At 40.5% G+C, this 72,089-nt stretch overlaps 3 protein-coding genes and 1 long non-coding RNA gene across 4 annotated transcripts; 3 read left to right on the plus strand and 1 right to left on the minus strand.

Annotated features, from left to right (window-relative positions):
- The first annotated feature begins 27,596 nt into the window (after nt 1-27,596).
- LOC131329781 (uncharacterized) lies at nt 27,597-28,925 on the plus strand. The gene is made up of 2 exons (XM_058363166.1): nt 27,597-27,848; nt 27,930-28,925. Exons 1-2 carry the CDS (start codon nt 27,597-27,599, stop codon nt 28,923-28,925), a joined length of 1,248 nt encoding a protein of 415 aa, XP_058219149.1.
- Nucleotides 28,926-29,655: 730 nt separating this feature from the next.
- LOC131324041 (uncharacterized) lies at nt 29,656-31,376 on the minus strand. The gene is made up of 2 exons (XM_058355869.1): nt 30,687-31,376; nt 29,656-30,414 (listed from the first exon to the last, which is right to left on the minus strand). Exons 1-2 carry the CDS (start codon nt 31,008-31,010, stop codon nt 29,962-29,964), a joined length of 777 nt encoding a protein of 258 aa, XP_058211852.1. The 5' UTR covers nt 31,011-31,376; the 3' UTR covers nt 29,656-29,961.
- A 22,882-nt stretch (nt 31,377-54,258) lies between these two features.
- Nucleotides 54,259-57,034, plus strand: LOC131334514 (uncharacterized). Its single transcript, XM_058369559.1, has 3 exons — nt 54,259-55,106; nt 55,804-55,924; nt 56,324-57,034. The coding sequence occupies exons 1-3, from the start codon at nt 54,531-54,533 to the stop codon at nt 56,866-56,868; spliced, it is 1,242 nt and encodes a 413-aa protein (XP_058225542.1). The 5' UTR covers nt 54,259-54,530; the 3' UTR covers nt 56,869-57,034.
- An 8,150-nt stretch (nt 57,035-65,184) lies between these two features.
- On the plus strand, nt 65,185-67,438 carry LOC131335314 (uncharacterized). Its single transcript, XR_009202494.1, has 3 exons — nt 65,185-65,692; nt 66,289-66,349; nt 67,369-67,438. It is a non-coding gene; the product is annotated as an uncharacterized LOC131335314 (long non-coding RNA).
- Nucleotides 67,439-72,089: the final 4,651 nt, after the last annotated feature.

Here is a 72,089-nt window from a genome sequence, read left to right on the forward strand (position 1 = left end):
TTTCTGCTGCCAGGAGATATGCAGAAAGAGGTGGCAAGCTCGCCTGACAACCTTCTAAGCTCATTCATGTCTCACAATGCCAAGGTAAAATTTCGCTTTGTAAACCATAGCATACCATAGTGTTTGGTATCCATGTTTAACTGTTTTGAACGTTCCAGGTGATGCAAAAAATGGTGGCCATGGCTTAAAAGCTTAGCCAGTCTGAGCCCCAACGTGTCAAGCTTGTAAGTGAGAACACCAAGCTTCAACGTACCATCATCAGGCTCGAGAAAGAAAGGAACCAAGCCTTGGGAGTAGCAGATGGTTTAAAGGGACAACTGAAGGGGGCTGAGGACAGTCTAAATCAAACGCTGAAGGAACTCGAGGCGAGCCAGAATGAAACCAAAGCTGCAATTGAGAAGGGATACAACGAAGGGATCAAAGTAGCTACGGAAAGCTATACAAACCAAATGCCTGGGATACAAGACCAAGTCTGGGTGGCCTCTTGGACAGCTTGCCTTGCCAAAGCTGAGACTCCTGAATCATCTCCTCTCTGGACCAACATTGAACTGCCCAGTGCTACTAGTCAAGAGGAAGATATTGCAGAGGAGAGAGATGAAGAGCAGGTGGTGAACGTGTCTGAGCAACATTCGTCTGAGCAACATGTTCCTGATGTTGAACCAGGTGAAGTCATGACCAATCCTGGCCAGAAGGAAGTCAGTGGTGGTCAACCTGAACATACTTCGGAAGGCTCGACTGTTCCAGCAGCTCCTATGACTGCTCCTACAATTGTTCAAGATCTCACAGAAGACGAATAAATTCAATCGTCATGTATTTGACAATCTGTTTTGCCACCTGTTTGAATTTTTCGTTTTGTGATGTCAGAATACTGTGTTAAAAACTCGTTTAGTATTTCGTACTTGTCTTTGATTTGTAAGTTTCCCATTCTTAATTGTTTGAAGTTTCACGTACTTATGCATATATTCGTATGCTTCCAAATTTGTGCATATTCTCGTATGCTCTATGCATGTATTCGTATGCATCGCAAGGGTTTAAGTTTCTCGTACTTGAATATTTTGTGGCTAACATATACTCGTTAAAGTTTATGCATATCTGTCCAAGTTTCTCGTACTTAAATTCCATACAAGTGTTTTCATACTTGAATTTGTTAAGTTTCATGTACTTAGAACATCACACAAGTGTTTCGTACTTGCGTTCTCACAAGTGTTTCGTACTTGCGTTTAAGTTTCACGGACTTAAAAGTTTCGAAATCACACAAGTTGATAAGTAGTGATTAATGTTTCACGTACTTTAAATGTATAACCTGCTCCCCAATACGAATGAGGGAAACTAATCTCGTAGTTCGTATTTAAAACAAATACCTAGAACACAACATTTATACTAAAAAGAGTAACTTCATTCATAAACTGTAAAACTCAAGAGGGCGTTACTCGTACCCCTTACAACTAGAATAACAAAACTTTAGAACACAAGAGAGTTTTATTCGTAACTCTCACACAATCACGATGTGTTTTCATATAAAAAACTTTCTCAGATTATGGACATTCCAAGGTCTTGGTACTGGGTTCCCGTCCAAGTCTGCCAATCGATAAGCCCCAATGCCCGCGATTTCTGTAACTCGATATGGGCCTTCCCAATTGGCCCCTAACTTTCCCTCATTAGCCACTTTTGTATTGCCGAGCACCTTTCGTAGCACAAGGTCTCCAACACCAAACTCTTGTGGGTGTACATTCTTGTTGTAACTTTTGATGAGCTGCTCTTGGTATGAGGCCAAGTGCACCAGGGCCCGCTCTCGTCGTTCCTCGGCAAGATCTAATTCAATCTCCAAGGCTCTATTATTTCCTCCACTTTCAACCAAAGTGGTCCTGTTGGTCGGCAGACCTATTTCCAATGGAATAACAGCCTCTGCTCCATATGCTAATGAATGGGGGGTCTCTCCCGTAGACCTCCTAGGTGTTGTTCGGTATGCCCAAAGCACCAATGGCAATTCATTAGGCCATTTCCCCTTTGCTTTATCCAACCTCTTCTTAATTCCATCAAGAATTGTTTTGTTAGAAGCTTCTGCCTGTCCATTACTCTGAGGGTAGGCCGGAGTCGAGATAAATTTCTTATCCCATACTGGGCACAGAAAGTTTTGAACTTCTTCTGAAACTGGGATCCATTGTCTGTAATCAATGAGTATGGAACCCCAAAACGAGTAATGATGCTTTTCCACACGAACCTCTCTATCATAGGTTCAGTGATTTTAGCCAATGGTTCTGCCTCAATCCATTTGGTGAAATAATCCGTTGCAACTAGTAGGAATTTTCAATTCCCAGTTGCTTTATGCAATGGACCCACTATGTCCATTCCCCATTGAGCAAACGGCCAGGGACTTGTCAGCGGCACCAGGTCCTCGGCTGGTGTTCGAATCATTGGTGAAAATTTCTGACACTTCTCACAAATTTTAACGTACACCTTAGCATCTTCTTGCATGTACGGCCACCAATATCCTTGGGTGATTGCCCGGTGGGCTATGGACCGACCACCAGCATGGCTTCCACAAGTTCCCTCATGAATTTCATGAAGGAATTTTTGCACCATTTCAGGATGCACACAAAGCAAGTAGGGCCCTGTAAAAGATTTTCTATACAATTTTCCCTCTGGGGATAACCAAAACCGAGCAGATTTGGTCCTGATTTTATGAGCCTCCTTTTTGTCCAATGGGAGTGTTTCATCTCGTAAAAACTCCACTATAGGGTCCATCCAACTTGGTCCTTGGTTCACGTCCAAGACCATCTCCACACTTCTCCCAATGCTCGGCTCAGTCAAGTACTCCACGGCTATTTTTCTTTTAAACTCAGATGGTACAGCTGTGGCTAACCATGCCAATGAATCTGCATGAGCATTCTTTCCAGAACTTATTTGCTCAATATACACCCTCTCGAAGGTATCGAGCAGATCTCTGGTCACTTGTACATATGCCGCCATCTTCTCGCTCCGGGTTTCATATTGCCCGGACAGTTGATGGACTACGAGTTGTGAATCAGAATACACCCTAACATGTTCAGCTTTTAGGGTTTTTGCACTTCTCAAACCAGCTAAGAGTGCCTCGTACTCTGCCACGTTATTTGATGCACTGAACCCTAGCCGAATAGATAGTTCCAACATTGATCCTTCAGGGGGTAAAAGCACAACTCCAATTCCTGAACCGGTGTTGCAAGCTGACCCATCAACAAACAGCTTCCATTCTAAGGGATCTTGTTCGGCTGATTCCTGTTTCTTCGTTACAGGTGGCGTTGCTTCATGCTCCTTTCTCGTAGGAGGCAAAGGTGCTACTGTGGGTGAGAATTCTGCCACAAAATCAGCCAACACTTGACCTTTGATTGCTGTGCGCGGCTGATAATCAATGTCGTATTGGCTCAACTCTACGGACCAAGTTGAGATCCTTTCAGAGAAATCTGCCTTTCGTAGCAGTGATTTTAACGGGAACTCAGTGTAAACCACAACTTTATGACTCTGGAAATAATGTGGCAATTTTCTGGTTGCTGTCCTTAATGCCAGGACTAATTTCTCGAGTGGCAAATACCTTGTTTCGGCATCTAACAAAGTTTTGCTCACATAATAAACTGGGATTTGCTCGGATCCCTTATTTCTTAAAAGTACTGCACTCACAGCATGCTCAGAAATAGCTAAGTATAAAACTAGAGACTCACCTGGTTCTGGAGTCGAAAGAAGGGGAGGAGAGGCCAAATATCCCTTCAAATCCTGGAAGGCTTGTTCATATTCTGCTCCCCACTCGAACCCTTCCCTTTTCTTTAACAGCTGAAAGAAAGGTCTGCACTTGTCACTTGACCGGCTAATAAAACGATTAAGAGCTGCTGCCATCCCAGTCAACCGTTGGACTTCTTTCATTGTCCGAGGACTTTGCAGATTCTGTAAGGCCTTTATTTGGTCGGGATTCGCCTCTATCCCCCTTAGAGTTACAAGATGGCCCAAAAACTTTCCAGAACCGACTCCAAACGCACACTTTGAGGCGTTGAGTTTCAACTTGTATTTCCTTAAAATCTCAAATGCCTCTCTCAAATCTGCAATATGGCCTTGCCCAGCTTTACTTTTCACCACCATGTCATCTATGTAAACCTCCATAGTTTTGCCGAGCAATTTTTCTGAACATGATGATTGCCAGTATCTGATACGTTGCCCTTGCATTCTTCAATCCAAAGGGCATGACATTGTAGCAGTACAACCCTCGTGGTGTAATAAAAGAAGTCTTCTCCTGATCTGGCCCGAACATGGCAATTTGATGATATCCTCGATATGCATCGAGAAAACTCATTCGTTCGTACCCTACAGTGGCATCAACGAGTTGGTCTATCCTTGGAAGTGGAAAGCTATCTTTCGGGCAGGCTTTGTTTAGGTCTGTGAAGTCTACGCAGACTCGCCACTTTCCATTCTTTTTCTTTACTACAACAGTGTTGGATAACCATTCTGGGTAGTAGACTTCTCGTATTGCTTTGGCCTCCAACAAACGATCGACTTCCTCGATAACTGCATCCACATGCTACACGGCTGCCCTCCATTTTTTCTGAACGACTGGCTTATGCTCAGGACCAACGTTTAAATGGTGGCAAATTACGTCTGCACTTACCCCAGGCATTTCTTCTGGTGTCCAGGCAAATACGTCGACATAAGTCTTTAGGAAACTTATCAATTCAGCCTCTTCGTCCACTGGCAATGATTCCCCAATTAAAAAATACCTGTCAGGATCAATCTCGTTGATCTGTATTTTCTTTAAACCTTCAACTACCCTTTCGGCTGGATCCCTTCCGATATCCTCGATGGTCGGCTGATCGGGGATTTCTACTGAATTGATATGGTGGGCATTTTGGATTCGTTTTACGATGGATACTAAACATTGTTGAGCTACCTTTTGATTACCTTTGATGTGCTCAATCCCATTAGACCCTGGGAACTTTACCATCTGATGGAAAGTTGAAGAGACTGCCCTCATCTTGTGCAACCATGTTCTCCCTATAATCACGTTATAGGAAGACGGTACATCCACCACTAAGAAGTCGGTTCGTAGCACCACTGTCCCAGCCCGAACAGGCAGAGTTACCTTGCCTAACGGCCAAACTGCTCTTGCTCCAAATCCGACCAAAGGAGTTACCGATTGTACCAAATCTTCTTGAGTGAGCCCCAGTTTCTTGAATGCATCGTAGTATAGCACTTCGGTGCAACTCCCTGAATCCACCAGGATTCTTTCCATATCATATTCCCCAACTCGTAGGGTTATGACCAAAGCATCATTGTGAGGTACCTGGACTCCTCCCAGATCTTCATCCGTAAAAACTATGCCCTCGTTGCTTGCCCCTTTGCCGCGCCCTCTTTTCTTCCCCAACTGCATCACATGTTGGTCATGTTTTACTTGTCTCTGAAGCAATCTCACCTCATTTCTCGTATAAGGTTCGGCTAATCCATGTATCATATGGATTACCCCTTTTGGATTTTGCTCGTAATCCAATTCCATTGCTTTGTCTTTATCCTTGGGATCTTCTTGGATAAATTCTTTGAGATAACCTCGCGAAACCAAATCATCAAGATGCCGTTTAAACATCTCACAGTCCTCAGTCATATGGCCCCAATCCTTATGGTAACTGCAGTGCTGATTCGTAGCACGTTTTGCATCTTTATTCCCACCAAGAGTTGGGGGCCATTTGAAATAAGGTTGATTCTTTATTCGATAAAGAATCCTGTAAATGGGCTCTTTCCAAACCGTGTTTATTGAAAAGAATGACTTGGGATTCGGGGCTTGTTTATCTTTGTACTGCTCTTTCTTCGCCTGCCCATAATCTTTTCTTTCACGATAAGTTTTGGGCTCTGGCTTGTCAGTTTTCTTTATAGGCCCCTTTACTTGCTCGGCGGCCATCTTACCATCCTCCCGTAGAATGTCATCCTCGTTCCTGGCGTGCTGCTCAATTCTCTCCATCAGTTTTGCCAATGTCTGCACGGGACTCATATTTAGAGACTTACGCAGTTCCCCCCGAACAGGTAAGCCTGTTTTGACATGGCTATTGCGTATTCTTCACTACAACCTTCAATCTCGTTGAAGGTTTCCCAGTACTTCTTTGCATAAGTCCTGATCGGCTCGTCCTCTCCTTGCTTCATAAAAGAAAGACTCTCAAAGGTTTTGGGAGCTTTCCTGCTCGTCAAGAACCATGCAGTGAATTCCTCGGCCAACTGCACCCATGTTCGGATGGAGCGTGAGCCCAATCTGTGAAACCAAGACAAAGCAACCTTCCCTAAACTCAACGGGAACATCTTGCACATGATTGCATCATCTCCTCATGCATAAACATTGCTTGCTGGTAATGCTGTATATGGGCCACGGGATCAGCATCTATCTCGTAGAGGATGAACGTTCCGTGCTTTACCCTGGTCGACAATCTAGCCTCCTATAACTTTTTTGCAAAAGGGGAGGATGCTATATTCTGAAGTGCTTTCCGTGCTGCTTCCCGTGCAGTCATGGTTTCATCCTCTGGTCCCTTCTTGGATTTGGTTCTTTCCCAATCGGAATCAGGTCTCTCGTACCTGTCCCTATGATGCTTCCTACTCCCTTCCTCCTCGGGGGTAGAGCTTCGACTTCTGCTTCTCCTCTTTCTCGGAGAAACCCTCCTTCGCTCGGGTGTTCGGATCTTGCTCTTTCGTTTTCGTGGAGAAGCTTTATGTCGCCTTGGGGTCAGACTTCTGCTTCTGCTCCTTCTTCCTCGTGAAGGAGCCTTTTTGTACTGTACCAAAGCATATTCATTGCCTCTAGAATTTCTTCGAGATAGTCTGGAGTCCTCCGGATGTTCCCTGATCCTCTCTAGCTCTCTGATCTCATGTTCTCATTTTTTGATCAAACAAGCATATTCCTCAATTTCTTGTCTCTTCTTATCAAGAACGTCCTTGCTACGGTATACACTCCTGGAGTGTGCAATCGATTCATCCCCTCGATGGGATTTAGTCCTTCTCGTGGACTTCGATGCCGTCTCTCCATCTCTATTTTTGGAGTCACCGTGGATGGTAAGGGGGTGGCCCTTACACGTGGTCCTCTTGTGTCCTCCTTCGGGCTTTCTCGGAGCCCCGGGTGGAGATTTATCCCCTCCTCCAATTAATACATCCTTTGGGTCGTGTGGCATTGCTGGATCTACTTCCACCATGGTCGTATTTTAAAGGGAACTCTTTCGTTTCCCACAGACGGCGCCAATTGTAGGTGGACAAATTCAAGTAGTGCTCTGAATAGCACTGGAATGCGACGGCTTCTCGTGCCTCTCGAACGGAACCCTAGTTTATCAATGAAACCCTCGTCCTGCAAAACAGACAAGGAGTGAGTGCACCTTTGCCTCTCGTGGCAAAGGCCCTCCGATGCCTTTGTTAGTATTTCGTACTAATGGAGCCCTAATTATCAGTAGGTAAATATCGAATAATGCAATGTATTGCGTACCTTTTGCCTCTAGGTTCACCTCATATTTATAGATTTATGGATGCTTGCTGCCCAAGTATCCATATTGCCCTAGGTTTCCTACCTCGTATAGGAAAACTAGGATCTCTTGGATTCTCGTTCCCTTATCAGTTTATTTCCTTAATCCTTGTAGGACTCTTTCCATAACAAGCCGAACATCCCATACTCGTTGGGTATCTTTCTTAGATCCTATATTCTTGGGATCTCATCCTTTAACGGAATACCAGTGATTCTGGACCCTTCTAGAATGTTCCCTTCAATAGGACTTCTCTCTTTGTTCGGCCATCTCATGGCCGAACAAATGGCCTGGACCAGTTACTTCACATGTAACTGGTCCTTAAGAAACAATGGGGACCATATGCTCTCCTCCTATTCGGCTCTCTCTTGCCGAACAAGTTTCTTGAACAGTGGCATCTCATGTCATTTTCCTTGTATTTGGTCCAATAACATCTCGTGTTATTGCACCGAGAATCGTGCAACCTCTCTGGACCATTGACTTCTCATGTCATTGGTCCATAGCGTGCTGACCTTTTCTTTGACCGTGCTCGGGCCTGTTTTGTACCTGTTCGGGAATACCTCCCTACATCCACACCCCACATGGAAAGTGCCCCAATGTAATTGGTCAGGTGTGCTTTTGGGTTACTAGTTCCATCAAACTTTGCAAAGTCGATGGACTTGAATTTTTTGGGTAGTCTGGCATTTGGGAAGAGGCAGAGCTCGTCAATGTCAAAACCAGTCAAGGCAATTCTTTCACTTTTGGCTACAGACTGCTCAAGTTGGGCTAATTTGGCTTTGATGGCGGCCATTTCTGGGCTTTGGGGGTTTGGTTCAAGGGGTGGTTCATGGTTATTTTCGAGGGGTGTTTCTAGGTTTTGTGGAGGTGGAAGTTGTGTGGCAACCCCTGTTATCATGAGCATCAACTGGGCCATCTGATTGTCAATCCATTCCCCCATTTGTTGAATAGAGGTTCGGATTTGATCCCACTCATTCGGATTCTCTGCTAGCTGTTGTTCCATATCTTCCCACAAATTTTGAGCTTCTATGGTTGATTCGGATTGAGATGGTTGCGCTTCGAACCTAAGCCCAGGTTGAGTTTATGAGGGTATAGTTTTCTTTTTTTGGCCAAAATGCTCTTAGGCTGATAGCAAAGCAATAAGTTGTACTCAGACGTGCTTTCCCATTGTTGTTTTATGAAAAATGTGCATAGTGAAAGAAATGCCCCATTGCCAAAAGTTATCATATCAATTCTCGAATAACGGTTATAGCTTTTCGAAAGTTGCCTTGATCCTCGGAGTTTCTTTTAAGATGTATCCTTTATTTAGAACGATAGATTCTAAGAGATGTCAAAATGAACTAAGTATTCAACTAATCCTCATCCGAAGTTTCAACTTTGAACTTGGAATAGCTTAGTATAGATGACGTGATACCATAACCAGAGTGGCGTCAGTGGCATGGCGCCATTAGCTAAAGTGGTGTATGTAACATGGCACTATAACCTGGATGGTGTTTGTGTTATGACATCGTTTCCTTGCTATTCCTTATTCTCCATTGAATCTTCGATTAGGCATTAGTCAAGGACGTAGTAAGATTTGATTTCTCAAAGTCTCATTGCTTCAACAGGTCTCAAATTTCTTTTTAATGATGTATCCCTTATTTAGAACCATTGATTCCAAAAGGTGCCAAAATAAACCAAGTATTCGACTAATGCTTTATCAAAACCTTAACCTTAATTTGGAATAACTTGGAGGGGACGACGTGACACTATAACTGAAGTGGTGTCAGTGGCATGTCGCCATTATCCGAAATGGTGTAAGTGACATGGCACTATAACCTGGATGGTATTGGTGTCACAACGTCCATCTCTTCGTCATTCCTTCTTTTAGTTAAGACCTTGATTAAACGTTAGTCAAGGACTTAGTATGATTTTGATTTCTCCAAGTTTCATAACTAAAAGGACTCATATGATTAAAGCTACATGTAAAAAGGTACGCGGCTCTTTATCGGTTCTCAGCAACCTTATATAGACCGCGCGAGTGAGCCTAAGAAAACATGGCTTTAAATGCACAGCACAGCAACACGACATGCAAGATGCGATGCAGAAAGCTGTAACATGTAAGTAGGATATATCACATAACCCTACTCTACGGGCTCCTATCCTAATTTGGAAGGTTTTATGGCTTTCTACACACGTACAAAGGCCGTTTTTGGTTTAAACGGGTTCCTCGGACTAGAGTCAAGTTATGCCTTCCGATTATCAAGCGTACACCCGATAATGGTACAAACGACATGTATGACTCATCATGGTAGAGGGTTGCCGAGTATTTTGGGATTCCCTGTCACTGGCAAGTCGAGCAGGATTGCCAAAATACAACAGCGAGGTTGAACAGAATATATATACAAGTGATAGACAATGAAACAAAATATTTTGAAAATCCCACAAACATTTTTCAAGCTTGGCTTACTTGATTAATTAATACTTAAAGAAAAAGACATGCAAGCAAATAGTCGGAAAGCCCCAGGTCGGAACGGCCGGATAGAAATCCAGTTAGAATCGCCATTTCCTTCCTTCAACGAGCATAAAGCGTCGTTGTTTTTGAAAGGCTTTGCAAGGACCATTCACTGATGTATCAAGTTCTTTAAGCATTAATTAAACAATCCCTAGCAAAGTCGCCACTGTGGGTTACCCGCCCGGATTTGAAAATTTGATTGAAGTCACCACCCGGATTTATGGTCCGCCATCCGTTTTGAAAAATCGAAAGAGTCGCCACCCGGATTTATGGTCAACCATCCGAGAAACCGTTTTGATCTGAAAAATTGATTGTTTGAAGTTGAAAACCAGAGATTGTTTTGGGTTCAGAAGCCATGTTACGAGAAGGGAAGGGTTTTACAGCACCCCCCTCGCCCGACACGGAGTCGGTCTCTACTCAATGTTTGTGGGATTTTAATAAAAGCATTTTGTTTCACATAAACATTTAGCACGTATCCACAAATATGTCAAGTAAGGAAGTGCATGCATGTGCTGGTGTACAACGTAAGATGATGGAGAATTGCATAAATGACAAACTGTCACTGAGAACACTCCCGAGCGCTCAGGATTGCACTCCTGAGCGCTTTGGAGCTCTGCTGAGCCACCCTGCAAACCTTGGTTAGAACAGATGCAATATGATACTTAAAACAGTAACACATAACTACTAATATGCTTCAGTGCTCAGCAAAGGGCTTAAACAGTTAAGAACTGGTCCTAGCCATCTGAGTTTTGCTTCCTTGCAACTGAAAATAAAACTAATTAGGCTTTGGAAGGACCAGTGAACATCTAGATTTTACTGAAATACATAAAAAGCAATATTTTGGTGATAGCAGCACTCCTGAGCGCTCAGGAATGGTCCCGAGCGCTCGGGAGTGAACACAGTGCCCAGAAAATATTTTGTTTCTTTGTATTTATCTTGTTTTTGTAGCTAAACTAAGATCAAATGAGCTCATAACCAGTATGAAGAACTGGTATGGGCAATTGATTCCCCTCAGAAAGTTTGAAAACATTATATTTAGAAGGTGTTTATACCTTTTCAAGCTTGGACTTTGCTCCTTGAATTGATTCTTTTGCTTGGAAATAGATTGAAAATAGTTTAAAAAAAAAAAAGAGTTTTGGATGTGTCTAAGACTAAAAATGTCTTTGCGATTTTCTTGGAAAAGTACTTGAGAAAGATAGTAGACTTTTAGGAAATGTTTGAGAGAGTTTAGAGAGCAAGGTTTGACAGCAAAATGGGGGGAGTTAGAGAGAATTTTCGTGGCCCCTTGAGAGGTAGAAAGAGGGGGTATTTATAGGGCATGAGAAAATGGGTTTGAATTTTTAAAATAAAATCACAATAAAATGGGAAAAATAGTTTTGGGGGGAAACATGGCATGCTGATATTCCTGTTGGTTCAGGCAGGCCTCTGGAGCATGTAGGGTTGAACTGCAGGTTTGAAAGCTTGAAAAAAACGTGGTCAAAGAAATGGTTCGAGCGCTCAGGAGTGTCTGCCCAACTTCAGAAGAGCGCCACGGACACTCCTGAACTTGGTTTTGGGTGTTTTTCGAAGCGTTGGAAAGCTAGTTAAATCCTCTTTCTAACCTAGCTAGTTTTATTCAAATATATTTCATACATTGAAATGTGTGACCATTTTACCCTCAAGGTGTTGAGAAAAAATGCGGTTTAGTTTTGAAAAAGACCAAGAAGCATCGTCCAAGCTTTAGCCAGGTCCTATTTTGATTCCTTTTCATCATCGGGGAGCCTCGAGGGCACAAATTAAGGATAATTGATAGGTCCAAATTTGGGTGTCTACACTTCCTAGTGTATCTTTTCTCTTTACCCATTGAACGATAGTTGTTAGGGAAACTTTTACCCTTTGGGTAATAGGTTTTGTTTCTAATCATTTAGTTAGGCAAACCTAAGTGCCAATTAACTTAGTTACATTTCCCTAGCTTTTAAGAACCATTGGACAAAGATAGTAATCATGATACTACCAAAAGTAGCACTCATAACCTACTGTAATCATGACTACTTAACCATAGACTTACTTTCTAGGAAACTATTAACCATTGGTCCATATGATTACCTTTGGAAGCTTAACCTTTAATCATGACCTACCTTAGCCTTATAAGTCTACTTGGACCTAACCATGTCTAGTCACATCAAGACCTTAATTACTTCTCATCATTATTCTTTTACCCATTGGATGATAATTGTTAGGAAAATTTTTATCCCCTCGGTAATAGAAGTTAGTCTTGCCAATGAAAGCCTAGATTTGACAAGACAAGTCATATAAGAATCTTTAGACCATAGGAAGCCATTATTTTCCAAAAGAAGTAAACCTAGTCTTAACCTTTTTTCTTTTCATTGAGTTGTCACTTGAAAGCCCTTCATAATCTTTTCTCTTTTCCTAGACTTAAGACTACCTAGACCTAAAACTATTTAGTCTTACTCATTCATATATATTTATAGACACATAGTACAAAGGAGGGAGAGAGAGAGAGAGATGTCGAGAGAGGAGAGAGGAGAGAGAGGCCGAGAGAGAGGAGGAGAGAGAAAGATGTGTGTGCATGTGTGTCCTTGACTTGTACACTTACACAAGCTACCGCCTTAATCCTATGTAGCCATAAGCCTATTTCCTATTTGCCAACCCATTTCTAGTCAATTCTAGCATAGAATCCTAGCCTTTAATCATCTTAGACCTAGCTCTTATTTACCCTAGATTTTGACTACAAACCTAGACTAGGATTGACCATACATGGAAGGCTATACCTTAGCCTAATCAAACCCTATCCTAGACTTGTAAGACTTGCCAACCTAGACTATGATCACCTAGATTTTCCTAAAAAGCCTAAGATCCTACTTGATTTTATAGCCTAATGCCTAAAGATTGGATTTGACAAATCATGGTGAGCTTGAAAGATGAGATTTGACTACACAATGGAGCAAATCCATGGGAGAGAGAGAGAGAGATATGGCCGGCCAAGGAAGGGAGAAGGAGAGCCAAATTTTTGCTATAAATAGGACCCCCCTCATGCCATTCAACTTACACCTTCCATCCTTCAACTTCTCTCTCTAGAAAATCCTTGTGTTCTTACTTTGTTCTTCTTATTCTTGATTGTTCTTGAGTTCTTCCTAAAGTTCTTCAAGAAACTCATCCTAAACCACCCTTTCGATTCATAAAGTTTAGTAATTTTAGTCATGAACTAGTTTCGAGAGAAACCTTTCTCTTTCGAAGCTACCGGAAGCTTACCCGTAGGAAGTTATTCCGCCCGATCGTCAACTTATTTTCCGTAGTCGTCACTACCGCCAAGAAGAAAGGTAGAATCCCTTTGTCCACTAAACTCAACGTATAATATAGAACCGTATGTTGGAAAGTATAACATAGAATCGTCTTATACCCTATCTTTAAGTATATAAGGTTATCTATCCCCTATAAGGTTTGAAATGCATGATAGTTAGTAAACTTATTTTTGCTAATGGAAGTATGAGCATGTCGGAATAATTGACTTATTCTCTAATAAATATATGTTATTTTGAACTTCCCACAAAGGAAGAAAGAACGATTTTCGAAAGATAAGACTTTATCGTTTGGTAGAAGTATTCGTTTTTTGATCTTTAAGATGGTTATGAGCATGTATACATGAATTGCTTGCATTACTTGTCTTGTTGTAAAGCATAAGTGATTTTCACTCTAAAGGCGTCCATACATGTGGCGTTATGCTTTAAGTGGTGATTTGAGCATGATTAGTAATATAGAGTTAGATGATCTTGCTAGTTTAGTTTCAAGATTACAATGAATGATTTATGATTACGCATGTGAAAAGTCCTACCGCGGAGTCGTTGCATGAAAACGAGACACGGAAATCGAAAAAGTAGAAACATGACACCAAATGTGTGATTAATGAAAAGGTGTGTTTTGAAAAGGTGAAATGTTTTGAAAATCGCAATGTGGCCAGATGTGGTAGCCCATTGTGTGGTGTGTGTTTTGTGTGCCAATGGGAACTCGGTGCGGCGGAACCATTGTGAGGATACTCGGGAGACCGGAACGGCGGAACCGAGGTTGGGTGTGTGGCTTGGTTATCCACGGAGAGGAGCCAATGCAAAGTGTGCCAATGGGAACCCGGTGCGGCGGAACCATTGTAAGGATACTCGGGAGACCGGAACGGCGGAACCGAGGTTGGGTGTGTAAAATGACGATTTTGAAAATGTTGATTTGGTTAATGAAAGGTGAAACCTGTGACACGGTCTACAAAACGATGCGTAGGAGAAACTCAGAAAATCAATGACACCAACGTTAGTTTGGATAAGCGAATGTGAATGTGTCATTGTTAACTGTTTTTGTTAGATATACGTGTATTATGTGGAAATCATTAATATTATGATCTAATGTATGTAAGTTAAAGGGTTAGTAGGTATGGATTACTCTATTGAGCTCCTGTAGCTCACGGTGTTATCTTTGGTGACCCTGATATATTATACTGGGGGCAACGTTGGTATAATGTGCCAGACTTTGTAGATAAACAAGGTGAACTCTATACCTTGGAAGCTTTCGGAGCCGAGGAGCTGGTTAGGATGAAGGAACAGGTGGAGCAGTAGATAGGAACCTTAATTAGTTTCCCTCTTTTTGTGTAATCATGGGGATTATGTTGTAATAATGAGCCAGACTCTATTAAGATTTTCAATGAAATTTCCTATTTAACGTTCCCAAAATTAGGGGCGTTACAATTCCTTTGTTTTTTTTTTTTCACAAAAATAGGGTGGAATTTAATTAAATTTATTCAATCGAAATGTGGTTCGAGCATAGAAAATCATCCAGGGCAAGATTAATAATCCATTGGGCGACAGGACACACATCCCCCCCCCCCCCCCCCCCCCCCCCCCCCCAATTTTTTAATTGAGCGCCTGATAGGAGATTGCTTAGCTAGAATGTGAGCTACCCTATTACAAGAACGTTTAACATGCATAAAAGTACAGTATGAAAATAACATCATAAGCTCTAAACAATATGAAATTATGGAGCTACAATACGAAGAAAAAAAATTCCATCTTGGGTAAGAGCCTCGACGATCTGCGCCGAGTCGCCTTCCTCGATAATCCTTGAAAAACCTTTCTGTAGAGCCAAAATCAGAGCTTCACGAAATTCCAGTGCCTTAGTTGTTCGTGTTGGGAAAAAATAAAGAGTATTTATTTTATGTGGTCCTATGCACTGTATTTTCTAAATTGGATTGCAGTGTGATTATTGGACTTAATAGATTGGGTCATGCTAGTCAAATTATGTGATCTACTTGGCAACATGATTTTTTCCTATTGGGTAGTGGTTTCCCAATAATATTTGGTGAGATTAAATCCCCACCATTGATTCCATTGTTTCTATGATGTGAAGGGAAACATATGGTGTATCCGTTGTAGAGAAGTCGTCCTCGGTGAGGTTATTTTTGTGTAAGCTCTCCCTTTATAAAAGAGGCATACGTTCTCTTTTTTTCCCATCGGCTGAAAATAACCATCACCTGGGGAAGAGCCCTCTAGATTCTTCCAAGATCTTAGATGATGAATTTCGCTCCGGGTATATGCAAAGATTTTCCCTTCTCCCTCATTCTTGATAATTTCTATGAGATATATATCCATAAGATTATGCAGTTTTTCCCCAACAATTCGTGGGATAAAAGTGCCCACAAAGGGAATAGAACATGTTCCCAGAATGCACTCCAAATAATCAAGGACAACAAAATCGACACCAACCATACCATCTTTTTGTATTCACTGCTCCATCAACATTAAGCTTAATCACATTCAAATGTGGCATATGCCAACAATCAGGTGGACTAGGTGCGCTCGGGGACTGGGGTTTACGTGCCAAATCCAACGCTTCCTTCATGACCAGACTTGGGCCTCAAAATGGGTTTTTTTTGGGGGAATTTAGAGGCCGGCCCTGTTTTCTAGGTTTGGATTTCAAATAGTCCTGACAAAAATATTTCTTTTTTATTTCAGTCCTTTTTCTTGACTTCTCATACATTTTTACTATTTTGCCCTTCTTCTTAGCTTTTTGTGTACATGTCCATTTTTAGTAAAATTTATATTTTTAGAATCAATTCTTGACCCATATTGTTTTGGACAAAAATAACATTGGCTATGAGAACTGTATATTTTCTATGAGAATTCTCATAAAAAATACATAGTTCTCATAGTCATTTCAAATGAAAAATACACATTTCTCATAGAAAATACACAGTTCTCATAGAAAATATACAGTTCTCATAAAAAATACATATTTCTTATGGACAATACATAGTTCTCATGGACATACACAGTTCTCATAGACAATACATTATTCTCATAGAAAAATACAAAATTCTCATAGAAAATACGTAGTTATCATAAAAAATACACAGTTCTCATAGACAATTCTAATGAATCATACACAATTTCTCATAAAAAAAACACAGTTCTCATAGAAAATACATAATTCTCATAGCCATTTCAAATGAAAAATACATATTTCTCATAGAAAATACACAGTTCTCATGAACAATACATAATTCTCATAAAAAATACAAAATTCTCATAGAAAATACATAGTTCTTATAGACAATTCTAATGAACAATACACAGTTTCTCATAGAAAAATACATAGTTCTCATAGAAAATACATAATTTTCATAGCCATTTCAAATGAAAAATACACATTTCTCATATAAAATATATAGTTCTCATAAAAAATACACAGTTCTCATGGACAATACACAGTTCTCATGGACAATACACAATTCTCATAGAAAAATACAAAATTCTCATAGAAAATACATAGTTCTCATAGAAAATACACAGTTCTCATAGACAATTCTAATGAACAATACACAGTTTCTCATAGAAAAATACACAGTTCTCATAGAAAATACATAATTCTCATAGCCATTTCAAAAGAAAAATACACATTTCTCATAGAAAATACACAGTTCTCATCGAAAATATACAGTTCTCATAAAAAATACATAGTTCTCATGGACAATACACAGTTCTCATAGATAGTATTTATAGACAATACACAGTACTCATAGAAAATACATAATTCTCATAGCCATTTCAAATTAAAAATACACATTTTTCATAGAAAATACACAGTTCTCATAGAAAATATACAATTCTCATAAAAAATACATAGTTCTTATGGACAATGCACTGTTCTCATAGAAAATATATAGTTCTAATAGACAGTTCTCATAAAAAATACACAATTCTCATGCAATTGATTGCCGTGAATATGTATGTGGTCACTATATTTTACCAACACACACACAGAATATACATACATACATAGAGAGAGAGAGAGAGAGAGAGAGAAGGGGGTTGATGTTTGAAGAGGAATCATTAGCTCAGATGATATCCCCAATCTCTCAACCTCTGTACAAAGGCTCACTCGTGAACGACTTTGGACTTTGAGTGTCGGAAAACAACCATCAGGCTTGGAAAATGCCAACCCCTCCCTTTCATTGATGCCAACGATCTAATATCTCCGACGCCAGATGCCACCGATCTCGATCTCATCATCATCCGCCTAAAGTAATTATTCTCCGCCTCCACCTCGACCTCGCCGTTCCTATTCGATTCTCCATACGTCTTCTCCCTCGTCGTCGACGTGATTTTGTTGGGGAATTGGTGTTGGTGTGTCGGTGCGATCCAAAATTGACATCTAGCAGTTCGAATATTCCATCGTACTCGAGTTCGATTTTTCCTTCGTCATCGTCAAAATCGATTTCGTCATCGTGGAGTTTGATATTGCCGTAGTCATCGTCGTCATCAACTCTGTCAGTTTGTTTTTTCTGATGGATTTGAGAAGTTAATGGTTGCGATCGGGGTTGGGATTGGTGGTGGAGAGGCGGTGCAGAGCTAGTCTCCGAATGAGATCGGAGAGAGAGATGATTTGTTGATAATGGCAAGTTGGAGTCAACGAAGCGGAATAAAAAGGGCAAAAAAGTAATGCGAAACATATCCGAGCCTACGTAGGTTCGGAAATAATATTCAGGGTTGGGTTCAAACCAAACCTAAAAAGAGGGACCGGTCTCTAATTTTTTATTTTTTTTCTCCCCTTCCATATGAACCAACAGATAGATGCCAAGAGGGCACTCATGTCTAATTGTGAGCTGCTAGGTTGTAAACATGTACAATTTGGGAGACGAAGGGTCCACCAATCATAGAAAGAGAGAGAATCCCAGGCATTGGACAGAGAGAGAGAGCAAAAGGGGACTTTTCGCTTCCTTTGTTTTGGTTCTTAAGGAAAGAGATGAGAAAATTCCAAAGGCAAATCAATTTTTCCTTCAATTTCTCTTTAACTTTTCCTCTCATTTTCTCCTTAATTATTTTCTTTCCTTTTCCACTTCCATCCCTAAGTTCCAATGAGAGCCTAAGTTTCCATGTTACATATATTTTCCTAATTTGTTTAGGGTTCTTGGTGGTCAACTTTTGTAGCCCATATGAAGGCATGTTAGAGTTATGTATCAGACTAAATCCATAATACTCCCTTCATCTCAAAATTAAGTATCCACTACAGTTCTGCATATCATTTTCAATTATTTATATCTCTTAATGTATATTGCTAAAAATATGCAATATGTATCTTGTTTGATAGATCTCAATTATTTCTATAAAATAATAATCTTAAAAACATAAAACATAATATATGCTGAGAGATATAAACTATTGAAAATGGCACGCAAAACCATAGTGGACACTTAAATTGGGACGGAGGGAGTACACATTTCACTTTTCTTCACATGGTATTGGAGCTATAAAAGATCTAGGCCCTACGAAATTTTCGCTCTTGGCGGGCGGCCGAAACTTCATTGCTATCCACCGGGCACTTTTAGTAACATACAAGTGGCTCACTCATTCGAATTTCACCTCAAATCTCTACTGTTGTCATGCCCTCGATTTTCAACATAAATAAAGATAGCTTTTCATAAATAAAACCCCTCACATTATCTTACATAATACCCCAAAAGAGTTCACCAAGTCCTAATCATTAAATTACAGATCCAACTCCAAGAGTTTGAATATATTAGATCATAAAAAGAAATAGAGTTAAGGTGCTATTACATTCCCAAAACATGTTTTATCAAAAGTCCTTGAGTCTCTTTTGCCACTTCTTTCAAAAATATGCACTTGAATGCATGCACTTCGCTCCATGCTACTGCTCCGAGTTCACACCTAAAAATGATAGGTTGAGCTACACTAGCCCAGTAGAGAAATCAACACAACTATTATATGCAAATGGGATGACAGGTAGAATGAATAACAGAGGCAACATACGGTATCTCAAAGGAGAAACAAAACACGACTAGTAATTTTCCCAACGTCGACGACATAGATGAAGTACCATGACTACACACCAAGACTCTAGGCTAACCACCACACCCTATTCCGAATACTCTATCCGCTCATTGACTTCACTTTAGTCATAACGTCCCATGTTTAAAGAAAAGGACCTGTTGATAGATGACTCTATGGTGTTGTTTCGACAACCAATCATTTCTTTCGTATATTCATCAAACAAACCCTTTCATTTACTCATATACATCACCGTTGCAATCCCACATCACACGTCACACATCACAAGCAAGTACTCTTTCCGAGCTGTTTATGGAGTCTCGCTACTCCCTGCAAATACCTTCCTCACTAAAAGAACTGAATCACATCGATCATATAGTATAGATCACTCTACCACAATTCCTCCAATACACCTCACAACTCAGCCATTCATCTCAATCACATATAATGAATTCACAACAAAGACTTATTCACAAAGAAGTAGTAGGGATAATTTTATCTCAGTCAACTAGCTATCATTACGTAATTAGTTTCTCATCACCATACAAGCACTTACATATCAAGGGATATTCCCTAACAACGATTCATAGATCTTCACCTTGCAATTCATAAAACCGTACCAGTTACACAAGAGATGTACCACATATCAAATATAAGAAAATGTCTCATATATCCATGCCTAGCGTTGTTTAACTCAAAGGGGTGTTCCACATGTTCGCTTTTCACATAGCATGTCAACACACACAACCTTCGCTCACCTATGTTCCATATATTCTCTAAACCCTCGTTTCGATATCAATAGGCTCATACGGAATCCAACGACTACTATAAAGCCTTAAGCATACCACTAACCTCATCTAATCATTCAATTATGTACTCAGGCGTACTTAAGGACGTCCGTGGCTCGCTCAACGTTTCTAAGGAAAAAGGAATATCCAACGTATACAAACATATCCATCTTATTTTGGCTACCAAATCTTATCGGTGAAGAATTAGGAGATGAGACCACCACCATTGGAAAGTAGACTTCCGGCACATGAATTTCGGTATAAAATTTACCCAAAACAGAGTTCGGATGAAAAAGTTAGGCCCTTTCGAAGTTTTGCCAAAATGCTGAATTTTTCATTTCCTACCGGTAGGACACATTTTCCTACCGGTAGGAGACCACAATTTCACGAAAATGACTCTACTGGACAGCGTTTCTACCGGTAGGACTTGGGTTTTCAGTGCACGATTTTCAGATTTCACCAGAACAATTCCAACAACAAAACCAATGATCTAGGGTGCGATTCAAACACCAAATCAACACATAAACATATAATAGATGAGAGAAATCCCTACCTCGAAGTCGAAGAACGAAATCCAAGCCCAACCAAGCAAGCCCTAGCTCTGAAAACTTTGAATCATCCGAATACTCCTCTCCGAGCTCAAACCCACGAAATACGAGCTCAAGATCGCGCGTGGAAGGTGGAATGAAGGTTAATTTTCATGGGTCTCAAGTTTATAGGCTTGATTTCGAGAGAGAGAGAGAGTGAGAGAGATAGAGAGAGTCGGGCGGGAGGGAGAGAAGACCGAGAGAGAGAGAGAGAGACGTGAGTGGGAGAATGATTCTCTACCACTCACTCTCACCTATTTATACCACCACACACATCAATTACAATTTCACCCCAAACTTCCAAATTCTATCACATTCAACCCAAATCACATATTCAAATCACACTTTCTCTTTACCTCAATATTCTAATTTTATTCTAACATTAAAATTATTGAAATTAAACACGGGTCTCTACAACTGTCATGGCTTTTTTCGCTCAGAGCTTCTTCTTTTTTGGTTTACCTAATTTTCTTAATTTCTAGCTTCTCCCGGTTCCTGGAGCCTGGGTACTGTTTTTAAACTCAAGTTGGTAGACCTACTCAAGTTTGAGGGAGATGTTGGTGTTGGTTCATGTTCTTGACTTCTCCTGGCTCCTAGCTATTTCTCCTGGCTTGGCTGCTCCTGGTTTCTCTTCATTTTTTGAAACTCAAGTTGGTCGTACCAAAGTCTTGAATGAGTACGAAATAATTAATAGACAGAAGAAAATAGCACATTACTCGCATACATAATGAGACCAAATACCGCAATGACAGCAAAAAATAAGTACGAACCTTCTTACGATGACATGAGTGACCTCGATGTCTTTCGAGTGGAACCCAATTGTGTGTCCTGTCAAAATATAGAAAAGAACAATCTCCATGAGCACATATAAAAAGCTATCAACAAAGACATTCACCACGATTTTGGGATTGAACTCGGGCTCGGAACTTCACCAAAAGCAGGGGAAAGAAGTGACGTCATATATAAAGAAAAGGACTCGAATGCAAGCTCTTATTGAACTGTTTTCGGGTTTGGTGGAATTGAATCAAGAGTATCACTAACAATTGAATCAAGAACCGTGGGCCTGTGTGGTATTGGGAACACCTTCTGTTCTGGATCAGTTTTTGTAAAACTTTAGAAAAGGAGACCCATTTCAGAGAAGGTGAAAATGGGTTTTGCAATTGAGAGAGAGAGAGAGAGAGAAACGGATAACTGTATACATACTTCATACCTTATGTGCATATGTACGTCTTTATTCTCTAAGAACACTTATAATGTGACAAAACTTTAATTGAGCATCAATATGAGAGAAAACTAATATGAAATGAGCTAAAAGTCATGTATTCACTACATGACATAAACAATTTGCCGGCAATAACTAGCTCGATACTTTATGCTCAATAATCACGAATTGTATTTATGAACTCTTTCTCTCCCCTAATGAAGTACATTATGTCAATATTCTTTATTCGTCTTTCATCTTTATCTTAGAGAACAAAATTATAGCCAAAGTAAATAATAGTCTCAACATAACATCGACAACTTGAGACTCATATTGCATGCTAGACTAGTTTCATAGCTCCCACTAATTCTGCCATTCATAATAAACATCACTATGAATTGGATGTTAACACCATGACAAGAGATTTATAGCTTAACCTCAGTCAATTACTCTTGATTAGCATGCATGTACATATAATTCTTGGCTCTTTATAAGTACCTCAATCTTTATTTGTAGCTTTCTATATACCATGGTTACTTGGATATAGATCTAGTAAAGCCTTAGCCAATATCTATATAGTCTAGAAAAATGTGCTTGCTCCCACTAACTTTAAGGAACATACCTTTGTCTCTACTTATAAACAAAAGGCTGTCTTTTTGAAAATTTCTTTTGGATGCTATCCGAAACCTTATTGGATCTTCGTATAAATGTGTTAATGGCATAAATGGAACTTCAAATATTCTTACTTTGAACATTAAACATAATGGATTAATTCTCCCACTATTAATGTTCAAACTTTTTAGCTAGCGCGTGAACTTAATCATGTGGTATGATTCTTTATCCACATAGCGCAAAATTATGATCCATCCCTAACTAGAGTACTTCTTAGGCAATCAATAAAATTCCACAACTAGTAGTGGGAATACAAGAAGCTACTTCAAAAAACAATATGAATGGCTACAATAACCAAGACTCTCAATATGTTGTAAATTCTAACCTTCCTGTGAGTAGAGGTGCATCACGCATGAATTTACATAACACTTTATGAATAAAATAAATGATCAAAACAATGAAAATGAATTCTCCATACCTGTGGGTATGGGAAAAGTTTATTCTCGGCTTTCAAATGTTTATCATACTCAACTTAAATCACAAAATAAGAACCTCCTTGCAAGACCGAGCGAGTAATTATTTCTGTGAATTAACTGAAACTGTAATTTCAACTTTTATGCTAATCTATACTTGAAATAAAGTAAACTCAAACCTCCCTGTGGGCAAGGCTGCAACATGCACTGAATCTACTTCACTGCAACAAGACTAGCGAATTTCGAACATCAAAATGAAAATTCTATAACATGTGAACGTAGAAATTTTCCCAAACGAAGTAATAGAACTAATTATTCTCATGTGGGCAAAAATAATTAATTTTACTAATTCAAGCTTAATGGTTGATACCATTTAACGCAATCATATATAGTCCAATGACTATTCTGCATGTGACTACACTTCATATGGAACATCGTAATATTTCAAGTTGCTATGGGTAATCTCAAAATACTACAACGTTCAAGTCACCTGAAAATGCATCAACCAAAATTTAATGGTATACATAAAGCTTAACATCCCATATGGAAATTCCACTTGGCAGTCACACTTTACCCTTCAAAGTAACAGTTTCATAATAGATTGCCTCCAAAGGTTTCATTAACTCCATCAGTTTGAAATATCCATAGATGGTTTGGACAAACCATTTGATTTAACCCCAAGGGTCATACATCTTCACATATAGAGCAATGTGACATATTAGAGAGTTACACTGTTTCAAACTTGATGAAAGAAACCCATTGAATGGTCACAACCACCATTGTCTTTTCTACTCTCGGCAGAAATATGCGACTCCATTTTCCAGAATCGAAACCACACACGATCATGTGCTATCGAAGACACACCTCTCAGCAAAAAGTGTACCGAAGCGCATAGTATTATTTTGCATTAAAGCCGATACATAGGCAAAGAGAATTTCTCCGTTCAAAAATATATCCAATTTCTGAATACAAAGAAGCCGCAAACATATTGATGGACAAATCCAAAACAATTCTCTCCATATAATATACATATAATCTAATCACTGTGCATAGTATGGTATCCAACAATAAATTTAATGGATGTGCCAAATGCCAACGCAGTGACTCAATATTTAATGCGTGAAATGGAGTCACAACCTTTTATAAGGTCATGCCTATACACCCCACAGCCACCATAAAATGACACTCAATGAACATGTAAGTGAATCGTTGTATTCAGACTAAAGAATGAAGTCTCACATGTACCAATCACACAAAACAAAACAGAGTATGGCAAAAATAGATTTTATGCAACTGTAACCGTAAAGATTTGGTAACTATATCCAAAAACAAGTGCCCAGTAAACATCTTTCGAGAAACCACAAGAGTAAAACTCATTGATCTAACATGCCATATTATTCACATTTTGAAATGCACCCAATCCCATCCCATAATAGCAAAAGACGTTAGTGAAATGGTGCGAGGCAATTTATTTATTTTTTAATACCCAAAACTTCACTGATTTTTGTAAATTTAGAAATGCCCGATTGGCCATAGTAGCCATACACGTACAACAGATTACAACTCCATAGTCAATTAGGAAATAATTTTATAATGGCAAAACCATGGACTAGCATGGAAATCGACAATAATGTCGAAGTCCCAGGATTTACAGTGAGCAATTAAAGAAGCAAAAGAAATGCTCTGATTGACTTTATTAGCAAACCCACAAGAGCCAAGATCAATACTGAAATGGGTTGATACAATAGATTGAAGTTTCGGTAATCAAGTAATTCATACGACTAAACACAATGACAAGAAGGTATGCTCTGATACCAAATGATAAACCTATGTGGGAGATCAAAATAAATACGCAGTGGAAAAATTACTTACCTTCTGCCATGGTGTTTAAGTCTAGAGAAGTCCGGAAATCATTTTGAACTTGAACCAATATGTTCCACAAACACAAACTCTCACTGGGTAGAGTTTCCAATCTAATCTATATAAATGTTCTTCACACATGTAATGGTAATCACAAGCCTTTATATAGATAGATCGGGACTCTTTCCCAATGAACACAACCCTTCATACTTTCTTCCATCAAAGAAGTAATAGACACCTATTCATTAATAATTGCAACCTTGTCTATTTATGAATAGCCACCAAACCTTTTCATGAATAGTCACCAATTATTTATGCAATATCTCATTTAAATCTAATACCCATATTTTACTTACGAACATAAATATTATAAAATATAATTATGATTGATGTGGCATGTGAGCCACATAAATAAATTCCAACATGGAGGTGATGGAATGTTGGAGGGAAGTGGAGAGTTAGTTTCGATAGGATTTTAGTGAGTGTTTTAAGGGTTTGAGTAGGAAGGATAAGGAATAAGTATGGATGTATGTATATCTAATTATAATGTATATCATATACATTTTAATGAGTAATATCAATTATACACGTAATCATGTATTTTAATTATTCAATCTAATTAGTTATTGAATTACTTTAACAATTTAAAATTTTATTTTTTAAAAAAAAAATAGGGCAAAAATCCGGGTCGTTACAAATTTCATAGAATTTTTCCTAATTAATCTAGAACTTAGTATGATACGCAAGAGTATTTGGAGTTGTGCAGAGGCCGGGGTCCCCCTTGCACCACCTTGAGACCGCCCCAACCACCACCTAAGAGCATCCACATTGTAATAATCAAAAATAAAAGATTGCTAAAGTTAGCAATGTGTGCTTAAAAAAGTGGTCACATTGTAATAATCAAAGTTAACAACCTCCTAACCAATAATCAAATTTGGGCTTTTGAATAATCAAAAGTAGCAATGTTTTTGTCAATAACCAAATTCAGTGGTCCCCACCCTCCACAACTTAACACAGCTCGGAAGACTCCTGTTGTGAGCCACGCGTGTTTTAATTGGCCGGCTGAAACCTGCCCAACGCGCCTTCTCTCTCTCCTCTTTTCTCATCGTTCTCCTCTTCCTCTTCATTCTCACCCTCGATTTCTCGTCTCCTCGTCGTTCTGCCGGCATCTGGTTCGGTTGCCGACCGCCGTCCCTTGTCAGAATTTCTCTCTCTCAACCTCTCTGTTATCTCTCCTCTCTCCCACATCCGACAAGAACAGGTAGATCTCTCTCATATCCAAGTAATAATTAGATTATTTTTCAGTTTCGATTAACAATATGCAGTCATTATCATCCGAGTTTAGCACAAATTTTCCTTCGGATCCTCTTGCCAATTTATGTTTGAAATTTTTTTGATTCAAAGAAGTTAGGGCATCCAAGTTGGAAATCACTTGGGAGAACCAAATCGGTTCAAACTTGTAGCTTTACAACAGTTGGTATTCCTCAAGACTCAAGTATTGATATTAAATAGAACACTTTTGATAAGAGACTCCCCAAATATTGATACTCCAACTCTCTTCTATTATTGAATATGTCACTCATACCAGAGCATGAATGTCTGCTCTTGACACAGACCAACATAATAATACTCTTTGGGATTATAATACTCTTTGGGTTCAAATTTGTGCTTAAGTTTGGTATTTTGAAAGTGCTGATTACAATTAAAGGTTTTACACTAAACTTTCCCTACAACAAACTTAATCTAAAAAACAGGAAGTTTTTGGACCAGGGGGGCTGAGTTTGAGTATTGTTTTGGACAATATTTGAAAAGAGCTATGTTTTTCGACCATAGCAGAGAACCATCACAAAGTCCTATCTGACTAGAAAGACTTCTTCTTCTTCTTTTTTTTCAAATTTTGAAATCCAAGGAGACAATGCAGCAAAGCGCTAGCATTCAAGTAATGAAGTACCTAGGGGAAGAATGGACAACAGGACAAGTACTAATTTAGTCTACCCAAGTTGGGTTCTTAGGGAAGCCTCCCTCGATGTTTATTTGATGCAGCAATAAAGGCAACCTATTACCGATTGAAAAAAGAAAAAACTTCAAAATCTGTTTGGTATACCAAACCTGTGCTCCATGGTTTCCAGGAGGAACTCTTGTCTTTTTCCCTTCTATCAAACATTTGGGCACAATCCCATGACCAATGAAGGAATTTCATCTACTTTTTTCTTAGGTATAAACTTTACTACTGAGCAAATTAATCTCACTAAATATTAACCGAAATAGAAATGCGAAAATAAGACCAAACTCCCTCAAACATACAACAAATTGGCTAGAATGTTCTGTAGTTCCAATGTTTTTCTTGTGTTGTAAAACCAGTATCTCAAGCCACCTTGCATTATTTTCTACATGCACGCAACCCGAATCATCATCACTGATTCTGTATGCATATGGATAATACAATTAAAGGTTTTACACTAAACTTTCTATACAACAAACTTAATCTAAAAAACAGGAAGTTTTTGGACCAGGGGGACTGAGTCTAAGTATTGTTTTGGACAATATTTGAAAAGAGCTGATTGCTTGATTTTGTGACGGTTTCTGCTATGATACTAACCAAGAGCCATGGGATTGAACTGGTGTAGATTTTAGTGATTAGAAAACATTTCCTCTACTAATCAGGTGTTTGTGAATGAAAAGAACCTGCATGCACTATTTTTATTCGCGTTAACTTATGTGCAGATGCTCTTGTGATGCAGGACAACGCCCTGGATTAAATGTCTTCCGACAATGACTTTGATTCATCCTCTACATCTTCCTCCTCCTCCTCCTCCTCCTCCTCATCTTCTGACGATGGTGGGGTGAAATCAATATACCGAGGTGTTGCTATTGCAGCAATTATATATGAGAGGCAACGACAGAAAAAAAGACCTCGTCCGGATGGTTCTATTAAATCACGACGATACATACCTCGTGATAGGATTGGAGCTGGACAAATTTTGATGAGGGATTACTTTGCTGATGATTGCGTATATAGTGATGAAACATTTCGTCGATGATTCCGGATGCAAAAACCGCTCTTTATGCGCATACATGACGCCGTTTTACAGCATGATCCGGTGAACTTCCAGCAACGCCGAGATGCTTTTCAGAAGTTGGGTCTATCTTCTCTCCAAAAGGTCACAGCCGCACTCAGGATGTTGGCATATGGAATGGCAGCTGATCAATGTGACGAGTACCTCAAAATAGGAGAGAGCACTGTAATGAAAAGCCTAAAAAAAATTTGCAATGCTGTCATTGAGATCTTCGGAAGTGAATACTTGAGAACTCCAACCGAGGAGGACATTCAACACATCCTTGCAGAAAATGCCGCTAGAGGGTTTCCAGGCATGGTTGGAAGTTTGGACTGCATGCACTGGAAGTGGAAAAACTGCCCAACTGGATGGCACGACAGTCATGTGAATGGAAAAATTGGAGCCCCCACACTCATCTTAGAGGCTGTTGCGACGCACAACCTTTGGATATGGCATTGTTTCTTTGGGATGGCAGGTACAAATAATGACCTCAATGTTTTGAATAATTCTCATCTCTTCAACCGTATTGTGTCAGGTGAAGCTCCAACATGTAATTTTGTTGTAAATGGGCATCCATACACAATGGGTTACTACCTCTCTGATGGCATATATCCGAAGTGGGCAATACTAATTCAGACAATCAGCCATCCAGTCAATGCAAAACAGAAGCTTTTTGCTGAAGCACAAGAGGCGGTAAGAAAGGATGTAGAGCGGGCGTTTGGGGTTTTGCAAGCTCGATTTGCTATCGTGAAGGGATCGGTACGCCTTTGGCATCGAGAAGAATGTGGTCTTATTATGAAGACGTGCATTATACTCCATAATATGATAGTAGAGAGCGAGGAAGATCCTGAGGAGTGGACACCCCCCGAAGGGGAAACGTATGAACCTGTGGTTTTTAATCGAGACGTTAACCTACTTCGACGCAATCGTATTAGCCGAATTAAGGCTATGACAAGCGAGGTTACACATAGTCAACTGAAATTGGATCTCATTGAGCATTTGTGGAACCACCACGGAGATGAACAGCTTTGATTATTGCTGTGAATTGATTATCGACCTTTTTTATTCTAATTCCAATTGAACATCTCTTTTTTATCTAGTACTGTTTGAGTTGTTTGGAATATATTTTTGGTTGTTCAAGGTCATTGTAATCAACTTTTGTTGCAATTTTGAACTGGAATGAGATATCCAATTTTTATGCCTCTGCACTCTACATGATTTGCACAAGTGAGCAATAGATGGATTAAATGAGAAACCGTGGGAACTTGTATGCTAGCTGGAGGTTTGTTTTTTCATCCTTGGCCTCGATCGCTTTATTGATTGGAGTTCAAACATAGAGATGAATTTTGTCTTTGGGTGCAGGCCTCCTTGTATAAGTTTAAGGTGTGCTATGGTGGAAGAAGAGAAAAACCACCAGTAGAGGGATTCATATTTTACCATCAGAAATACACCAACCATATCAAATAGATTCCCCATATTTTTTTTGAAAAAATCCCAAGAAGTCCCCAATTCAACAATAGATTGTATCTAGGTTTCTTTTCACAGTCAGTAAAGCTAGGATTATGCTTTGATAAGGAATCAACGCCAAAGAACCAAAATACAATTACAAAACAGCACCTACACAACATAAAAAGAATCAACCACAGCAGCAGCAACACGCAAGCAACAGAAGAACCAAAGCAAAAAACACACTAGCAGCCCATACCGTCAAAAAGGGAAGCATATATTTGATCAATTGCAGCAATATCAAAGTCTTGCTTGAGAAAATATCCCAAAATATGAAATCGACAATAACAAAATAACTTAATCTAAACATTACTATTTTAATCTTCACTTGTGTAGCAAAATAACATATTCAAATCCACCCCAACTAGAAGTTGAAATCATAATTCTTTCCATAGGGCTCGAGATCCTTCAAGAAACCATTTGCCTTGTAGCGCTCAACAATTAGTGATTGTTGGAGCTTCCAATAAGCTGCTTGTTCGGGGGTGAGTCCCACCATAGATTGCCTCATCACTTTCATTTCTTCACGCAATGTTTTTTGTTCAGCTCTCCTCTTCTTGGCCTCTCATTTCTCCTCCTCAGATTTCTTCTTGGCCTCCAATTTCTCCTTCTCAATAATTGCAGTTTGTGCAAGTGTTTCATTAATACTTTTCAAGTACAAAGTTGACTCCTCATCTCTCCATTCATTCTTTCTTTTGGCTTTGGCTTTTCGTCTTCCTTCAGCAGGTCGGACTTGGTTGTGTTCATGATCCATTGACTTGAACTCGTCAAGGGAAATCGAACACGGTGTTGATGGAGCAGATGGAGTGCCCAAATCATCCAAATCAATGGCTTGGCTTTGTGGGTTTGAAGGTTTTTTGCATCCCTTGGATGTGTTCTGCACAAGAACATGATCATTCCACTTCGGACTGTCCTTTAAAAGCTTCCAGCAATGCTCAAACTTGAACTTACAAAATTGCATTGGTTTTGCTTGTAATGGTCCCTCAATTTCACCATATTGTTGTTTAGCCTCATCAAGCTACAAAAAAACACAATCATTTGTGCCGATAAAAAAAAAAACACAATCAGTTGATTCGTTTTTTTTTGCAACAATCCAGAATAGCTTAAGCATGCTATCTTCACTAGCATAAACATTGTGCATTATAGAGTACATAAAAATATTGCAACAGTAGTTCATATAAGCATTTCAACAAACAGTTCCAAGGCAATAAAGTGAACTACAAACTTTAAGGAGTCATTAAATTTTTTTCTTGAAAATCTACAACAAGAAAATAATTGGTTTATACTTACTATCATTTGATCGTTCCATCCGCTTGGATTCAATCGTCCGATCTTGTTGTAATACCCACAAAACTTGGAGACATCATGTGAAATAGCTTGCCACCTATTTTGCAAGCCTTGAGCATTTCTCTCTGTTACTTTGCCCAGAATTTGATGGTAACTCTCTAGAACTCGCAGCCATAACTTGGTCGACTTTTGATCCCTTCCGACCACCGCATCTCCGGAAATATGTAGCCAAGCTTTTACTAGAGCTTCATCTTCAACTTGTGAATAATTCGTTTTCCTCGTTTTCTCTATTTCCATTTGGGTCTGACCTTGTGATTCTGATTCCATAGTTTTTTTTTTTTTTGATATTATTCTGATTCCATAGTTTGAGATGATTGAGAATAGTGATTTTCCATTGAAGGAAGAAAGAAGAATAAATAGGTGAGAATGGTAGCAGGCATGAAAGAATTGGAAGGGACGGGAAAAAAATTGGAGGGACAAACTGGCGGGAATTTTTTTCGGATGAAATGATGGGTAAAAGTTTGGAGGGAAGGAAGAGTTGGCAGTGGACCCATTGATTTTGATTATGGGTACAAAATGAACAATGTGAGACTTTACATTGCTAACTTTAGCAACCCTCTAAATGAATAATCAAAAGCTGACGTGGCAAGTTTTGATTATTCACTTTTGATTATTACATTGCGGATGCTCTAAGGCCATCCACAGTGGTATAATCAAAAAAGGATAACTAAAAGTTGACACATCAGCTTTTGATTATTCACTTAAGAGGTTGTTAAGTTTAACAATGTTAAGCTTCACTATGGTCACTTCTAGTCCATAATCAAAATATGGGGTCCACTACAATTTCATTCTCTCTCCCCCCCTATTTCCCGTCATTCACTTCCCTCCATTTACGTTTTTTATGAGTTAAAATATATCGATTCTCTTTCTTAATTTTGAAAAAAAAAATCGGTGACTTCCTTGCCTCCTATTATGATTTTTTCCTTCTTTTTTTCGGGGGTGGGTAGTAGAAACAGGAAAGAAGAGTGAAACACCTTAATCCGGCGACGATGGATTGAATTGTAGATGATCGAGAGATATGAGTTTCACTTTTGGAGGAAAAGAAAGAGACATAGTTCGTTGGCAAAGTGAAAAAGATATAGAGTAGCGAAAAAGCTTGGCTACATAAAACTTTTATTCTTCAATTTTATTTTTTTAACCAAAAAAAAAAAAAGAGTGGGCGAAGAAGGGAAGAAGAAAATACTAGTTGAAACACGTGTGTATACAAATTTTGGAACTAGTTAACTTATGTGGTGTAGGATCCACAAATTTTGATTATTGAAAAAGGTTGTTAGTTTTGGTTATCCAAAGCCCAAAATTTGATTATTTCTAAGGATGTTGCTAAGTTTGATTATACCATTGTGAGTAATTTTTTGCATCAATATTGTTAACTTTAAAAACAATTGACATTTGATTATACCACTGTGGATGGCCTAAGAGCATCCACAATGTAATAATCAAAACCAAAAGGTTGCTAAAGTTAGCAATGTTTGCTCAAAAAAGTGCTCACATTGTAATAACCAAACTTAGCAACCTCTTAGCAACTCATCAAATTTTGACCTTTGAATAACCAAACTTAACAACTTTTACCAATAACCAAAACTCAATAACCAAACCCAATAACCAAATTCATAACTAAAAAATTAAAAAACACCTCACATTAGAATCGTCTCATCGAGACGAATAATTTGGTGTGGTCGGGTGCGTGATTGAAACTCGTTTGCAATTGGACATAGGTGCATTGCGTATTGTGGGGGGTTTTTTTTATAGGGATACAAAAATAATCAAATTGTGGAGATCAAGTTTGTTAGGTTTGATTATGAACTAAATGGATAATCAAATGCTGACGTGGCACATTTTGGTTATCGATTTTGATTATTCCCATTGCGGATGCTCTTATCGGCCATAGTAGTTACGTTGTAGGTCATGTTTTCTGTATGTATACTCTCCCGCTATAGTCTTTACAAGGGCTATTGTACATTAAGCGTCTTAGTAACCTATGCGCACGTCAGTTTCATGGAAAATGCTTCAATCTCGAGACCTCGATAGTAGTGGCAAGCAAGAGCGGGTTGAGGGTTTGAAGGGAAAAAAAAACGAAGCTTTGTTCCTTAGCAAAGTGTTCATTTCATTTTTGCTAGGTTTCATTCGACTTGTTGTGGATGTACAATGGAAAAATCAGCAAGCTAGCTACAACTTCAAAGGAAAAGGGATGAGATGGGCAAGAGCTAGCGGACTAAATTATCAAGGGAAAATGGCGGCTCAGGACGTGTTTTGATAATTAATACCCGTCAAGCATGGCCTAGAGCCAAGTTCTCATTTAGAGCAAGTCCACCACATTGTATTGCTATTGTCATATTTTTTCGGCAAAATCTAAATCCACTTATTACCATTTGTTGATGTCAAGAAACGACAATGTCATTTTGGTGCCATTTAATTTTCATTGAAAAACAAGATGAGTTCAATATAGTGGTCTAGATTTAAAATTGTGCCAAAATTAATGGCAGAGTCAAGAATTATATATAGAGAGGGCACATTTTTACGTTAAACTAAAAAAATTCACCACAAAACATAATTAAAAAATTCTAAGCACAAAAGTTCAAATTTCTACATTAAGCACAAAAGCTGTAGCATAATATATTCCAAAAATTTCTAAACATGCATAAAAGTCTATAAAGATTCGTTACTAAATTTTTTACAATTGACCTCGACGAATTTTCATCTTTTGAAAGCTTTTCATATTGCTTCGCTCGCTCTACACATATATCACCAAGCAATTGTCAACCATTCATTAGAGTTTTCATCTTTAGGCCTGTTTGGATGGGGTATTGTGAAGAGGGATTGTGATATCCCCCTTTTAGACCATGGGCCCAGCCTTAGAACTTTGTTTGGGAAGTAAAATAGAGAGAGTATTAGTTAAGCCCTGGATTCTATTGTATCCCCTAAAACCCCCGGAGGGCAATTGAGTTTTGTTTACTCCACTTAATAGGGTGAACATTACCCTTTTTCTTATTGGTTGAAATGGTATGGATCCCACCAAAAAGTGATGTCATACTTATCAAAAAATATATTGCACTGGTGGGACCTACCATTTCAACCATTAAGATGGTGGGTATTGTTCACCCTCTTTTAAGAAGGGTGAACAAAATTGTACCCCCCGGAGGGAATGTTATTTATAGGGAGGTTCTGAAGTGTTATTACATAATACCTTTGGATAATACCCCTTCTCTCTTTCATTTCATCTACAAAAACAATCTTATCCCACAATTTTATTCCTTATCTAAATCAAGTATTATTAATCTTCCGTCACATCAATGTGGGCCCACCTTTCTTACATAATACCTCTACTAACATTATACTCCCTTCATAACATATACTTCCAAGCCTTATTCCGAATTCAAACAGGCCCTAGAATCGTTGATAGTGGTCACTTGTTGAGAGGAAAAGAATCTTTTTCTATTGAGAGAAATAGTTAGGATGGGTTTTGTCTTTACTGTAATTTATACGAATGACATTCTTGTAATAATTAACCAAAAGGAGCCCATTCCCATAATTTTTTTCTTTTTTTTTTTATCAGCATTCCCATAAATTTGTTTGCCGTGGAAACATCAGCTCTGCTAACAGCAGAGACAATTCGCAGAGAACCACGCAGAGACAAACGCGTTTGGCTTTATTTTGGATTCCAAAAAAATCGCCCTTACGAATCAAAAAGTAATACTTACCGATATCCACTGGAGCTGATTTTTTACAGGGCCCCATAAAATAATATTCAAAAATTTATGAATATTTTTCTAGATTTTTTTGGGATCCGAAATGAGGCCAAACGCGTTTGTCTCTGCATGGTTCTCTGCGAATTGTCTCTGCTCATAGTTTTTTGTGGAACCACGGAAACCCATAGCGACATAGCACCATCGCCAATTCCCCCATCATAATTTGAGTAGGCTTTCCGGGGGGGGGGGGTCGCGCGCGGGGGTATTGCAGAAGGTGATAAAATTCTAGGTGGGCACTTGACCCCCTGGCTTTATACTCCCTCCATTTCTTTTTTAAAATTTAATAGTATTCTATTTTAGGTTGTCTATTAATAAATGTTCATTTTGTAAAGTTAATTGGTAAAAGTTGATATATTTTTCATTTTGCCCGTAAAAGTAATTTTCATTTTGAAAAGTTAGTGAGTAAAAGTGTAATGATGATGTCTCCATAGAAGGTAAGTAGGAAAAGTAGATATAATCAGGGCCGGTCCCCGGATAAGCTCCGCAAGTCCTCGGTTTAAAATCCCAGGGGAACTGAGTTCGATTCTTGCCCTTTCGCTCAACTTAAATTTTTTTTTTCCCACTTTTGATTCCTGATCCTTCCGCGCCCCTTAATCCCTCCCCCCGCCCTTCCCGATCTACCTCCCCCTCTTGATCTACCTCTTTTTGTTTTTCCTTGCAATGCATAATACTGCGAAAATCAAATTACTTTATGGGAAATTTCCGATTTAACAAACACAAAAATAATGTATAAGTGATATGTTCTTACATTTGATTAAAAAAATGTCACAAATCGAGCGAGCTAACACGATTTTTATTTTTACATTCAAACTGCCATTTTGCAAGAAAGATTAAAGAGATAGGCTATGATCTCAATTGAAAATGAGACGTCGTTCCACTAAAAGCATTTTTGGGCATTTGGGTCTTTTTTAACTTCTTACACTTTTTGAGACAGGTCATTCTTTTCACATATATCAACTAAAAGGCCCAAAAATCAAAAGTTAGCGAAACGGGTCCCAAGTTCTTAGATAAGTAAAGTACGATAACTCAATTAAAAGTTTTGCTTCAAAAAAATATAAGAAGAATTTATTTTCTTTAAATCGGATCGTGCTAATCATAAAACACTTTAACCGGGGTTTACATTTGATGTTGATTTTTTTTTTATGCTATTCGAGCTAAAATAACAATGTAATTTTGATTCTTTTTGTACTTTTATACCCTATATTTTTTATTTTGTTTGACTAAATTGTTAATGGGCAACAAAACATAAGGTTGGGCCAGGACAACTCTAATGTCAGGGCCAGCATTGGATATAATGATGATGTTTTCTTAATAAATTGAAGTTACGAAGTGGAACACTTAAAAAAAACGGAGGGAGTACTAAATCTGCCCCTGGCAAAAATGGCACCTAACCGGGGCAACAACATCCCTATATTTTTAATTTAACACTATATATAGCTCGTCAAAAAATCGGTTTGACAACGTGAGTGCTTACGAAAAATTCTGTGGGCAAATTTTGATGTTTGAACTTTTTAAATGTTGTTGTGGGTATTTTTTTTTTCAAAAATTGTTGTCAAAATGTCATGTGATTTATGCTGATATTTTATTCAAGAGAAACTATGTTTCCAGTACTTTTCAAATAAGATTTTAGATTCTAAAAATTTTAAAAGCGAATTTTCAGATTTTTGCAATAAACAATATTAGTTTTTACTGCAATTTATTCATAATTTCGTAGATACAATAAACAAGTTTCTCTATTTCTATTAAATTTCGAATTCGACTATTCGAGTATCTAAAATTCCACTATAAAATTGGTATTCACACTCATAAAAATGCCGTTTTGACATTGATGAGTGGGCTTGACTTAGGAATTGGCTTCAAGCTTCCCCCTACCACTTCTCTACTCGGTTGCATGCTCGGAAGTATTATTATTTGTACAAACAAGGTTCAATATTGAAATCGTAGCACCGAATAGTAGTACTTTCTCCGTCCCTTTTTAAGTGTTCTGCTTCGTAACTCTAACTTATTAAAAAAATATTATCATTATACCTTTCACATTAACTTTTTCCTCCATTTTTCCTATTTACCCATTATCATTACACTTTTACTTACGAACTTTTTAAAATAGAATATACTTTTAGAGACAAAATAGATAATGAACCAACTTTTACCCACTAACTTTTTAAAATTGATACTTATTAAGGGACAGTTTAAAATAAAATATTAGACTTTAAATAAGAGACGGAAGGAATAGCTTTTTCGGATAAAAAAAGAGAGAAGAATAGTACTCCCTCCGTCCCTTTTTTTGTGTCCAGTATTCCATTTTGGGCTGTCCCTTAATAAGTGTCTATTTTGTAAAGTTAAGGGGGTAAAAGTTGGTGTATTGTCTATTTTGTCCCTAAAAGTAGATTTTATTTTGAAAAGTTAGTGAGTAAAAATGTAATGATGATGGGTAAGTAGGGAAAGTGGAGGAAAAAGTTGATGTGAAAGGTGTAATGATGATGTCTTTTTAATAAGTTGGAGTTACGAAGCAGGACATTTAAAAAGGGACGGAAGGAGTAGTAGCTTTTTTCAATGGAAAACATAGGATCCCATTGAGGATGGGGCCTAGACAGGCAATTGAAGCGCACGTGTCCTTGGCTTTACTAATCCCCCCGCGCGCGCGCGCACAGAGACAGTTGTGTATATATATATAGTCCATATGGACTATATATATATATATATAGTCCGGTTCTCTTAAGGGATCCCGCACGGGCTTATCGACTCCTATTTTCCAATCAAATTGGACGATCCGAGCCGCTCAAAGTGATCAGAACGTGATTTTAAGAGTACCAGCGAGAAATTAGCAAAAAAAATGATCGGGAAGGGCTTGATCCGAGCAGTTTTTTATTGAACGGTTCAGTAAAAACTGCTCGGATCAAGTCCTTCCCGATCATTTTTTTTTGCTGATTTCTCGCGGGTACCCTTAAAATCACGTTCTGAACACATTGAGCGGCTCAGATCGTCGCAATTCGATCGGAAAAGGGGAGGTCCGCACGGTAGACTGGTAAGGGATCCCTCACTAGATCCGTGGTGTGTGTGTGTTTATATATATATATATATATATATATATATATAATTAATGTGGGATTATGGAGCTTTCATTTATTGGGTAGGAAAATTTCTAAAAAAGCCCTTGAACTTTTAAGAATTTAAAAAAAAAAAAACTTTAACTAATGACAAAAAAAGTCTGAACTTACCATTCTGTTAATAAAAAAAGCCTCTACCATCCAATTCAGTCAATTTGTAATGGATGGAGTTAACAGAAGGCGTAAACCAGCTCTCTTTTTTTTACTTTTTTTTTTCAAAAATTACTTTTAACTTATTTTTTCTGTTTTTAGTAGTAAATAAATAGGCAATAAAGTTCTTTTTTTTCTTACTATTTATCAAAATAATTTTAATCCTCCCCTTTTTTTACTTACTATTTACTAAAATAACTTATCTTTCCCTTTTTTCACTTTCAAATCCCCCCTCCCCCCGCCCCCATTTTCTGTTTTAAATTTTTATTTATAGAAATTCAACCCCACACAACCAATCAACCCCGTAGCCAACCCCCAAAGTCCTAGCCCCAATTTCACAAATAGTTAAAAAACCGTGGTGAAAGTAATTTTTTAAAAATAGTAAGAAAAGAATTTATTGCATATTTATTCATTACTAAAAAAGAAAGAGTTAAAAGTAAAAAATAAAATGAAGATTAAAAAAATGGAGTGATTTTCACATTCTCCTTTTTGATAGCCACACTTTCTTTTATTTTTTAGTACTGAAAGTGTATGAATTTTTTTTGCTAAAAGACAAAAAAAGAGTGTGGTTATCAAAAAGGAGAGTGTGAAAATCATCTCCCCAAAAAAATTAATTTTAAAATTCTGAAATTGGGGATAGGACTTTGGCGGCTAATTGTGGGGTTGATTAATTGGTGGTGTGGGGTCGAATTTCCGGAAAAAAAGGAAGGAGAGAGAGAGAGAGAGAGAGAGAGAGAGAGGGGAAAGGTAAAATTTGAAAGTAAAAAAAGGGTTTATTTTTGTAAATAGTAAAAAAATGGGGTTAAAATAATTTTTGATAAATAGTTAGGAAAAAAAAAGAAATTTATTGTATATTTATTTATTACTTAAAAAAGTTTAAAGTAATTTTTTGAAGTAAAAAGTTAAAAAAAGAGAGAGGAAGGTTAACATTTTCCGTTAACTCCATCCGTTACAAATTGACAGAATTAGATGGCGAGAGCTTTTTTGTTAACGGAATGGTAAGTTCAGGTGTTTTTTTGTCATTAATTAAAATCCAGATGTTTTTTTGTAAAGTTCTTAAAAGTTTAGTAGCTTTTTGAAATTTTTATTAGGCTGTAGGAGGGAGAGGGGACATAGTTCAAATTGAATATTTTTGAAACCCCAACTTTTTATTTATTCATGTGAAGAACTAGTAGTACGGAGTAATAAAGAAAGGGTGATTGGATTGGAACAGCAAATATTGTCACAGAACCAACGACCATTCGCTGCTGGAATTTCTTTTACCGACAATCCACACGATCGAGGACGAGGCTAGGGTTTCCAATGCACCCAAATTACTAACAGAAGAAAACGACAATTTTACTCGGTGTTCATTCATTCATTCCTTCCACCTTCGCTGACTTGTTAGACAATCGAGAGTCCCCCGGGCCGCGCTTTTTTCTTCTTTTGAACTTTCATTTCAAAGTCAAAACAGCTACAAGGATCGATTTTAACCTACTCCAGTAGGATCCGGATTCTCTCCACATGTTTTTCTCCCTACATCTACCACACCTTCTCACCAAAACATGCCACCTCATCAATGAATTGGATGGACGGCCCAGATTAAAATCACTGACTTACAAGACGTCGTTTCTGTATTCCCTCCAAACGGATACGTAAATGCAGGGGATAATTTTTCTTTGGTTAGGGAATGGAGAAAACAGGGACTGTTAGCTTCTGTTTGGAGGAAATAAAGAAACGACGTCGTATAAGTCAATGAATTTAATCTGGGACGTCCATCCAATTCATTAATGAGGTGGCATGTTTTGGTGAGAAGGTGTGGTAGATGTGGGGAGGAAAACATGTGGAGATGATCCGGATCTACTCGAGTAAGCATCCAATCTAAACTAGAAGATACACTATAACCGCGAGAAACTTGAATTGAGAAACACGTACACATCTCATCATTGACGCGAGCTTCATGCTCTGTTAATCCACATACTATCTGTGGGGGCGTGATTTCTTCGTGCTCCTTCTGGTGCGGCCGCCTCCGAATGTGGGACCGTGAATGCTAACGCCGGTCTTGATGTACCTGTAGAACCGGAGGGGGCTGTTCCTCCGGGAAGAAGCTCCGATGATTAAGTCAGTAGGTGGAGAGAAGAAGTTTAGTAAGAACAATATGTTGGAGAGAAAGAAGTGTTCTTTTAGATTAGATTTTCTGGATCCCCCTCTCAATGGTCATGCTTCTCTATTTATAGGCAAAGAGGTGAAGTGCTGAGCAAGTTGGCCATACTTTCCACGTGTCACGTTCTGCTCGGTTGGCGCCTTCTAGCAGGGCCAGTTGATGAACACCACTTCCCTAGTCTTTCAGAACCACATGGGTTGATGTCAGAATGGTCACATCGTTCAGAGATGTCACTTCGAATGTCTGAGAGGACAGCTTTCTTATCAGTAGATATTTATGGAAGGTTCCACAATCGTCTAGGTTCGGCGGGACCCACGTCCGGCATGCGAATTATCCGAGCGTAGGATATCCCGGCCGAAGCACACCCTAGCCGAACAAACGGAAGTTCGTACCCGTGCGCCCGATAAGACCCCGAGCGACTTTATGTGTCGTACGTTCGGATATAGCCTATAATTGTTCGGTGAAGTACTCGTGGTCCTGTCTATCCTTCGGTCCAGCCGATGTCAAAACTTATTTACAGGTGAACTGTGATAGCTTTGGTGATGGGTCAAACAGCATATGAACCCTCATCCCCCCTTTTGGACCTTGTGAACCTTCGGATATTTCGGCCCCCTACAATAGCCCCTCAACTCCTTCTTTTCTTGCTCGGAATGAAAGAGGAGTTGAATAAGAACCTGGCCGAACGAAGACATAAATCCGAAGAACCATATGTCTGAAGAGCGATCGACTAGACGAACCGTCAAAGTTGAACGGACAGAAACTATTTGAAACGCTTCGAGATGCGCGCGCAGCCTTTCATTAAATGCTTCTGTAACCGTCGATTTGAATCGATGCCAGGTGTCACGATTTCATTGGGTGGTGGTACGGCACGCTTCACACCTGCCACATGTCCTTCATCGAGCGGCACATCAGTCTCTCGCCCAAATCCGACGGTCAGGGTGAGAAACCGCTTCGAATTCTACACCCAGTATAAAAGGGGAGAGGGAAGGAGAGAGAAGGTTACTCTCTCTCTGACTCTCGATCGTTTTACTGTTCAAGCACCATTCCAAACTGAAATCGCCAGAAATCTGCATATTTGAAGGTTTTTGATCACAGATCTCTCTCGATTTCTCAGGTATTTCTCGAGCCCCTCCATTTCTCGATGCATTTTGAGTGTTTTTTCGAATGTTTTCCCCCTTTTTGGTCGATTCTTTTCCTTTTTGTTTGGACTGAAACAACCGCCAGATACCCAGGTGTTCATGTGTTCTTCCGAGCGTATGAACACCTTGAAATCGTGTTCTTCCGAACACGAGGGCATCTTCAGGCATGAGGTTTTTCCAAAAGGGCAGTCTTTAAGAAGCTTTACAAGCCCTGTTAAGCTTCTCAATCTCTGTTTCCCCATTGTTTCCCTGAGCGGTATAAGTCCTTCCTTCGGAATTTCTTCCGAGGGGAAATCGCTCGGGAAACAACCGAGCAGAGGTGGGATCTCTCCTAACGACACAGAACAACGAACGTAGGCACTTAGATTCCTGGCCATGCAAATCGCTAACGGTCTTATCCCATGCACTTATCTGTTTCTAGGTATGGAGTCTGCAAAGTCACCTTCTTCAGGCGAATCTTATCGGTCGGTGGATTCCGAAGATTCGGATTTTGGTAGATCCGATCCAGGGTTAGCCGAAGCTATAAGAGATTTCGCCCGGAACTACCGAACGGGATCAAGTGGAAGGATCCCCGAGGGCGTAGAAGGAGTCGACTACCCCGCCATGGTGGCTCCTCTCCGAACAGTGGGGCCGGACCCCGATATTATAGATATAGGTGAGTCGTCATCCGAGAATCCTCATGACGAAGCAGAAGAGGAAGAAGAGGCCGAAGGAGATGACGAAATCGAGTCGAGACCAGGGACTCCACTTGTTTCGTCAAGCCGAGCGAATGAAGGGGCCGGATTTGCTGGGGAATCCTCGTCGCATCCGCCGAAGGTGAAGAGGAAGATCGTCCCGATGGACCCGGATGTGATCCCTGACCGAACGGGGAAGGACCCCTGCCCTTATTTGGAATGCTTCCAAGATAAGACGAGCCTGGACACCTTCCGAGCCGTTTATGACATCCCCGACGACGTTATCATTTCTCCAGTTCGAGGGAACCGAATAAGATACAGTGACGAACACGTCACCGTCCCCCTGATGGCAATCTCAGAAGGGGGCCTTTGGTTCCCGATGCACAGAGTTTTGAGAGAGATACTTCATCATTTCAATCTCACTCCGTGCCAGCTGAGCGTCAACTCCTACCGCATCATTCACTCGGTAATCGCCCTTGCCGAGGTGAAGATGTTTCGACTAGAAGCCTTTCACTTTTTTGAAAATTATATGATGTCGAGAAACGTTCGATACTCTCGATACTACCTCTGTTCCCGGAGGAAGATGCAAAAGATCATTCCCGAGGGCATGTACGACTCGGAGAAGTGGGCCTCTGACTACGTCGAAGTTCGAGGAAATTTCCAATTCCCCGAACATGAATACGGTCAGTTTGAAATGGCCACACGCAGAGGAACGCCGAGTAAGAACACTTGTCCGTTATTTGAAATGTTTATTTCTGTTGCTCTGATTTCAGTTGTCAAAATTTAACTAACGATTCCATGCTTTTCTTCGGCAGATACCACCAAGATCAACAAGGTACTGTTAAGGGCGGCCAAAGGTTGCGGTCTTGCCGACTCCCTGCTCACTATCCCAGCGGAGGAAAGAGACGCCCCAACCATCCTCAAATATACAGCTACCTACGGCGGTCGGATCCGACGAAAGGTAACTGACGAGCTTGAGCAGTCCGAGGACATCCCACAAGAGCTCCATCCGAGCTTCGACAAACCCCTCCGAGGGTCAATCCGACTTCCAACCGAAGAAGAGACTTTCCTTGAACAACAAGAAGTTATGCCTCCGAGAAATATCAAGGAAGTTCTCCAGAAGAAGCTGGAGGAAAAAGAGAGGGAGAAGGCCTGACTGCAGAAGGCTGGAGGTGCAGCCGCTTCGGGCTCGGTCCCGAGCAAGAAAGTCCCACCTCCCCCACCCTCTAAAAAGCGACCACTGAGCGCTCCTCCTTCCCCGAAGGAACCATCTGCGAGCAAGAAGGTGAGGGCGGCCACTAAGGGAAAGGGCCAAGAAGTGGAGCACCCGAAGGAAGCCGCCGCAAAAGGAGAAGGGAGGGTGACTGCCTTCGACCTTGACACTCCATGGGTGCCAAGCTTCATCACACCTGGCAAGAAACAGGTTCTCAAATCGGATAGCCTGAGGGAGGATCCCTCCCTGGCTTTCACTCTCCACTCAGGGCTAGCTTTGCCGAGGGATGTACAGAATCCCCCTTCTCTGAAAGCAGCCCTGAGTGAATACTACTATCACGTAGGAAGGGTAAGTAAATGCTTTTACACTTGCAAATTTGTTTTGTTTTTGCACAAATGCCTTATTTCGTCGGAATGACTTTCGTTTTGCTTTGTTTACAAGCCACCCAGTCCATAATGAGTGCCCAGCTTCATCTCACCGAATATGACAAGAAGTCAAAACTGCAAAAGCAGTCGGTGGAATACAACAAGGCCCTGGCCGAGGAGTACAAGAAGGGCTTGGAGCAATCCGAGCTCGTGAGGCAAAGCCTCGAGGTTCAGGTCGCCAATCAAAACGACCTCATCAAGGGGTTGCAGGAGTCTACCGAGAAGACCAGAGCCGAGGGCGAAGATGAGGGGCTGGCCGAGGGGAGAGCCTTGGGGAGGGAAGAAATGAAGAAGGAGATGGAGAAAGAGGTGCAGGGGCAGTACGAGAAAGGATACGCCCAGGCCGAAGAAGACGTGACCGATCAAATCCTTGAAGTGCAGGATGAGATCAAGGAGGCCCAGCACAAAGAGAGCTTTATGCTCGGCTACAACATGGGTCTCGACGATGCAGGTGTTGAAGCTGACGACGAGAGGAGGAGTCTGGTGGAAATACCACCCTTCGCCCCTGCCGAAGTTACAGCAGAGGAGACAACAGCTGATGCTGTCGACTCGACCACTCTACCAGCCCCAGCCGACGCTCCAATCCCACCGGCCCAAACCGACGCTCCAACCCCACCAGCCCCAGCCGACGCTGCAGCGGATTAGATTTGTTCTTGTTTAGTTCTGTGTTTTTTTTTTTTTTTTTTTTTTTTTGCATATTTTTGAATATGGTTGGCTCCGAACAATGGGAACCCTGCCGAACATTGAATGTAACTAAAACATGGAGAATTTCTTTTTGAATGACAATCGTCTATTCGTTCGGTATGGATGTTGTTTCCAAGTATATAAATATTTGCCAAGTCTTTTTATTCGGTATATACATCATAACTCAGAAATTTTCGAAGTCTTTTCATTCGGAAGGACTGTTTATGTGACTGAAGTTAATAAGAGATGAACTCAGGTTTACCCATATAGTAGCCCCCTGCCCTATTGTATTACTAAAGGAATAGAATAAGGCAGTAGGATGGGAAAACTGAACCGAAAGAGTGATCATGGTTTCGAGAGTGTCACCCGAACGAACAAATGGCTTCGAGAACAAACAAATTATCATGGGCTTCGAGAATTTCACCCGAATAAACAAATGGCTTTGAGAACGTAAACCAAACAATCAAACTAGCATGGGCTTCGAGAATTTCACCCGAACAAAAGATGTTACCGGGGCTAGATGAAATACCCCATATACAAGAATAAAAATAAAGCAGAAGAGGTCAAATGGGGAATGCCAACACTAGCCATGGAATTTTCTCAGTTTTTGAGCATTCCACGGATTGGCGATTGGCGTTCCATCCATCTCAGCAAGCTTATAAACACCATGCCCGATCTTCTCCACCACTCGGTAAGGGCCTTCATAGGGATCCTTCAGCTTGGTCAACTTTGTCGCTTCGGTAACCATCCGAAGGACTAAGTCCCCGACGTTGAATGGTCGAGCACGAACATTGCGGTTGTAGCCCCTTGCAACTTCTTGCTGGTACGCGGCGTGCCGAAGGTTAGCATTGTCACGTAGTTCTTCGGCTAAATCTAACTCGGTACCCACAAGAGCACTGTTGTCGATAGGGTTAAAATTCTCCGTCCGAACTGTAGGTATCATAGTAGATAAAGGGAGGACAGCCTCCATACCGTAGGCCATAGCGAACGGAGTACGGCCGGTGGACCGCCGAGGTGTTGTTCGATAGGCCCACAAGACGTGTGGAAGCTCTTCCACCCACTTACCGAGCTTCCGATCCAGACGGCGCTTCAGCCCTCGAGTGATTGTCTTGTTCGATGCTTCGGCTTGTCCATTACCTTGAGGATATGCCACCGAGGAATTTTGGATGGTAATGTGGCGCTTCGCATAAAAAGCTTTGAGAGCGGAGGCAACAAATTGGGAGCCATTATCAGAAAGGATGGCATACGGTACGCCGAACCTGGAGATAATGTGCTTCCAAATAAAGCGTTCCACGTCCCCGGCGGTGGTCTTGATCATGGGGGAAGCTTCTACCCACTTGGTGAACAAATCTGTGGCAGTGAGCATGTACTCAAATCCTCCAGGCGCCTTCGGCATCTTGCCAACTATGTCAAAAGCCCAAACCGCAAACGGCCACGGACTGGTGATCATTTTAAGGGGGAATGCAGGTTGGTGGATGAGAGATGCTTGCTTTTGACACCGAACACAGAGCTTTACGTATTCTTCGGATTGTTTGACCATCTTCGGCCACCAATAGCCTTGTGTCAGGGCACGCTGTGCAAGGGACCGTCCTTCTGAGTGAGCCCCACAGCTACCCGAATGAAGTTCCTCCAGAACGGCTGGCACAAGGTCGTCGTGGAAGACATGCAGATCGGGGCCAGTGAAAGTCCGTCGGTAGAGATTGTCATTCGGTCCCAAGAAAAAATTGGCAGCTCGGCAACGGATTTTGTACGCTTCGCGCTTGTTCGTCGGTAGCACTTGATTCTTCAGGTAAGCAACCACAGAATCCAGCTGGCTTGGGCCGAGGGCGACGGCCATAACCTGTTCAGACGGCTTTTCGAAGCTCAGTTTGGGGACCTCGTCAAAGGTGATGGTGCGACTACCCGAGGTCTTGTAGACTGAAGCAAGACCTGCAAGGGCGTCAGCATGGGCGTTATGCTCCCGAGCGATCCACTCCACTTCTACGCGTCCAAATCTTCCGAACAAAGCTAAGACGTGGCTCACGTAAGCATTCATACGTTGATCTTTGGCTTGATAATTGTTGTTTAAATGCCCCACAATGAGCTGAGAGTCACAAAAGACATGAACCGAATCCGCATCCAGCCGAAGAGCAAGTTGGAGGCCTGCAATTAGAGCTTCATATTCCGCCTCGTTGTTCGTCGCCGTGTACCCAATTGAAACCACGCTTTCATGAACAGTCCCGCTGGGTGAGACAAGGACGATGCCTGCACCAGCTCCATGAACATTAGAAGCTCCATCGACGGTCAGTCGCCAAGCGTCGCCGGAGAAGAGCTTCCATTGTCGTTTGGGTTTCTTGCGTCCGAAGGAATACCGAGCACGGAGTGGTTCGGTTTGACAGACGGACGGCCCTTCCAAAACCTCTTCTTCTTGAATCCGAGCTTCATCAGCAGCAGTTGCCAGGGCATTGGCCTCATCTTGTAAGCCGGGAGTGAGTTCGGCAAAGAAGTCGGCCAAGACTTGCCCTTTGATAGCTGTCCGAGGCTCGAATTGGATGTCGAAGTTGGCCAAGTCTTGAGAGAATTTCAGGATTCGGCTCGACGTGTCCGTTTTCCGAAGAACAGCTTTGAGAGGAAACTCAGTGAGGACCACAATCCTATGGGATTGAAAGTAAGGCAGGAGGCTCGTTTTAGCAGAAACGAGAGCCAATGCTAACTTTTCCATAGGCAGATACCTCGTCTGAGAATCCGTCATCGTTTTACTGGAATAGAAGATCGGTTGATGGTCCATCCCCTCTCTCCGAACAAGAACCGCGCTCGTTGCATGGTCGGAAACGGCAAGGTAAAGATAGAGATCTTCATCGGGCAGGGGCTTGACGAGCAAAGGAGCGTGAGATAGGTATCGCTTTAAAGATTGCAGAGCTTGCTCGCATTCCTCTGTCCATACAAACCTGCGTCGGCTTGTTGTGATTGCTCGGAAGAACGGGCGGCAGAGATCGCTCGAACGTCGAATGAAACGGTTCAAGGCAGCAACCATCCCCGTGAGCCGCTGTACCTCTTTAATTGTCGTTGGAGCTCGTAGCCGCTGCACAGCCAAAATTTGGGCAGGATCAGCTTCAATTCCTCGGCGACTCACCATGTATCCTAGGAATTTCCCCGAGCTAACGCCGAACGCACACTTCTCGGCATTGAGACGTAGCTTCCTATGTTTTAGAACAACAAAGACCTCTCCCAGATCTCGAAGGTGGTCCCGAGCGAACATGCTCCTGCAAACCAAATCGTCAATATAAGCTTCTACTTTTACGCCGAGCATGCCAGGAAACATCTTCGTGATGGAGCGTTGGAAAGTGGCGCCTGCATTCTTCAAGCCGAACGGGACAACCTTGTAGCAGAAGGTTCCCCGAGGCGAGATGAAAGCCGTTTTTTCCTGATCTTCCGGATCCAAAGCGATTTGATGGTAGCCCTGCTACGCGTCCATGAAGCTTAAGCGCTCGCATCCTACCGTTGCGTCTACCATCTACTCAATCTGAGGAAGTGGAAATCGATCCATGGGGCAGGCGTCATTGAGGTTCGTGTAATCGACACAGACCCTTAGTTTCCCATTTTTCTTCGGGACTACCACTGGGTTGGCAAGCCAGGTGGGGTATAGCACTTCCCGAATGACGCCAGCTTCCAACAGTTGATTCACCTCTGCTATCACAGCTTCGGTGTGTGCGGCCGACGAGCGTCGGACTTTTTGCACAACCGGTCGCCTATTTGGATCTACATTCAATGAGTGCATGGCGAACGAAGGGTCCACGCCCGGCATGTCTTGTGGTGTCCAAGCAAAGACCTCTATGTTTCTCACCAGGAATTGATACATCTCCTCACGTTCGTCCATGCTTAATGAACTCCCGATCAAAAAATATCTTCCTTCTTCCCCAGGAATGGAAAAACGTATTAGCTCCTCGGCTGACCGTTGTTCGGCAAGTACACCAACATCCTCAATCACTGGGATAGGAGCGGCAGCCACGCATTGTACCTCCATGCAGCTCTGTTTGTTCGTTACAGTGCTGATGTAGCATTTCTTGGATTGGATTTGATCGCCTCGCAGGCTTTCCTGTCGTCCGTTCCATCCGATGAATTTTACCACCTGGTGATATGTTGAAGCAACCGCTTGCATTTCGTGTAGCCAGGTTCGGCCAAGAATGATGTTGTACGGACTTGGCGAAGCGACCACCACAAATTCGATCTCCAGGATGCGTGATCCAGCTCGCACAGGGAGGGTAGTCAGGCCGAGTGGCCAAACTGGGGCTCCCGTAAAACTGACAAGGGGAGCTGACGCTGTCCGAAGTTGAGCGGGAGATAATCCGAGGCTCTGATAAGTAGAGAAAAACATGACATCGGCCGAGCTTCCCTGATCTATCAATACCCGTTGTACGGTTGATTTTTCAATGGCAATAGTGACGACGAGGGCATCTGCATGTGGAAGTTGCACTCCTTTTAAGTCGTCGGAAGAAAAAGTTATGGTACCGCCGAAGCTCGGATCTTCCCATTTTCGCTTTTCCGAAGCTCCCACGTTGCAGACTGACGCAGAGGCGACAGCCCTGTCAATTTCTGAACGAAGTTCGGCCGCCCTTCCTTCGGATACTAGCCCTTGTATCACGCTTACGAGATTGCCAACAAGAGGGGGAGGTGGAGGAAGTGGATTTTGCCGAACGTCGATCCACTGATTGAGGTGACCGGCAGCTGCTAGCTCTTCTAGATACCTTTTGAAAGGTGGGCATTGCGTGGTGTAATGGCCACGTTCCTTATGATACGTGCACATCCCCGGTCCGCTTCCGACGGTGCCTAAGAGTACCGTTGGCCAAACAAAGAACGGCAATTTGCCAATGATGTTAAGAAGTTTATAAATAGGTTCAGTGAATACCGTACGTTCGGCGACGTATTCGTCCGGTCGGGGTTCTCTTTTCGTTTGTGTCCAGGATTGTGGCTGAGGGTGCTGCGGGGGTCGGCCCTTGTTGTTCGACTTGTTCGAGGCCTGGCCCGAGCTACCCTGGCTTCCTTGCCCTTGGCGAACGTTCGATACCTGCTTCTTCGGCCCTATCGTCTTGGCAGGTTCAGCCTTTGATGTATGTCGCTCGGCCATTGCTTCTTCGTGAACGCAATCTTTCTCGATTATTGTCATGAGCTCCCCCATTGTCTTAGGTGGATTTCGTGAGAGGTCACGAAACATTGCCGAGGTTGGGTCCAATCCATTCATGAAAGACTCGGCTGCTACCCCTTGATCACAGTCGGGAATAAGGTTGTAGACTTCCCAGTAACGCTCGGTATAGAGTCGCAGTGTTTCTCTCGCCGTTCTTCGCATGTTCACCAGCATCGATAATGTCTTCGGTTGAATGTTGCTGGTGACGAAGCGTTTGCTAAACTCCAATTCTAGCTCGTTAAAGCAAGAAATGGATTTGGGCTTCAACTGATTGTACCATAACATGATCGGTTCACTGAGAGTGAGCGGGAAGATTTTACACATAAGAGCGTCAGAAAAGTTATGGAGGCTCATGGTTTGCCTGAAGCGACAAACGAATGCGACTGCGTCTTCTTTTGCCTCATAGCGCTTCAGCTTCGGCATGACGAATCTGTCTGGCGGCCGCTCTTGTTGAATAGCATCCACGAAGGGGGAAGCCTTTGCCTTCCCGAGCTTCGAATTGTCTTCGGCCTGCCCTTCGGCTGCGATCTGCGGGGTGATAGGGGGAAGAACATTAGTATGCCGCTCCGGAGTCTTTCTTTTTTCCCGCCATTGGCGCCGACGGTGCTCCTCTTTTTCCCTCGGTCGTGGAGCAGCTAGCGTTAAGTGCGCATGTGCCTCCCTTAAGCTCGTCAATGGGGCGTTCCGAGGTTGAAGAGTCGGGTCGATGGGTTGGTACACGGTTGGCAGGCCCGTGAATTGATCGTAGAGGATAATCGTATTATCGTGCTCCGAACGGTTTCCTCTGCTTTCTGTTCGGTGTCGACTGCCAGAGTTGGCGGAGTGTCGCCCATCGTGACGTTCGGAATCATGTCGCGATTGAAATGAATATTCCCGGTTGCTACTGGTATGGGGTCGCCAAGGTGGATCATTTAAGTCCACGGGCCTCTTCCCACTTTTCTGACTCATCCTTCGTTCGGAACGGTGTTCTGTTCGGACAGAGTCGCCTCCCCTATTGGTTCCCGCCGTGGAGCCCGTTGCCGAGGATCTAGTACTCTCGGCTCGAATGATGCTTGTCAGCCGAGGTCGTGAAACCCCCTGATCGAGGCGCTCAAAGACGTTTCGTCGTTCGGTAACGGCGAGTTCGGCCGTTTGGACTGGGCGAGACGGTCTACTTCGTTTGTGGGATCTCTTCGGTCGACTAGGCTCGGCATGATGTTCGTTTGCAGGGGTTACGGCCAACCCTCCGTCCCGCTCCTCCAGCCGCTGTTGCAGCATGGTAATAACCGCTGCCTGACGTTTTTGTTCGGCCAAGGCGATATCCAACTCGGTCGGTGGAAAAGAAAGTTGGCGGGCTACATGTGGAACCGCCCTAGCCGTTTGACGGGGCTCAAGGTTGATAGATCCGTAGCCCTCCAACCCAAGGGTAAAGTTCTCTGGGCCCGGAGGTGAGAGATGCTGAGCCATTTGTTCCGTGCAAATATGAAAAGCAAACAGGATCTGAGATGAACAAAGGCCCTCAACTAACTATGAACGCGAAGAACACAAAGAACACCCCGAAAGTTGTTTTCAGAAAATTTCCCCAGCAGAGTCGCCAATTGTGGGGGCGTGATTTCTTCGTGCTCCTTCTGGTGCGGCCGCCTCCGAATGTGGGACCGTGAATGCTAACGCCGGTCTTGATGTACCTGCAGAACCGGAGGGGGCTGTTCCTCCGGGAAGAAGCTCCGATGATTAAGTCAGTAGGTGGAGAGAAGAAGTTTAGTAAGAACAATATGTTGGAGAGAAAGAAGTGTTCTTTTAGATTAGATTTTCTGGATCCCCCTCTCAATGGTCATGCTTCTCTATTTATAGGCAAAGAGGTGAAGTGCTGAGCAAGTTGGCCATACTTTCCACGTGTCACGTTCTGCTCGGTTGGCGCCTTCTAGCAGGGCCAGTTGATGAACACCACTTCCCTAGTCTTTCAGAACCACATGGGTTGATGTCAGAATGGTCACATCGTTCAGAGATGTCACTTCGAATGTCTGAGAGGACAGCTTTCTTATCAGTAGATATTTATGGAAGGTTCCACAATCGTCTAGGTTCGGCGGGACCCACGTCCGGCATGCGAATTATCCGAGCGTAGGATATCCCGGCCGAAGCACACCCTAGCCGAACAAACGGAAGTTCGTACCCGTGCGCCCGATAAGACCCCGAGCGACTTTATGTGTCGTACGTTCGGATATAGCCTATAATTGTTCGGTGAAGTACTCGTGGTCCTGTCTATCCTTCGGTCCAGCCGATGTCAAAACTTATTTACAGGTGAACTGTGATAGCTTTGGTGATGGGTCAAACAGCATATGAACCCTCATCCCCCCTTTTGGACCTTGTGAACCTTCGGATATTTCGGCCCCCTACACTATCTAAAACATTAAGGCTAGCTTATTTTGATTTAATAAGACGCGAGCTTCATGCTCTGTTAACGCATACTCCACTATCTAAAACATTAAGGCTTATTTTGGTTTAATAACTCCCTTATTTTGGACAGTATCCGTTAACAGAGCATGAAGCTCGTGTCTAAGCGATTATTTTTATTTATTCATATTCTTTTTAGATTTGTTAGTTTTGTGTCAATTTTTCGTGAAGTATTTGTTTGTCTCGATGAGAGAAATCTTAAAACTAAAAAACAATGACCAAAATTTTAAAAAGTTTGCAAAACACAAAAAAAAAAATTCAAATTAGACAAAATCTTTTTGAATTATTTGTCTTTATTGAATAAAATTAGTTTGATTAGTAATTTTTACTTTTCAGATTTATCGATCTTGTCGAGACAAACTAATAATTCACAAAAAAATTATACCGTAAAACTAACAAATAAGAAAAAATATGAATAAAGAGAAATCCAACTTAATTATTTGGCCAATACACCGCTAAGTTTTCCAGAAGGAAAACAAATCCGGGTACATTCAATCAAAGGAAGAAGGAAATATTAATTCGAGAAATGCTAGACTTACGGCAAAATTCTATAATATAGTTATAACATCTTTACATATCCGGATTGGGGCAAGAGAATATCCTTATACATTCTGAGTTCCTATACCCCAGTATTGATATGTAAGGATGTTGTAATTATGTTGTCTAACAATTTTGTTGGATTATTACTAATTCGGATGTTATGGCAGACAGAAAATAAATCTGGCGCTCTGGCGCGCTGATACATCAAATTAAGTTGGAGTTATCTAAGCAAACGGCCAAATTCCAAAAAGCGATTAAACTCCACTTCTGTTCGGACTGCTGAAGTCAACATCAGTTGGTAAATCAGGATTAGAATCAATTTCCAACAGCTACTTTCGATCGTCAGGTTCTTTCGATCAAGAAACAAATTTACATTTTTCAGGCCAATTCTACTCAACAAGATGTGCATCATTTTGCCATGATGTTGTAGATCTTATATGCTCTATTCGTCTCAATTTAATAGTTTATTTTTTTTAATCGGATAAAAATTAATTTGTATCTTTAAATTAATAATAAATTTTAAATACAATATATATATATATATATATATATATATATATATCTTGTTTGAGAGATTTTGATTAGTTATATACTATAATGTTTTGAAAATCACATAAAATATTATAAATTATAATATATAATCAATAAAATGTCACGAATTTTCAAAAGAAATATTAACTTGGAACGGAGGGAGTACTTATTTTTGAAACGATGGTCAAACGTGTCCGATTTAACTGGCATGCAATTAAACTAATTTCCTCTCCAACTCAGTCCATAAGTGAATATTAACATCAAACCTAGGGGTGTCAAACGTGCCTGTCGTGCCGTACCGTGCCATTTTTTTTCGTGCCAATCCGTGCTTCGTGTCGTGCCGTACCGTGCCCGTTTACTTCATCGTGCCATGGTGTGCCGTGCCGTACCGTGCCCGTGTCGTGCCGTGGTGGGCCATTTTGCTTTGTCGGGCCGTGTCGGGCCGTGCCTTTATAAAATCGTGTCGTGTCGTGCCGTGCCCGATTAATTAATCGTGCCGCATCGTGTCGTGCCTTTTTTTGTCGGGTCGTGTCATGCCGTGCCTTTTTTATCGGGTTGTGTCGTGCCGTGCCTTTTTTTGTCGTGTCGTGTCGTATCGTGTCGTGCCTTTTTTTGTCAGGTTGTGTCGTGTCGTGCTTTTTTTGTCGGGTCGGGTCGTGCCGTGCCTTTCTTGTCTATTCGTGCCGTGCCTGCCCTTAATCGTGCCGTGCCATGTTGTGCCATCAATTTTCGTATACACATCACCAACCGGCAACCGATTTTCGTCTAAAAATAAATCTTCCCAAAAAACACACATTCCGGTGCGTTGGTGCCTTTAATTTCTTAAGTTGTATATCGTAGTGACGTGCCATGCCCGACGACGAGAACCGACACCGTGTTGTGTCGTGCCTGTGCCGTGCCGTGCCCGACTAAAATCTCGTTCTACTTCCGTACTCGTACCCGTGCTCGTGCCGTGCCTGGTTAGAACCATGTCGTGACTCGTGCCCCATCCTACTTCCGTGCCGTGCCGTGTCCGTCTAAGACCGTGTCGTGCCAGACCAACTTCTGTGCCGTGCCCGTGCCGTGCCCCCTCATTTCCGTGTCCGTGCCGTGCCCCGTGCCCGTGCCGTGTCGTGCCTGTCTAGAACCGTGTCGTGCCGTGCCGTTACTCGTGCCCCATTCCACTTCCGTGCCGTGCCCGTACCGTGCCCTTCTAAGACCGTGTCGTGCCGTGTCGTACCAGGCCAATTTCCGTGCCGTGCCTGTGTCGTTCCCGCTCACTTCCGTGCCCGTGTCGTGCCGCGTGCCCACTACGACCGTGCCGTTCCGTGCCGTGCCAGGATTAAATCCGTGCCTGTGCCGTGCTGTGCCGCCTTCAAACCTGTCGTGCCCGTACCGTGCCCGTGCCGACCCGGCCCATTTGACACCTCTAATCAAACCTAGAAAATTCACAAAAGATATTTAAAAAAAAAAAAAGAGTGTTCGACGCAACGAAGAGTGCCACATGGATACCGAATACTCTCAATAAAGAGTTGAACAGAAGCAGCAGAGTTAAAAAAAATTTCAGATTCCTCCCCGACATCCTTCAATTATTCTACAACTCCACAGCACACACACGGACACCCACCCCTCACCGCCCTCCTTCCATAGTCCATCCCCCCCCGCTTCTTCTTCTCCTCCTTCTCTCTTGTCCTCTTCTCTCTCTCTCTCTCTCCGAACCTACCTCTCTCTTTCTCCTTCCCCTTCCAACCCCACATCTTCATTACAATACTTCTTCTATTCTATATATTACCCCTCACTCTGCCTATCTCAACCCCCTTCTCTCTCTCTCTGTTTCTCATCATCATCATCAACGATTCAACATCATGGCTTCACGCGGACCTCAACTGCTCAAAGACTACCTCGCAGCCGACTCCAACTCATGCTCCTCAAGCGGCTTCCGATCCTTCCCTCGTCGCCTACAACACCACTCCACCCAAACCGTCCGTACCCTCCTCCAAATCGACCTCAACACAAACACCCCCAATTCACCCGTCAAACTAACCCGAAGCCGGTCCAAAGCCGTCAAATTCTTCTCCAACGCCGTCAAACTCTTCCCCTTCAACACAGTCAAGTCGAGACGGGAAGAATTCCGCGGGAACTACAGCGTCGTCGTTCGAGGGGCCTCCGGTCCGTTTAAAGTGAAGGACATCCTGCGGTGGAAATCGTTCCGTGACTTGGTCGAGGAGGATTCTCCGCCGTTGGATTTCTACGACGGGACCACGACCTCCACGGGGTCCGCTAGCAGTAGTAATACCTCTGCTACGAGCTGGTGTGATAGCGATTTCACTGCGGAGGAGTTACCGTGTTGGGGCGGTAATTCTTGCGAGTATTTGGAGGGTAAAAGGTTTTCACCCGAGGTGAGTGTCGGCGGCGACAGCGACTCAACAGTTGACCCCAAGGTGAGGAAAATGATCTGCTACGTTTGAGGCATATAGTTGTGTTTTTGTTTGTCTTTTTTATCTGCTGTTGATTATTGGTTGACTTTTCGTGACAATTTGACCTCCCATCGGTTTTTTGTTTGTTTTTTTGACGTTTTACTGGCGAGATAGGGTTAGGTATATCATATGAGCAATCATTGGTTTCCTGAACATTTATATGGTATTTTCTAAATTTATTGAAGTCTACATTTCATTTTCTTATGGAGTACTGAAGAACTATGAATCCAAGATTACTATGGGTAAGGAAGGAATCAGATTTCTTGTTTAATTATCAGATTCAAAAAACCAAATTCACTTATGTCAACAATTCTATTACTCATAATTGAAGGATCCAAAACGATGATCTACAAAACAAAATGATTTGAAACGCATCATCTTGTTGAACATGCATAAAAATGGAGCATGCGTATAATTTTATGAGGCAGGTTGGCAAATGTTATTTTACAATCAAGCAGTCTATTCACCCCCCTGTAACGTAAACTTTTAAGATCTTGTTTTTGATAGCTCATAAATCCTTTTCTATTCTTTCACGCTACTGTCAAGGGGGGACACACAAATATGAAAACAAAATGAAGTTGAGTCAAGAAATTTGAATTTGTTTACTTCTGGTAATTTGTGACTTTGAATTCTGAGTAATGTTATATAAATGTACCAACAGGGAGACGCATCATGCGAAGAGATCAAAGAACAGAACAGTCCAGTCTCAGTCCTCAATTTTCCAATCCAAGAAGATGAACAATCATTCTCGCCCTTCCACCAGTGTCTTGAAAATCTGGAGAGTAAGTATTCTTACCCTTGTAACCCTTAATTGATAGTATTTAATTTAATTAGCCCTCACTTTCTAGGTAAATCATTTGTTGTGTCCAGTCATTCTAGTGAGGTTTGAGGTTGAATCTATAAAATTGGCACATGAGAAAGAGAGTCATTCTTGTGATGAATGATTTTCGAATTAATATCGTTTCTATATTGAAATCACATATAGAATGATGATGAAGCAGTGGTGCTTTTGAAAATAATTATGGGCCACATATATAGGTGGTTTTTGGCTAGTTACTCGACGTAAATGGGCATGAAACGCTCACTGCGCTTAACCGGATAGTAGAAAGGTCTTGCAATCCCATTTGGAGGACATCTTTTTCTTTTTCTGAATTTGATCGAGATCTTTGGTGGTTTAACAGGGCGAAAACATATGCTCCTTCAAGACTTGGAACATTTTGAACATCTCTCCACCAAGCTAGGACCAACCAACGTTGAGGACAAATGTTTGGACGAGGAGTACTCGGATTGTAAAGAATACCATGGTGATCACGATGACAAATGTGTCCAAAAAGGCGGTGGAAACGAAGAAAAGGCAAGACAAATGTTGAATCATATCAGAACTACTAGCTCGTTGGAAACCCGTGAAGCAAGTGTAGATCAGCTGCTCTTGGATTTTTTCAGCAATGAATTGGGTACAAGCAGGAACCAAAATGATGCTAGGTTTGACTGTGGCATTCTAAGAGTAGCGGAAGATTGGGTAAGTGGAAAATATGAGTCATTTGAGTGGGAAATGGAGGGAAAGAGGGAGGCCTTTGTAAGAGACATGGAGAGGGGAGAAAGGTGGAAGAAGTTTGAGGAGGAGATAGAAGAGCTGGCCATGGAGATGGAGGCTTGGGTGTTGGATTACTTGGTGGATGAGCTTGTAGTCGATCTTTCCTTTTCATTGAAGACTCAAAAGGATTAAAGGTGAGAAGTTCACAAGTTGGAGAAGTCTTTTTTTCCAAATACACCCTTAAGCGCACAATCGCGCTTCAAGATTGGTGTAATGTGATATTTTTACCACATTGTACCACTAAAAGAGCATAGATTGGGTCGAACGTGTGACGAAAAGGGAATCGGGGAAAAGATGAGATGAAGTTGAGAGGATGCGAAGTGAGAAGGCGAAATGTACAGATTGAGTTTAAACTTTGTGTTGTTCACATTGTAATAGGTTTGAGGAGCCCTTTGCAGTGGGCCATTACTCATGCCCATTTTGGTATGTTCTGTGAAATTTTACATAAAACCGAAGTTTTGTAGAGAATAAATAAACAAGAATATTTGTTTATTTGCCGGAGTACCTTTATTTTCACAATCCTGTTTTTTTTTTCTTTCTTTTTCTTCTCCTTTTTTAACTTAAGCACCTGTTCGTATTGCAAATTCCACAATAACTAACATAACATTATAATGCTGGCCTGCCTTCTCAATTACTTCTGGCGAGGGAGCAATTTCACCAGGAGCAATTTCACCAGGAGTAATTTCGGGTTTGCTTCGTTGAGTCTAGCTTTATTAGATGTTTGTTGCTACTCAAATCGTGAGAATAAAGTTGATCATTCAAAAACCACGAGCCAAAAGACATTAGAGATATGATCTCCCCGGTGAATCTAGTTTTGCACAGTAATTCCTACACAAAGACTAGTTTTGCTCGGTAACTCCTACTCAGAGATATGAAAGGGATGGTGGTATTGGTTTCCAGTGGAGGTGCACATTAGTTGGCGGGGCCGACTATTCGTAGCCCCGTATTTTCTCTCTTAACCCACTACATTTCGGTAAATGGTTGTTGAAAATCATACATAACATTTCGGTAAATAACTGTGGAAAACAAGATTATATTTCGGTAACTACATGTCGAAAATATGTTTAACCTTCGGTAAACAACTGCTGAACATATATTTTCGGCAAATAGCTATCGAAAAAAAAATTATATTTCGGTAATTGTATGCTGAAAATGTATCTCAATTTCGGTAACTAACTGTCGAGTATAATTGAAAATTTTTAACGGTCTAAGGGAGAAAATACGGGGCTGCGAATAGTCGCCCCCTAGTTGGCCGGTTATAAAAAAAAAGAAAAAAGAAAGCGGCAAAGTATAGATTACCTCTTTGTAGTTTAAGCCTTTGTCACATCACCTCCTTCACATTTGGAAATGATCAATTCACCCCCTTATAGTTTCGGACTAAAGTGTCATATTAACACTGTTAACGAAAAATGTTAAAAGGACTGTGATACCCTCTGTCACCAAATCCACCTCCCCCTCCCCCCCAACCCCACACATCAGCCAACAACCCACCATTCATCCTAATGCAAAACTTAGTGGTGGCAACTTCAACACATATTTTTTAACTCGCCCATTTTTAACCCAACTCAATCCACCAATATTGTATAATGGGTTGATATGAGTTGAATCCATAACGACCCATATTTACATGGGTTTAGATGAGTTGAAAATGGGTTCAATATGAGCTTGAATTAAAAAGACTTACTGCTAATTTTTGCTTGCGTGCGTGCTGCGAATAACTGATCTCTCCTTTAATTGTACACGTAGCTGCATGCAGAGGAGTACTTGAACTTCGATTTAATTCTAACAAGGGCTTAACTGTTGAACTATCACAGTCAATTGGGTTTATCTACTTCCTTTGTAACACTCAAAATTTATTCATTTCCAATTTTAGAAACCAATCGCTAAGATCGTCGATTGTAGTTGTGGGTGGCTGACGGAGTTGGTTACGGGTTCGGCAGAGAAATGGGATGGAATCACCACCATAGATGCCGAAGAGTTATGACCTGAGAATTGCCATCACCACCTCCTGATTGACTATGATAAACCCTTGATTGCCTCTCAACTCTTACAGACTCTTGGGTAGGGTTTGTGTATTGGGTTGGTTCCAGGAAAGGGTTTGACTTGAAATTCCTAAAATCTTGCGTAGGATGAAAAAGAAATGTTTTGGTTCCAAAATTGAACGCCCTAATAGCCAATTTCCAAAATCATGTGATAATGTCTTACCGGGGGAATAAAGGCAAAATAGAGTTTATTCAAATTTGAGGATGCAAACTCAATCCCAAAAAGTGGACGGGATGAAACATAATCCATACTTAAAGTGGAGGACCAATATTTAAGTACTCCATATTCTTTGAGTTACCACTTATTGAGTGTTCTCATGATCTTTATTTCATTTTGCGTTGGATGTTTTACTGCAGGTCCACCGCACATGTGATGAGGTTAGTAGTGTGAGACACAAAGATATGGAATATTCTCAGTAACACCTCTCTCTCTTAAATGTCATCTTTTCTATTTCTAATTTATTTTTATGGTTAATGGATCTTTTCTTTTCTTTTTTTAGGCACTCCCCATTTGTTCATGCTATAGTATTTTTTGTAAATAAAATAATATACTACATTTATTGGTCGAAATGTTGGTTGTGGAAGATGTTTATTTTTGGCTGGTTTTAGGCTTCGTCAAATTTATGTTTGTTTACATGAGGCTGGACTCTACGAATTTCCTGTCTTCGGATACCCATCAAGACTGCATGATAAGGTGAGAGAAAGTCAAAGTAACAATGACGATGATTACAATTTTTTAGATTTAAAAAATGTTCGGTCTTATTACTGTACATGTTGTTTGAGAGAGAGAAAGAAATACAAAGATGCATGATGGGCATATTGGAATGAGAAACAGAGGTAAAGATATAAATTGATGCTCCTTATTTGTAAGGATCCGCTCTTGTCTAGTACAATATTATCTGCTTTAAACGTCCAAGCTCCATGGACTTCTATCATAGGACTACTCCAGAGGTGAGCACGCTCAACTGTAAAGTTATAATGCGTTTTGACGCCCTCACGGCTTTAAAAGGCCTTATACAAAGGTAGGGTTAGAATCTATTACTTATAGCTCACAACTTGCACTTCACCAAGATAGGGTCACCACAACTTTACTTGGGTCTTTTCACTCACATCAAGTCCTAGGGTCACCATGGCCTCAACCCCAATCTTTTCCTTGGATATGGGGCGTCACATTATCTATGTAACATATGCACTATATGTCATCCAGGACTGACCTTGGTATTTTGGAGGCTTAATGTGAATTTCGAATGTGAGGCCCTGGGTTAATGTAGAAAAAATTCAAGGGGATTGATTTTTGCACTACCCAAATTGTTCTTGGGAGTTCGGAAATCAACTCTATATTGATTTTTGCACTCCCCAAAGTAACAATTTAGGAAGTGTGAAAATTAACTCTAATTTATTTTTCATCACTCCCCAAATTCAGTATAGATGGGTAAACAAGTATACTATGTGCAACCATATTATTATCAACGGGTCACTTTTAGCGTTGGAGTGTTGTGTGTTACAAACATTGTTTTGGAAAATTCTAAAATCAGCTTAATGGGCGGACAATTATAAGTGTGTGAATGTGTATTAAAGGGTGTAAAAAGTATATAGGATTACGTGTTTTTCTTATTTTCTAGTGTACTTATCGTCATCCCAGTGGGCTGACAATGGCAAGACCGCATTATTTTTTTGCAACCCGTGGCAAGTAGCCAAAACAATATTTTTTTTTTGGCATCCCGTGACAAATAACAAATTTTTGCGACTGCATGATCCTTTGGCAATAGGAGAGCAAATTACTCCGAGCTTGTTCATTTGAGGGTCTTAAAAATCTTTCCGCACGGTCCCCAATAAATTTTCTATATCTATCTCTCCCTACCAAGTTTTAACCTGCCTACAATTGATCTGTATTCAATCTGTCCATATTCAACTCGCGATCCATTTCAACCCACCTAAATCTACCCAAACCCGCTCATTTGCCACATCTAATTTCTTTCCCCCTTGCCCGCTAACCCTAAACTACCCCGCTAACCCTAGGCCAACAAATCAACGGCTAAACAAATCAATATCCAATCAACGGCTAAACACTTGCAAACATTTTGAATTTCCCTTTGTCTTCCCTCTCCAGCGCACAACTCACAACCGAGAAACATATTCTCTCTCTATGGCCCCGTTCTGCTTTCTCTCAAAATCTTCTTTTTCAAAAAAAAGGTAATTTCAAACTCAAATATAACGAAAATAAAAATAATTTTTCAATTTTTTTGCATCGTTTTAAAGATCTCAATGAGATCTATCAGACAAGATCCATATTGGCAGGAAAATTATTTGCGTAAACACATAATTTTTGAATTTGAAATTACCTTTTTTTTCAAAAAGTATTTTTTGGAGAAAGTGGAATGACCCCTATGTCGACTCCTCCCTCCCTCGTCCGTTCCCACGGCCCCCCCCCCCCCCCCCCCCCCTCCCTCTCTCTCTCTCTCTCTCTCTCTCCGGTGAGCGTCATAATTAATCTGTTCCAATCAAGCGTTTCGGTTCCAACGCGCTCTCTCTCTCTCTCTCTCTCTCTCTCTCTCTCTGTGTGTGTGAGTTTATTCTCATCTGAATCGAGCTTCAAATCCTGAACTCAAACCTTAAGTTCGTTCTCGTCTTCTGCTACCGATTGATCCCTTTTTCTATCTCATTCGTTAATTTTTTGCAATTCTAGGGTTAGGGTTTCAGTCCCCACCTTATAAGCATCTAGCCCACGATTTCTCAATCCTCTGTTTCAGTAGCTGCGATTATTGTATATAGGAACGTTTCCCTCTATTGATTGGTCCTGATTTTGTAGATTATTTTCATCCCTTTTGTTAGGGTTTCAAGGTGTTCGATTTTCTTGGGCTTTCTTGGATCTTTAATTTCTTGAGGGATTTGGTAAGTGCGGTAGTTAAATTTTGATCCTTTACATAAGGATTTGAGAATTTAGGGCTAGGCTTTGTTCTTCTATTAACTTAATTTGTTTGGGAAAATCAGTAACTTAATTTCTTCTACATTAAACACTATACGATTCACAATAAGAATATTATGTGTGTGTATTTACAAATCACTGCATGTACTCTTATGTGTGTGCATTCATATTTTCTACTTGTTTCGTTGATTTTGACTGTGAACAACCAAATATATGTATTGCAGGCCTTTTGTGTACAATCCCTCGAAACCCTGCAACTCTGCCATATGAAGAAGCTAGGGTTTTCCGCATTCATCTCCCGCCGCCCCTCTCCGCTCGATACAACTTGACTTTCGACTTCCTGCACACAATGAATGCATTTGAGTCATGTTCTCTCCTCTCTCTCTCTCTCATACACTTTCACGGTATTATTTTTTGTTATGTGATTAGTTTTTGTTGTATGAATTTAACCTAATATCTAAGCCTACTGAAAAAATTCAAATCAAGAGGACAAAGTTGTGAATTTACAAGCAAGAGGAATAGTGGGACTTGTAGTTTTGGAGGCATTGCAAGTCTGCAATGCTGACCCAAGCAAGCCCCTTTTATCCTCAATTGCTTCTAGCCTATCTCAAAAGTTCACTTTAGCTAGACAATTCTTTACAAAATGGAATTCCTTTGGGAGTTCATAGATGTATCAGTGTATTGTATGTCCTAGTTTTTGATGGGGTTGGTTAAGTTGTTAATAGAAGAACCAACTAATCCAAATAATCATATCTAGATCTGCGAGGCTAAAGTTGTTATGCTGATGCAATGACTTTCGATCATATTTTCCCTCATCTTTTCCTCTAATTGTAGTTTATCGCATTCAGTTGAAATTCTTGACTTTTGAGAAATTGGGCTGTTCGGAAATTTCCTAGACCTCTTCATGTTGCAAATCCATACCTTAGCCCCGTTTTTAGTTTTTGTATTTGAATGGTTATATCACATATCCCGCTTCTCCCAGTCTATTTTCTATGCTAATACGTAGTGGAGGCCCTCATATAAAGAAGTTTCCTTCTTAATGAGTTTTCTTGGCCGAAACAAATAAGTTTCCTCTTGATCCATTTTAAGCTATGTGTTTTTTTGGGTTATAAAGCACATTGCTCACGCTGAAAGTCTTTTGGATTGCTATAACTTTATCAAATGACTATTTAAGTACCTAACTTGTTAGCACTTTTCTACATACCGCCACTTCTGAATGCAAGTTTTTAATAGGAAGGCCGAAGGCCTTCATCAACTATTTTGGTTATGCTGACTAAGGTAAGATTTTATAGTTCTTAAAACCATTTCTCACTTTATAACTAGAAATGGTTCTTAGTTAACTAGAAATTTCTCTTAGTATCTGTGCTACTGTTTGAAGTTGGTATGCTTGGACAAGTGTCATAGCTGCATTTGCAATGATTGGTGAGTGCCTATTATTTAGTCTTTTGGTTTTGATATGGAGTAAACATTTTATGCAACTGTGTGATTACGTAATGTCAAAAGAGGGAACATCTAAATCTGATTTTAATTTTTAATTTTTTCTTGTGCATGTGTTTGCTTCAGTGGACATAGGAAATTTTATTCTCATGTTGTCTTTTGCATTCCCCTGTGCCTAAGTTTGTTCAATTAACTTCTTGTTAGGAGTAGGCAGGTGGGGAGTAGGTAATTTTTTGGAACTTTTTTCTGAGCTTACTTGGAGCTCTTCTACCATGCTATTGTTTAAAAGGTTTTAACCAATGAGTAATAAATGTCTTGTTATTTTGTTCCTTGTTATAATCATATTCTTTTGTAGCTTTTACATAAAATTGCTTCTTACATTTGCATGTTTTCCAAAAAAAAAAAAAAAAAAAAGGATGGGCGGGAGAATGTGCTTGATCGTGCCACATGCCCTTATTCTTTGGACACACTCTTAAGCAATGACAATTTCAAGTTTTCTGATTTGAGACTTGCTACCTGCAGCTACATCTTAAGCATGTACAACATTCAATGTTCTAAAAATCACCAGGCATTAGTCGGGTGGAAAAGGGTCGCCTAGTGCCTAGGCACCGACTAGTCGGCCACCAAGCGCCTAGGTGGGGACTAGTTGGCTGTCTAATCTAGGCGTTGGACCACTGCCTAGCGCTTAGGTGGGGACTAATCGGCCTAGGCGGCCGCCTTTTAGAACACTGAGAACATTACGATGGATGAGAACGTGGGACAAACTAGATACGCGCCTTCTGTAACCTTAATAGGGCATCTTTCTCGATATACAAGTCCTTACTTTTCAAGTATCTTTGTTTTGATTGCACTTTTACTTATGAGGTTCTTATATTAACCATTATGTGCATGTCCGTATCCATGTATGTGTCTGTATCCTCCATATAACAATACAAGGGGTTTTTTTTTTTTTTTTTAAATGTGCAGACACAAACTAACTTTTTGTAGGCTCCAACGGCTATGATTCACTATGGGTTTTGATCTAAGGGTTAGGGTCAGTTCTCATCCCTTCTTAGTGCCCGCCCAATTCTGTCCAATTCCTCCAAGATAGCGAGTTCTCGGATTCGATCTCAATCGATAGATTAAGTTGCTAGTAGTGGTTCAATCTTCAGTCGACTGCCCCATCCTTGTCCAACGATTCTCTTAACAATCACTAGCTTCACCACTGTTTCATTTTTATTCCCATTGGCCCCCATCCCTCCTATCCCCTCTATTTCTCTCGCTAATAGAATCATCACCGACAGCGCTCCTCAAGCAACAAAGGTTTGATGATATTTTTTTAGCCCTTATTTTTCGTTTCGATTTTTACTTTTTGTTGAATCAAAAAAGTTCTATACGAATATCCTCCTTGTGATTTATCTCTTTAGATTTGGTGGATCATTTGGTAGTGTAAGGAAACAAAGTGGCATTGGTTAACTAATGTTCTACTGATGATTTCAGATTTTTGTAAACTTCCTTTGGAGAGAGAGAGAGAGAGAGAGAGAGAGAGAGAGAGAGAGAGAGAGAGAGAGAGAGAAGCATCAATCTTGATAGTTTTGGGGAGGGACAACGAACTTGAATTTTTTTAAATATCTCCTCTATATTTTTGGATGGTTATGAATGGAGTTCGTAGCATCGGTGTTTGTTAAAATGACTCAAACCAACTTACGAATTTGAATATTTGAATGTGGTTTGGGGGTTGTGGTAGAGTATGGGACTATGGGTTCTTTATGTCATTGTTAGTTATGCCTCCTATGTCAATGAATCAATTGGTCAACTTAACCATTATATTTGCTACTTGCTACTGGTAACATGTATTGGCTTAACTTATGAGCCTAAAGAATAAAGATCATCCGGCCATCGTCATTTACCTCCTATGGGTATTGGCCTTCTTACTGAGAGGTAAGCTCTATTTATTCAAAATTATTTCGTGTTCCGATTGCTATAGTATGTCTATTGGATGTCTAAATAATGGCAATAAGCTTTATGTCTATTGGTTGTCAACAACCACAAATGCTACCAACATCGGCTGCGACGTGTACCTGTTGCATCACCTCTCCATCGTAACACCTACTCCCTCCCTTGCAGTCGCAAACCATTACAATCAAGTTTGCTGTATCCTACTCTTAACTTATGTGATGGTTCTAAGTTCTGATTTTATGGCTAATTTTTTATTTTTTCCAGCTATTTTGATTTTGAACCATTAAGACCATTCCAATGAGTACTCATCAGAAGGTAGTGTCGCTTAATTCATTCTCATTATAGTGCATTCTGCAAGTTGGGGTGTTTGGACGTTTTGTGTTCTAAATGGCCCTAACACAAATCTAAATTAATGGTGATGAGGTTTGAAACTGATTTTCATGCTTACTATCGTTGCTGTTGGTTACTCTATATTCTTTTGTTGTAGGCAGTGAGGTGCACAAAAGCAGTCGTAAGAGAAGGTCGCGTCGGATACTTCTAGCAACATGCCAAAAATAACAAATTGGCAACAACAATTTTTGCTTCCTTGAAGCCTTTTTTGGTCTTTCGGAAGGTAAATACCCTCCTTACATGTAGATAGACGCATTTTTTATTTTTAGACAAATGCTTCATTTTAAGTGACTGTGGTTGATGCAACATTAATTATGGAGGTCACTGACTCAAGCTATTGTTGGCCTATCCCCTCGGTACTTTTTTTGTGGCGGCTTTTGTGTAGCTCCCTCTTAAAACTTACCAATTTTTTGGTAGCCAACCAAAAAATATGCCACCATTAAGTCTCCTATTTCTGTTTCCGTTTATCGTTTATGTTCATTGCGGATCACTACTCACAACACAAGCTTTTGTGAGTCCGAGGTTAGAAACATGTATGCTGAAATTATTTAAGCCTTTGGTATAAAACAAGATCACTTTCTGTTAGCTACTGTCAAAATATCTTACTTTCAAATGCTTTGGGGATTTAAAGTCCACTACTCTATTGTAAAGTTCTTTTGTTGGAACTTTGATCTTGCCACCTTTCCCTATTTTCCCAATCTCTTTGATTAATGATATTAAATGACTGTTATGTTTAGCGAGACTAACAACTCAGTCTCCCCATTGTGGGATTTGGAGCTTATCATATTTGTTCTTTTTTCGTTGGGCTCCATTGTGTAGGAAGATAACCCCACGCAACCGGTTTTGTAAGAAGCTCATCTTTCGTCATTTGGAAAAAAAGGTTAGGCTGTTGGTTACAAGTTTATGCATGAACTATGTCCATTTCATTATGCGCGTGGTGTAGATTACTTCTATATAGCGCATCAAAGCATTCTCTATGAAGACTTCCCATTTTATTCTTGACTAGCTTTGTTAAATTTTCATAATCTCTACTCAAGTGAAGATTTGTTTACCCTTGAGGTAGACTACTATGATGAGAAATTGATATTATTGCTGGATCTAGGCGAGGTACGATTGTGGTATCATTTTTTCCCCAAGTACCACTGGTCGCTAGCAGCTTGATAGTCATCTAAAAAGTACAAACACAAACACATATTCATGCCCAAACACGAATACACACACGTCCATGACAATTTCAATTAGTAGGGACACAGACACGGCTGGGGTGTGGTAAACGTGAATATCAGGTTGGCAAATACCAAAATTATTCAAAACAAATGCTAACTTAGTGTACGTGTTTCTCCCCGCGTCTATATGTATGCAGTGTGGTTTTCTTTCTGGCATGTCGGCGTCCCTGGTGTATTTTTTGTACTTATTTACCGAATGTTCGTTTTTTGGCCTTCTTTATTCCTTTTTTTTCTCCTTTGTATACAAACACTTGAAGAAAATAGCATCCGATAAATGGAGGTAAAGGTGTTGAGTTGCGTTGTTCACTAGCTCTAAAATACTCCCTCAGTCCTATTTTATTTGTCTACTTTTTGACTTTTCATTGTCCCAAATTATTTGTCCAATTTTAGATGACCAAGGGAGAAATTCTATAAAAATACTCTTTTTCCCTTCTCTCTTCCTTAAATTGATGTGACAAGTACATTCTGAATTGAAGGGTATTTGTAGAAAATTTAGTTTTCAAAGTGTAATGATTGTGCCCCCTTAATAAGTTGGATTTTCCAAATTGGACAAACAAATCGGGACGGAGGGAGTATTAAAGAAGGTGTTGAGTTGCGTTGTTCACTAGCTCTAAAATATTAATCTTCATTGTATCATTGCTTGATTGATGCTTAATCTTATTTTTATTATGAGGTTACATATTTTGGAATAGCAAAGCTTTGTGTGGTTCCCAACCCTCATATGTCCACCCGCTCAATTGCAAGTGGGAACTCCTAGGTCAGCTGTGCCTCTCATATTACATTTATGTTTTATTTTTGCTGTGGTCATTAGTTTTTCATGAGTTTCAAGGGTTCAATACCGTCAAATTTAATAGGGCATCTTTCTCGATATACAAGTTCTTACTTTTCCAGTATCATTGTTTTGATTTTACTTTTACATATGAAATTCTTGTTTTAGGATACGAATACATCTTTGGATACAGACACATATGGATATGGACACGCACATAAGAACTTTTATTGATGAGAACCCAGACACAAGTGGACAAATGTTTAACACTGGTTTTTGTTATTTGTTCATTCCAAAGCAATTGCTATCACTCGGAATACTCTGTATGAAGGTCCATTTTAGCAGATGTAACTCCAATATGCAATGGCAGTAACTTCCACTAAAGTGCTTGATGCTTGTGAGTTGAGAAAATAAACCAAAATGGATATGAACATGCACATGACAAATTTTATTTATTATATTGCCACATGAGCAAAGATATGGTTTTTGTTTCTTGAGGTAATTCAAAGGCATCTATTGTCACTTGGAATGACCTGTATAAAGGTCAATTTCAGGGGAATGTGGGTTTTTTTTCTCTAGACATTGGGACTTTTATGATGGTTGTTATAATTAGTTGCCACCCCAAATAAGAAATTGTATGTGTAGCCATTTGTTTCTTAATGGCTTGGAAATTCCATTTAGAAACCCATTTGATTTGGAATTTGGAATTTTGTTTGCAAGTTTATTTTACTGTGATTTTATAACCACGACCACAACATGCTCTTTGGAAATCCACTGTGCTGCCACCTCATATATGAAATTGTATGTGTAGCCATTTGTTTCTCAATGGTTTGGAAAATTCATTTAGAAACCCATTTGATTTGGAATTTGGAATTTTGTTCGCAAGTTATTTTACTGTGATTTTATAACCACAACCATAACATGCTCTTTGGAACTCTACCGTGTTGACAAGAGGCTTAAGGTAATCGTTTCAAACACATCCTTGTCCTTCATTTTGGTTGATGGAAATGGTAGTTTTACATTTTCCCCTTCTTTGACTGTGCTCAGGGAATCATCTTTGTCCTTTCGGCCATAGTATATTCAACTTGGGTTCAAAAAATATTGATTACGATAGTTTGGGTTTCGAAGCAATTAGGGTTCAGAAGATTTGGCTTTCTCTAGACACCACTGAAGTTTGTGCACCAATCTTTTTGTTTTTCTCTAGGCTCGGCAATGTTGGTTCACTATAGGTTAAAGTTATCAGTCAGATTCACACGAACTTGAACATTAAATGTAGTTGAACAAATGGATGAGATGGTGGTCTCATTTCTAATGAAGCCTTTTATATAGTCACCAATCCTCATTTTTCTTCTTTCAGGTGGCCATGCTCGTCTCAATAGAGATACTAAAATGCGAACGAAAGGGTTGTGCATGTGGTAAGCATTGTTTTACTTTGAATTGGATGCCATAATTTTATTATTCTTCACACCATTTTCATTGTAACTGGCTTTATTTCTTTCCATTTCCTCTTAGTTTCGCTTACTTGATTTTAGACTCTTGTTTTGTTTTACGGAAGTGTCCCATGTGGGTTAGATCGAGAACATTTTGTCATAGTCTAACTAATTTAAGTTCATTAGTGTAATGTCCAACTCTGCCCATTATTCCAGGTCCTTTTGTCTACTTGTTAATTAACTAGTGATAGATAAATTTCAAACTGGACGTCTGCCAAGTACTTGTTAAACCCTCATATTTTGATATTCTGTTTTATGCCCAGGAAGTAAAGTTGTGGTTTAGACTACTCAAGGCCTATGTAGCATGGAAACGGATATAGATACGGACATGGGACACGACAATTCTAAAAAAATGGGGATACGAACACGGCGGGAGACACGCCACGTGTATAAATAAATAATAAATAAATAAATATACATACATACATACATATACATACACAGATATATATATATATATATATATATATATATATATATATATATATATATAATAAATTGTGACCCATTGAATATGAATAATTTTACAAATTGTATAAATTTTTTTCAAAGGGAAAATTACAGTTTAACCCAAATGTTTTGAATAATTTTATATTAACCCCAAAATTTAAAAAATATTACATTTTGACCACTAGCCGTGTCCCTTGCGTGTCCCCTATCAAAAAATAATAAAAATTATTAGACACGCCACGTGACGTGTCCAATATATGTTCCTGCCATGTCCCCGTGTCCAATACGTGGACACAACGCCCTTTTGGAGTGTCGGTGCTACATAGCTCAAGGCCCAACATGGTAGGTAGTTGCTTTTTCAAAACGTGATGGAAATAGTTTGTGTGGTGTGATGATTAGGTAATTAGATTGAAAAGATGCTGAATTAGGGACCCTTCAAGTATATTTTTGTTCCCTGTGCGTTTTTATTTATTTGTGCCTTGAAATATGACTGTGAATTTTTTCCTCTGTACCTAAAGAACTAGAACCCAATGTTTTGAATGCCGTTTCGGACAGGGCACCGATTTTCTTACTGGTACGGTACGTATCAGTACCGGTCAGGTACCGGGTATCGTTTCGAATTTACCGCAACTATAATATATATAATAATTATAAATAATTATAACTCAAAAAAAAATTCTCATACCATGCAATTCATCATAAAATACATGTATTAAGACAACAAAATCAACATAATTGACTTAAATTTATTATTTTCCTTACAAATCCAAAAAAGAAAAGAAAAGAAAAACACTCTATATAGCTGATGTACAACACACCACCTGCTCCTGCTATACAGCTGTTACTTTACTTACCCACTCCATCACTGCACGACAAAACCAAAAACTTTGGTAGGAACCTACTGAAGAGTGAAGAGGCGTGAAGAAGACGGAGAAGTTCATTGGAATGTCTCTAGAAGACTAGATCTGAACAGAAATCGATTCCAGAAATACTTTTCCTTTTCCCTCTGTTCTCCATAACTTCATGTCTTCTTCCCCTTCTTTTTGTTTTTATTTTATTTCTCCTATTCTCACTTTGGTATGTAACGTCGGGACTCGCCGGTAAGGCTGGAACTCGCCGGAACCGGATGAAATTACAAACGGCCCAGCTTTGCAAAATACCGGCCGAAATTTCTGGTAAAGACATCTTGGCCGAGATTCGCCGAATTTTCCGATACCGACTGGTAAGCGCTGGTATTAGTGCCAGAACGGTATCAGATGGTCAACTTATCGGTTTCTCACAAATCTGGTACGTACCGGCCGGTACGGAATGAGATTCACAACTCTGCTAGAACCACCTCCATTTTGCTTTCTATGTCACCAAGTATGTCAAATCACCTTGCTGCAGTTTGCGAAATTCAGATTAAAAAACTTTATTTGCGGGTGTCATTTTTGAATCCTGGAATCATCCTATTGCTTGACAATATGGAAGCCCATATAGCTTTGTGGCGTGGAAGGCTACAATAATTATGCAGTGGACCAGCGGTAGTCTCCCTCAAAAGTATGTCAGTTGTCAGTTTCACAATAAGGTGTTTGGCTCAGTGTATTACCTTTAACTAGCCTCCTAGTTATGGGAAATCAATATTGTTAGTTGAATAAAATAGGTTCTGTGGTGTCCCCTTTATGACTATTTTTTTTTAATCTCATTGTACTTATGGGAAGGGACGTGCCTTCAAGACTAGACAATATGCTAAATATTTGGTGTTTGTTAGTCCGTTCGTGGTCTAAGCTTTTTGTTGTTCGATTATGGGTTTCTTATTAGAAGGTGTAGATGTTGAGTTTGAAGAGAGAAATGAACACTTCCCTCCACTCAACATGGGGACAAATTTTTGCCACATTTGTCATGTAGAATAGGATAGTCGACTTCAGGTTGAGGCTGAATAATTGCATAGGCATTCTCTAGTTACACTTTATGTATCTTCGGTATCACATTTTTTCCACAAAATTTAGATCTCTAGCAATATGATGCAAACCAAAATATCCATAGATAATATAGGGAGAGAAATTCCCAAAAAGGATACAAAAAAGTCTTAAGATCTTGATAATACTTCTTCAAAATGATAAAAACTACTAAGTGAAGGACTCAACCAACTATTTATAAACCCATTACTACTAAGAACACAGAATGACATAAGTACACTAATTTTATTGCATCCTATAGGTTTTTGGACTCTTCTTCTATTGAAATTAAAAGGTCGCACAGTTGTTCTTTTTTTTCTCTTGGGCTTTGGTATTGTGGGGCTCCAAAGAATCTGGTCCTCTACCTCTGAACCTTTGGTTAGGATTGAGTGAATCGCCTAGCCTTCACCTAACCTTCACACAAGTAAGCATGATGAAAGAACCACACCAGAGGAGCACCAGAATGGCCCTCTGGCGTGAGGATGAGAAAAGTGCAGAGCAAGCGAAAAGAACTAGGGTTTTAAGAGTAGGAGATCATCTACCTTTTAGGGCTGCTATCCTTTGGTATTTATAGAGGGTCCTTGGCTTGCTCTCCAAGTTCATCTATGCATCTGACATGCGTTGGCTGACATCACCCGTGACGTAGCAGATAAGGCAGTTAGTGTGAGCTGTCATGGGAGACATGGCCGAGCCTAGTTGCCTAGCTCCAGGCCGAGCCGAGCCTTTTGGGAGCTGCCATGGGAGACAT

The sequence above is a fragment of the Rhododendron vialii genome, chromosome 1a, assembly GCF_030253575.1.
Source record: "Rhododendron vialii isolate Sample 1 chromosome 1a, ASM3025357v1".
Lineage (NCBI taxonomy): Eukaryota > Viridiplantae > Streptophyta > Magnoliopsida > Ericales > Ericaceae > Rhododendron > Rhododendron vialii.

Bases quoted from the DNA above. Each gene is read 5' to 3' on its own strand.
- LOC131334514 (XM_058369559.1), top strand. From the start codon at position 54,531: ATGGCTTCACGCGGACCTCAACTGCTCAAAGACTACCTCGCAGCCGAC. The intron at 55,107-55,803 runs GTGAGGAAAATG...ATGTACCAACAG, and splicing joins ACTCAACAGTTGACCCCAAG to GGAGACGCATCATGCGAAGA. The intron at 55,925-56,323 runs GTAAGTATTCTT...GTGGTTTAACAG, and splicing joins GTGTCTTGAAAATCTGGAGA to GGCGAAAACATATGCTCCTT.
- LOC131324041 (XM_058355869.1), bottom strand. From the start codon at position 31,010: ATGGAATCAGAATCACAAGGTCAGACCCAAATGGAAATAGAGAAAACG. The intron at 30,415-30,686 runs GTAAGTATAAAC...GTTTTTTTGTAG, and splicing joins GATGGAACGATCAAATGATA to CTTGATGAGGCTAAACAACA.
- LOC131329781 (XM_058363166.1), top strand. From the start codon at position 27,597: ATGTCTTCCGACAATGACTTTGATTCATCCTCTACATCTTCCTCCTCC. The intron at 27,849-27,929 runs GTATATAGTGAT...GCCGTTTTACAG, and splicing joins ATTACTTTGCTGATGATTGC to CATGATCCGGTGAACTTCCA.